This window comes from Xenopus tropicalis, chromosome 6 (assembly GCF_000004195.4).
Source record: "Xenopus tropicalis strain Nigerian chromosome 6, UCB_Xtro_10.0, whole genome shotgun sequence".
Lineage (NCBI taxonomy): Eukaryota > Metazoa > Chordata > Amphibia > Anura > Pipidae > Xenopus > Xenopus tropicalis.
The window spans coordinates 34,502,718-34,574,806 of NC_030682.2; the positions used below are offsets into that span (position 1 = coordinate 34,502,718).

General features: G+C 41.3%; 1 protein-coding gene across 4 annotated transcripts; it reads right to left on the minus strand.

The window, feature by feature from the left end:
- Window positions 1–7,197: 7,197 nt before the first annotated feature.
- ica1 (islet cell autoantigen 1) lies at window positions 7,198–45,372 on the minus strand. Of its 4 annotated transcripts, none has more exons than XM_012964741.3 (16): window positions 45,121–45,372; window positions 35,362–35,399; window positions 34,178–34,349; window positions 33,187–33,259; window positions 31,704–31,827; window positions 30,280–30,478; window positions 24,867–24,992; window positions 24,578–24,676; window positions 17,978–18,022; window positions 17,003–17,100; window positions 11,455–11,498; window positions 10,779–10,835; window positions 10,635–10,697; window positions 9,614–9,871; window positions 9,167–9,256; window positions 7,198–7,816 (listed from the first exon to the last, which is right to left on the minus strand). In XM_012964741.3, the coding sequence occupies exons 2-16, from the start codon at window positions 35,376–35,378 to the stop codon at window positions 7,689–7,691; spliced, it is 1,593 nt and encodes a 530-aa protein (XP_012820195.2). In that variant the 5' UTR covers window positions 35,379–35,399; window positions 45,121–45,372; the 3' UTR covers window positions 7,198–7,688.
- Window positions 45,373–72,089: the final 26,717 nt, after the last annotated feature.

Here is a 72,089-nt window from a genome sequence, read left to right on the forward strand (position 1 = left end):
TGTACCCCCACATTTTGTACCGTATCAACATAAAACATTCTAAATATGAACGCCAGGGGTCTACTGAACAGTTTGATGCCCTATATGCATAGATTTACCAAACTATGTGGGGTACAGGGGCACCCAAGTAAAAATAGTGCATATGAATTTTCACATAAGATGCTTCGGCTCATGCAGTTTTTGCACCCGGTATGTGTATTATGTGCCATACGACCACCTAACAGTAAAGACACCCTAGAAACCCATATATTTTCCGAAAGTACACATTCTGACAAAACAAAAATGGGTAAATAAAACTTTCTACTGCAAACTACCAAATTACAAAGCTATGCTAAACAGAACTGTTTTTGTGACATTTCTGAAAATCGTCACAAAGCTTGCATGTTGCCCCATTATGTACCCCACATTTAGTAACGTACCAACATAAAACACTCTAAGTATGAACGCCAGGGGTCTACTGAACAGTTTGATGCCCAATATGAATAGATTTACCAAACTATGTGGGGTACAGAGGATGCCAAATTGAAATACAGCAGACAAAATGTCAAAATGTCCATGTGCAAAGACAAGTAACAAAGAACAATGTAAAAAGCAATAAAATTGATAAAGATAAAAAAAATCACTAAAATCATTTTTTTTTTTTTTTGCCTAATAATATCTGCGGGCAGAATAACCGTTTGAGTATTTTGGCTAGGGCAAATAAGTTTTACAGACAAAGTCAAGCAAACAACAACTATGCATAACTGAAAATGCTATAAAATGGCTAAACATGCAGTAAAATACCCAAAAATCCACCAAAATCACAGAAAATGTAGTAGAAACACCAAAATAATACACAAAAGGTATTGCGCAGTGCGGTTAGCGAATACACTATCCGCAATGGCAATAAAACATTTTTTTCAGGCAAGAATAAAAACGATGCGATTAGAAAAAAAAAAATAATTACAAAATTACATAAGTGTGTAAGTGTGTGTGTACATGTGTGTAAAATGTGTTTTGTGTGCATGTGTGCGAGTGTGCAAGCAAGTGTGAGTTTCTCTAAGTGCTGTAAGTGATAAATGTTTGAAAACCTCCCAAAAATGCATGTGTGTGTGTGTAAGTGTGAGTATAAGTGTGTATTTGTGTAATAAATGTGTGATTGTGTGTTTGTGTGTGTATTTGCCACTTACTTGGGGTCTAGAAGATCAGGATCTGCAGGAGAAACTCGATCTGGCCCAGCAGCAGTAGATCATGTGAGGGGGCGTGTCAGGAAGCAGGGGGGCCAGAGGGGGAAGCTGCGGAAGGGAGAGGAGCTGCACAGAAAGCCACGTGGATGGCAGGTATGTATCATGGGGCCCCTGGGCAATCGCTACCCAGGGGCCACTCGTTCCCCACCTCTGACTATTGTCTGGAGGCTGGGGAACGAGTGGGGAGCGAAGGAATGGCTTGAAAAGCCATTCCTCCGCTCCCAAAACCGGAAGTGCAGCAGGACGTAGAATCTACGTTCTGTGGCACTTTGGTCCTTTGATACACAGGACGTAGATTCTACGTCCTGTGGCACTAAAAAGGTTAAACACCAGCTCACTGAGATTCACTGTTGTTTCACTTTATGTAAACTTATAGTATGATGTAGGGAGTAATATTTGCAAATGGTCTTCATTTTTTTTATCATTTGGGTCCTTCCACTATTTAACGTTTTATTCAGCAGCTCTCCAGTTTGGAATTTCAGCAGTTATCTGATTGCTGGGGTCCCAATTACCTTAGCAACCAGGGAGAGGTGTGAATGGGAGACTGGAATATAGGAGAGGGCCTGAATAGAAAGATAAGTAATAAAAAGTAACATTAACAGAGCAATACATTTTTTACTGCTGGGGTTTAATTTACAAATTACAAAAAAATAAAAATCAATGATATATCAGTAAATATTGCCCGTTTACATCCTTTCCCTTGAGCCACCATTTAGTGATGGGCTGGGTGCTCCCTCAGAGATCAGCTGACAGGAAATAATGCAGCTCTAACTGTAACAGGAAGTAGTGTGGGAGTAAAAGGCAGAACTCTTCCCATTAATTGGCTGATGGGACCTAACATGTATGTGTGGCTTGTGAGCACTGTGAATCCTATGAGCCCAGGAGGCGGCCCTTAATTCTTAAAATGGCAATTCTCTATTTAGCATTAGTCAGTGGCACATACTACTAAAAAGTCTATTTTTATGAAAATGGTTTATTTAGATGAAGCAGGGTTTTACATATGAACTGGTTTATGCAACTACATTGTTTGGGGGGTATAGTTTCCTTTAAAGGTGAGCAACCCCTTTACTGCCATTGTCTTTCTATGGCCTCATTGCAACAGTTTCAGGTGCCTTATATGTAGCCAATGGCTACTGAAATGGGCCGCACTTTAGCTCCTGTATCAGCAGCAGCTGCATTCTGCCCCAGTACAAGTGAGGGCAAGTTTCCGTATAATAGCAGGGATTACTGTATCCTTGGGCAGGGTTAGGTACTTAGAAGCTGAGCGAGCTTGTCTGTTGGGAACGTGTCTGCTGGGTTGTTGGGTGCAGCGCTGTGTAAGCTCTTGTATGTGGCTTGTGGCTTGCACACAGTTGGTTCTGGAGTGGTGCTTGTAGCTATCGCTGGAGGGCACAGACACTATATGGCCACGGGTCTCCTTCAACCTGTCTCATTCCCAAACCAAGAGTATTACTATGAAGTTGGTCCCTTTGCTACTACAACAGCCTTTACTCTTCTTGGAAGGCTTTTCACTTGGTTCTGTAACATTGTTTTTTGTTTTATTTATTTGGGTTTTTATTTATACATTTGTAACATAAAACAACATTGGGTTGGATTGACGTTGGGTTCCGTAACATTGTTGGTGGGATTTGTGGAGCTACAAGAGCATTGTGATACTAATATCTACAGTTAGTATTAGTGGTTGTATATATAGTGTATGTATGTGAGTGTATAGATTGGTAGGTGTGGGTTGTGTGTGCTGGGTTTTCTTGGATGGGTTGAATTTGATGGACTTTGGTCTTTTTTCAGCCCTATGTAACTATGTAAGAGCATTGCTGCGGTTGGGCACTGATGCTGGGGGAGAAGGCCTAGCTCAGTTACTGTTCAACCTTTATTAGTCCTTTATAAAGCTGCCAAAGGACTAGTATGTCTAAAATGTTGCTGTGATCATGCCATAAATAATAAAGGTGATTTTATATATAACCTGGAGTTTTACTCTTGCAGACCAGTCACGTTCATCCACTTCCATCTCCGCAAACCCATTCTGTATGGACCTTGCTCCCTGTATGCGGGCAGTACTGTGCTGAATCAAACAGTTGCCTCTAAGCAGGAAGCAAGGAGTTGTCAAGAATGCTAATGTGCAGTATAGCCTTAAGGTTTGCTTCCAATGGTACCAGGGGTCCAAACCCAAAGCACTGAAAGACCATTATTCATCCACCACTAAGCTGTACCTCCAGAACTTTTTATTCAGGCAGTGTTCTCTTAGCATCTGCCAACCCAGGCTTTTCCATCAGACTGCCACTGGTGAAATGCCACTGACCACTGGAGCACATTGTTACTGTTTCGGAGAGCATTGGGTGTGACCTTTACACCATGCCAGCCGACACTTGGCATTGCATCCTATCCCATCTTCTTTATTCAGATGGCAAGATTTTTTCTTGGAGGGATTCTATTGCAATTCAGTGGTGGTCTTTCTGACCCTGGAGACCTGGGAACATTTTTTATCAAGCATCAAGTCTGATGTTGCTTGTCTACAGCTTCCAGCATGGCTAAACCTTAATTAAATGTGCTGGGTTTTGTAGTTGAATAACAATTGAATCAAGTGTGGTTGAGCAGCAGTAACAGTGTCGATATGAAGATGTACTTAGAGTTCAGGCGATGTTGCCTACGAGCCAATCATAATCTCTTATCAGCAGGGAGCACTTGTTTGGAGAGTGGTGGGAACTTTTTTTGTTCTGCAGTTTCTGTACAGTTATGCTTTATGTACCAGAACTCACTTGTTCCCCATGCTCAGTAGATCTCATTTAAGCTTTATACCAAGCTGTTGATAGTCACCTATTAATACGGCTGGTAGCTTGGCATATTGGGATCATACCACTAATTCAGGACACCCTAGTGATCATCTTATACAACTGAGTGGCACCTCACTGGACAAATGTAACTTTGGCTGTATTTGTATATCTGGTTTAGTGATAGACACCTTGGTTTGCCTTTATATAAAGTGCCACACTCTCTATACTAGCACTGAGCTGTAATATAAGGACATGAACTAAACTGCCATTTGAAGCAAAATCTCAGAATGGCTTTGAGCCCCCTTCTCCACCTTACACGGGACTTATTACACAAGCACCAAGGCAGGACAATTTCCAGCTGGCAGCAGCTTCCCGTATAATGTTGGCACTGGGCAGAGGCCATAACAAGGGTGGGAACATATTCATAGAAGAGTAGGAAAGAAGCACATGAGCCAAATGTTATTTCTCAGTAGGATTATCCAAGTCTTGGCCAGCAGCCTCCCCATGTTTATCACTGGCAGCATTACAGAGCAAACCCACACAAAGAATGCAATCCCGCAGCGTGAAGGGGAGCTGGGCTGGGGCTCATTTCCTACTGTTCTCTTTAATTGCTTTGTTCCCATATTAAGCTCAACCTGAGACACACTCTGTCTATCACACCCTGTATCCAGTGTCCTATTTGCCATCCTCATTCCCTTGCTTTATGCCACAGGCACTTCCAGTCATTACACGTCCAATCCATTAGCTGGAATCACTTACCGCCCAGTACATACAGTGTGTCAGTGTAGTCACTGCTGCCAAACACAGCACATTGGAATAAAGGGCATTATTCTTAGTTACAAAATATTCTCTATAAAAAAAGGTACTTATGGGTCTGCCACTGAACCTTTTGTGACCCCCTGTAAGAAGGGTAAATATGATTTTTAGGGTCCCAGTGAATTGTACTCCCCTGAAGTCCGTCTGTTTCATACCAGAAATATAAACCCTCAAAACTAATATAAAACTGCTCAGTTTTTCTAGCTCTTCAAGGTATTAGCAATTGTTACACAGCTAATATAATAAAATGAAACCAACAGCTCTATCTGCAGGTTAGTTCTTCCCGCCAGCTGCGAGAAAATATCCCCCTTTATCACTGCTATTTTATAAGCAAAGCAACATAAAATGGGTTTCCCCTTATTCTTCTGGAAAATCTCCTGCTTTTCAGAACTCACCACCAGATGGCACTGTTGTTTCAATTTAATTGTGATGATGTAAATAATTGCTTATATCTTGAAAACTGGGATAAAATTGCAAATACACAAGTTTTTATTGATTTGAGAGTTTTCATGTCCTTGGGATGGGATTCAAGTTACTGTCAGGTTTCCAAGGCCACTGATGATAAAACAAGTGATCACAAAGTTAAGAATAAAAAGTACCATATCATAAGTAGCTGCCCAATACTGCTCTTCGATTGGCTGCCTGTCCCTCTGTCTGGTTCAATGCAAGCAACATTCTTACTGTCATGGTGGTTTGGGTACAGAAAGTCCCCAGGCCTACAGGAATCCATGTTCTTTAAAGGAGAAGGAAAGGTAAAAACTAAGTAAGCTTTATCAGCCATAAGCACTCACAGAAACGCTGCACTGAGTTCTCCATCAAAAGATTTCTTGTGTCTGTAATTCATGTGCCAGAGATACGCAGCTCTCTCCTCTCTCCAGCTCCCCCTCCCTCAAGAATGCTAAGAATTCACCCCCCCTTAGGAATGTGGATCTGAGCCAATGACTCTTAGGGGCTGATTTACTTACCCACGAACGGGTCGAAATGAGTCTGATTGCGTTTTTTTCGTAATGATCGGTATTTTGCGATTTTTTTCGTATGTTTTGCGATTTTTTCGGATTCTTTACGAATTTTTCGTTACCAATACGATTTTTGCGTAAAAACGCGAGTTTTTCGTATCCATTAGGAAAGTTGCGTAAAAAGTTGCACATTTTTCGTAGCGTTAAAACTTACGCGAAAAGTTGCGCATTTTTCGTAGCGTTAAAACTTACGCGAAACTTTGCACCTTTTAAGTTTTAACGCTACGAAAAATGCGCAACTTTTCGCATAAGTTTTAACGCTACGAAAAATGCGCAACTTTTTACGCAACTTTCGTAATGGATACGAAAAAGTCGCGTTTTTACGCAAAAATCGTATTGGTAACGAAAAATTCGTAAAGAATCCGAAAAAATCGCAAAACATACGAAAAAGTCGCAAAATGTTCGTTTTCAAGTCGGAACTTTTCCAATTCGGGTCGGATTCGTGGGTTAGTAAATCAGCCCCATAGTCTTACTAACTGAGCATGTTCACTTGGTCTGGGTGTCTGTGCAGGAGTGAGGCATTATGGGAACTTTCTTTACACAGCTCAGCGTTTTTTCTTCCTGTTTGGCTTCTGATCATCTAAACGGGAGAAATATGGGGAGACTTAAGGGCACTATTGAGACAACTAAAGGTATGCCTGCAGCTTGAGATTAACTCTTTATTAGCCTTTCCTTTTCCTTTAAACTCACACCTGACTATCATCCCATTGACTGAAAACCCCAGACTCTGATTTCACCTTCAAATTATATGATAATCTAAGGATTCACCTACTTTAGCCCCACGCAGATTTGTTACTGGATCTTTATACGTGACCAAATAGAATCATTTTTGTTTCATTTGTTTAACTAGGTTTCCTTCATCTACTTTTAGGACTTTTAGGTCACATTCATATAAAAATAAAGACAATTTTAAAGGGTTCACAAACATTCAAGCACCACTGTATCTGTAACATTATTATGAGCTATAGGGAAACCACTGATCTGGAGGCAGAGACAGTTTATTAGAAGTGCTTAAATGATATTTCTAAATGTAAATGATGTGCGCTGTACCCACAAACATCAATATTCTGTTCATAATATCATAAACCCAATCCTGTTCTTATAGAGGCAGCTCTCATCTTATTACTATATGTATGTAGAAAATCAGAGTCCAATAACAGCAGAACTTGGTGATCACCCAATGAGTGGATAAACCTTGTTATAACGGCAAGTCAGGGCCACACAGCCGGATTGGCTAATAACACTGCAGTAAATAATCAGTTAAGGATCACAGAAATCCCATCTGTTGGCCTCAATGAGAACTGAAACCAGAGATACAAAGAGAATGGAAAGGCACCCATGTATATAAAGGGTTAAATAATATCACACTTTTTTTGACAAAACTGGTTTTATTAAAGTATTTCTGGAATAACACTGCCGACATGCTCATGGCAATAGGCCCTACAGCAAAGATCAGGAAATGATTTTCAGGTGCTTTATATCTGGTTGCCCTGTGGGAACTGGAATCTCCCATTCAATGCACGGGGGGATGGTTTCTGTCCTGAGTACACATGGACAGGATGCTTTGTGAGGAGTGGCCTTCATGTTACAGAGCTGGGGGCATGGATCTTATAATCATGGCTTCCACTAAACAAAAGCCGAGCAGCCTTTCTGCTTTAGGAGTCTTAACCTTATGAAGACTGAAGTTATAAAAAATAGGTTGCTAGAATATCCCCATAAAATAGTGTTTTTGTGTTTCTTTTGGCAAACGCAGGAAACAGTCCCTTGTGTAACTCACAACAAAACAACATGTTACTGAACAAAAGGAGCCGCCGGCCGGCAAGTTGTATTCTGCTTCCCCGCGGCTCGCTGAACTGGGATTATGCATTGAGCAGTTCATGTTCTTTATCAGTTTTCCCAACGGCATCGGGATTGGACAAGGGATCGAGGTCAGCAAAAAGGTTGTACCAAGCGCTCAGGTCCTTGGATCCGGGATTTTTAGAGCCATCTGAAAAGTACATAGAACAATTCTATGATTCTAAAGCGTTCTAGCTTGGGGCAAGCTCCATCCAGTCCACTGACTTCACATATATACCATAATCATATATATATATACTGCAATATAGGAGCACATTACTGAGGCACAAAAGGGACTGTCCCATTGCACTGAGCTTAGCACTATATATTACAGGGATGCACAACTGAAGGCCCTCCAGCTATAGTTGAACTACAACACATTATGCAGGAGCCCAAGTCAGCTCAGTGCTGTGGTTCCACACAGTGTACAGGGCCACTGGTTGTTGTACTATTAAAGGGCTTGTTTACCTTTAAATGAACTGTTTGTATGATACAGATAATGATATATTCTAAAAAAATTGCCACTAGTCTTCATTTTTTATTTTTGTGGGTTTTTTTTCAGTTCTTTTCTTTTCAAAAGCTCTCGTTTGGTATTTTAGAAGCTATCTTGTTGTTATGGTCTTATTTACCCTAGCAACAAGGTATCAATCACTTGAATGAGAGGCTGAAGTACTGATTGGTAAGGGACGGAATAGGAAGTTAAGTAATAAAAAGTAACAATAAAATTGTAGCCTCACAGGTAGCTTTGTGGCTGCTGAGGTAGAAGTAATAGATAAATAATTCAAATACTATAAAAAATAAATAATGAAGACCAATTGCAAAGTTGTAGGGATAAGGCATTCTATAACATAATAAAAATTAACATCAAGGTGACCCTCCCCTTTAATGAATGTGAATATGTGGGATTCCCCTATTAATGGACCTGAAGTTGTTCCAATATAATTAATTCAACTTTTATTCTTCATTCACCCTATATAATACGAATGTTGATATTTTCTTCAACCAAACTCTCTCAATTACAACCCAATGGATTAACTGGAATACAATGACATTTTCCTACTTCAGCGTTACCTAACTTCCCTTTGACCAGAAATGAACTTTTTAAATAGATAACAGCAAAGGTGGAACCCAACAATGCACTGTAACACAGGCCCCTCAGTCCCCAATGCCTCAGCCTACCATATGGGATTGTTGGGAAAAACAATGGGACATTTCACTTGTACAGCCCAAAGGGTGGGAAATGCTAATTTGCAATAATCTCCATTGTTTTTATAATTTGTTTTAAAACTGTAAACTCACAGAGTAATAACTTTTTAGCTGCTAGGGTCAGTGACCCCCATTTGAAAGATGGAAAGTGGTAAATAATTAAAAAACTATAAAAATAATGAAGACCGGTTACAAAGAACAGAAAATTCTATAACATATTAAACATTAACCCCGTTTAATTAACCCTTGAGGCCAGTATTCCTCAAGCAATGCCACAGACAGGCAGGGTACATACCTTTTGCTGGTGCCTTGTTAGTGCTGGAATTTAAGCTGCTTGGTGGAGGTGCTGCTTGAGAAGCTGAAGTCCCACTGTTGGCTGTCCAGCCTGAAATTGTAAATTAAATATTGTCACTAAGGTAGCTAATTATATTGGTTTTAATACAAAAGCAACGCACAGTTCAGCCATGTTAGCCCTGGAGTTAGCACCTTGGGATGGACTGGAGAGAAGGGCCGTGCACAGCTAGAGCTGAACTGCCATAATAAAGCTCACAGACACAGTGCACAGACTGTTAATCATTACGTATGCAGGAAAGGCTTCAGAAAAGGAACAGGAAGTCAGAAACCCCAGGGATAGCTGGGAAAAAAATGGCGCTATATGTAAGAAGTCTTATTATGAGGATGCCAGTGAAACCTGCTGCAAGTGCCAAGAGCCAACATGCTGCTTCCATATATTGTCACTTACCATGCAATGAAGACAGTAGGTCATTCATGTCTTGGTCTAGGAGCTGAGAAGGAAGGAACCCAGCAGATGAATCGGCATGTTGTTCCATGTCTGTTGCTCCTGGGCTCACAGGATGAGGATTGGGCAGCGGATCTCCGAATACTGCCGCCCACTCTTTGCCAAGATCATCACCCTCCAAGGAAGAAGCACTTAGAATATCATTCAGCAGCTGTATTTCATCTTTATCCCCAGTGTCAGGATCAAGTGGGTCTTTAGGAACTGTGAGAGAGACGGCATTACACAAATACACAGATATTGTGTCCAGCAGCAGCACTGATATTATTAACAACATCCCCGGCAACAGCATCAGATCTGCCATTGTGCATCACTGTACAGTGATTGGAGCAGAATTTAGTGGGTACAATTCCTAATGCAAGGTGCTAAACCAAAGGCCTGGGAATGGTAAAGTAAATAAATGTAGGAAGGAAAACAACCATCAAAATATTCATTTTAGCTGTGCCTTTAAAATATGTGTATCTGCTAGTTTCCTATGCGAGTACACAGCATATCCACATAACAGGGCCATTCATATCCTTTACCTTGGCAGTGACATTCTTTACAGACATCAAGAAAGCAAGAAATTCAACATTTGGGCACAGGGGAAACCTCAGCAACAACCAGACATCTTGGGGCCCCATATATACATGGTCAGGTCCCCTCCCCAGTGACTAGTGGGTATTTTGTAAGCTCCACAGATATTGCCTTATTGCCTAGCCTGCCCAGAAGCGTCAGGGCATGATGGGTCAGACATCATAATAAGGTGCTACAGTATGGGCGCACCAGGCCCCCTTCAGCCGTCCTGGCTGTACCCCATAATGCCAGCTCTGATATAAACTAACACTTAGGTGTAAATGCAAAAGTAAAGATGTTTTCTGTATAGATAACGCCTCCGCATGGTAATATTTACCTTTTAATATGGGATGTAAATAGACACACAGTATTTTGCCTTTAACACAAAGAGTAACAAAGGAAAATAACCTACCAGTTTCTCCATAGAACATTTTCTCGTCTGGTTTTAGATCCAATAAATCATCCATTGCACCTACTGGGTTGTCAAGAAGAACTCATAAGCGTGTGTTGTGCTGCAGTTTAGCAACATTATTTTATTAAGAGACTCAAACAGTACCTGAATTCTCCCGCAGAATATCCTCAAAACTGGATAGGTTTCCTATGTTGGCTTCACCTTTAAACAGAAATTGGGAAATAAAAGTGTAACCCAGACCCAAATAACAAAGGCCGTGTCTAACATGGCCGAGCCCAGGCCAATAACAAGCGTTAGATGGGTACTGGAGGGAGAAGAAGGGTTGGGGAAACGTAGAGAGGATGGAGCAATGTGCAGCCTGTGCCCTGGAGTTGGGCAGAGTCATTTAAGACCAGTTGCCTTTAAATAAGGAAAGAATGGAATATTCCCAGCTATCAATGTAGCCAATAGGCAAACTTCCAACTCCCACAATGCCTTGCACACTTCTGTGAGTTTCCTTCTTTACACATCTATTAGTCCAGGAAAAACACAAGGAACTATGCGGCTTAGATGAAGTAGAACTGAAAATTATTATTGGTGCATGCAGTCAGAACCAGCAGTGCACAGGATACCAATCAACAGACATTTAAATGCAATTACTGTTGAAAGCAATTTAACTGTACCCAATCCCAGAAGAACTGGAATCAATTCATATTGTACAGTTGTGCAGAATTACATAGGATTTTCTCTGCAAAATTGTTAGTTTATTCTGAAATTTTCATTAATGGGGAAATAAAGCAAGGACCTCACACCCATCCCATAGCATTTCCATTGGTTTTACCTGGTGATCCAGTCGCCTGCTTCATGTCTTCTAAGGAAATGAGCCTATCAAAATAAAGGGACAGTCACATGACTTACTGGACCTTATATATTATAATAAAGTACCCCTGTAGTAAAATATCAGGCTATGAGAAGTCACCTCAGAGTTCCATGACCTGAATAAAAGATGACACTGCAACCCAAACATTTGTATTGCATTTATCTACTGTCAATGTTTGACAATCACATGGCCACATTTCAAAATGAAATATATTATTAAAGGGTAACTGTCATAAAATTATAAGGTAGGGACTAAAATGAGGCATTTTTCTAAATATATTGTTTTTGTCGCCTGCATTTATAATTCGCTACAGCAAACAAATCTCTCAGGAACTGCCTTGCCCTTCACTAACATTGTGAGCAGTGGAAGTAAATAACATTACTTGTGATAGTTCGGCTTAAATGTGGGATAATGCTTTTGCTTTTCCCTGTGATTAAACGACAATGAAAGGTTAAAAATAAAAAAGCTAAAATGATTGCATTAATCTTATTATCTCCTTTAAAGGAAGTGTAAAGCTGTTGGTCAAAGTCTATTTTCCTTTTTAAGCAGAACAGAGCTAATTCAGGGCACACACATGTGCAGTTACACTTCCGGGAGCCCTGTGTATGCGCACATCCTGTCTAACACTGGGGTCATGTGACCTATTTGTATTTTATTGTTGGAGGGAAGCCTATCGAATCTACGTTTGACAACAGCCTATCCAATCCAAGCACAGCTATTCCAGGACTTACACACTGAGAGCACAACAATCTGAAAAAGATGTAAGAATCCGCCAGCGGTGCGTTCTGTGTCACAGATACCACTCCCCTTTTCTCTTCCTATTCCAGCAATTGGAGCTCCTAACAGGGTGCTGGGGTTCCACCTCACTCTATTAATAACGGCCACATATCGAGCCCACATTCTGCATGGCTGGTTAGCAAGTAATTCAGATACATACTGCAGACTGAATCGATTTATGTGCAGCCATGCAGCATGCCCCCATTTTATGTTTTCAGGGGACCAGGAAAAGTTTTTTAAATCAACTTAATGTGTTCAACCAATTTATTCACTCAAAGGATATAAACACAGGAGGCAGTTTAATGTTACACTATGGGAGGGGAGCACGTGCAAGACCTCTCTGACTGTCACCTGTACATGTCAAATGCAAGAAAACGTAAAATCAGAGTACTTGAATTTGAGGTTTCACTGTAATTGCCAATAAGCCATGCAGGATGTGAATTCTATATAGAGCTGGTATTAAAGGGGTGAGCTGGCAACCCTATATGGCACACGTTTCATTTATTAATGGCAAGTAAAGCCCAGAATAAAAATGTTTTCTTTTGGGTAGTACTAAGTCAGGGGTCCTCAAACTACGGCCCCCCATGGCCATTTACATAGCCCCCGATGCATCCTCACAGCTGGTTACTAACTGTCTGCCTCAGCATGGTTCTTCGCCACCGAGCAACGCTAATGACACGCTGGGGCCAAGGTTAGTAGCCAGGGGTGAGGTCGCAGCAGGGGCCGTAGTTTGAGGACTAACTATAGTCTGGCCCCCCAACAGTCTGAGGGACCATGAACTGTACTAAGGCATTAGGGCTGCTGAATGGCTTGCTACAACAGCAGCCCTATAGTAGGCTTCTAAGTGCTTATACATGAGTGTTTAGCCCTGCATTCCCCTGCAGTGGATTTCTCTTGCATTTCACCACAGGGAAGTGCAGGACTAAATGCAGCCCATTCTCCTTATCGTGCCAAACTGACTGAATTATAACTATGGCCACAGGGTTGGTAAACACAAGTTGCAGTTAACAGGATCGCCAATTGCAACACTGGTATCTGGGGAGAGTGCGGCACAGATGGGTTTAACAATATTAACAAGCTCTGTATTATATTTTGTCTAATAAACTTATTTTATTGTAAACAGGACAGTGCAGAAGGGAAGAGACCACTGACACCAGATATAAGGCACCTAGGAAGAAATGATCCGCTACACTCTAATTTATTGTTAATTCTGTACTATGTATTCCCTGTGGATTATTAGAGAAAATACTAAAAATGCCTCTGTTTGCATTATAACATTAATGGCATTATAACAGGGTGATGATGTTAAAGTTATACTATTACCCTGCACAGGTAACAGTTTGCCAATTTGTAAGTTTACTAGTAAGTGCTCAATCAATAAAAGTACTCTTTAAATGTAAAAGAGTACACTTTTTACGGTATTGGACCTTTAAGCTTCATAGGATATAAAATTGACAAGAATGCTATTCTGACCACTTTTGCAATTTACATTCATTATTTTTTTTTTAATTTCAAGATATTAAAGGTTAAAGTACTGTTAATATGAATGCATTTGTCAAAAGTAGTCTAGGAAGCTGTCAGGGGAAAGAAAGACGGATGGTCTGATGTTCTTCTGGTTAGGAAAGTGGTGAGAAAAGTTATCTGAGGTTTCTAATGTTTTTCCTAACTAGGAGAGCATCAGACCAGCCTCTTTCTTTCTCCTTAGCCAATAGCTGCCACAACCTGACTTTTACCAAACAAAAATCTTATAAATGTAGGTTAGTGCTAAGGTTTGTGCATGATATCTCAAATATACAGAGCACATAGAGTGGGTGGAGTGGATGAGGCAGTAAAGAAATGGTCTGCGCTTACTGAAGTAAACATGGTCCCTAGGTGTGCCACCATGAACCAACAGCCCTGGGAGCAGATAAATGGCAAAATGGTAATGCCACAAGAAAAAAGGCAAATAAATAATTATGCTGTAAAGTAATCTAGTTGATTAAAATGTGGGCTCTGCTATGTCTGTGGGATGCTTCCCCCAAAACTTATCCCCGATGAAAAAGGGTGCTAGTAGCACCCTATCCTGGTGGACCCTGGGCAAATGCCCCTTCTGTCCATTTATTAAAATGCCTTGTCCAGCTCAAGTAAAGTTATTTATTGTCACATCATTCAGAAGCCACTCCCTAGTGGCAGATATGAGAACAGCACTCAACAGTAAAACACCCAAGTCTGGCTTGGGACTCCTCCAGTTACACAGGAGTAGTAGAAACAATAGGTTACCTGAAAGCAGTTCTATGCTGTAGCACTGGCTCTTTTTGAAAGCTCAGAATCAGGCACAATGCATTGATAGCTGCTTACACACCAATATTACAACTTAACACATTTATTGGCTCAATAATAACATTTTAAATTGCAGAATGCATTATCTGCAATGTACACAATTTGTAATTTAGTGATAAAATCTACACCATAAAAATCATGACAGAACCCCTTTTAATAAGTCAGCGACTCGGAAAACATCTGTTCTGTTCTAATGAAGGAGCTTCTTTCGGCAATAAAATAGCGAGGCGCAGGTCAAAGTGTATCTTTCTATCTTTGATAGCAGTAGCTGGAAAATTCTATTCTCAGTATGTATTTGCACTTGCTAATTACCTGCCAGCAGTCAGAAGGCCAGTACTAATTATCTCATCTTAGAGAGCGCTACAGCACCAAGCATGGCACATTCTCCCCAAAAATAGTTTGGCACTCTATTTCTAGCCATTACATTGTGAGCTAACCCACTGGCTTCAGGCATAGAGTAAACACCAGGAGCTTATTACGCATATAGAAATATAGACTGCCCCCTCCCTCCAAAAATAAGTTCTTTACCATCACTGAAGAAATTAATTGGCACGTGGGGCATTTTATTGCTGCTGACAGCCAATGACATCAGGGCTGCAAGGAGCTCAGCGCCCACGATATTCTGAAAAAGTCAAATTGTGCATTTTCAATTGTAACTGCGGGTGGAGGAGACTCAGCACATGTTACTGAAGTGAATGGGAAGTGACTCACTGAGACTGGGAGAGGTTGAACACCACTGAAAGTTGTGGCAGTTACAGTGGCTTGCAAAAGTATTCGGCCCCCTTGAACTTTTCCACATTTTGTCACATTACAGCCACAAACATGAATCAATTTTATTGGAATTCCACGTGAAAGACCAATACAAAGTGGTGTACACGTGAGAAATGGAACGAAAATCATACATGATTCCAAACATTTTTTACAAATAAATAACTGCAAAGTGGGGTGTGCGTAATTATTCAGCCCCCTTTGGTCTGAGTGCAGTCAGTTGCCCATAGACATTGCCTGATGAGGGCTAATGACTAAATAGAGTGCCCCTGTGTGTAATCTAATGTCAGTACAAATACAGCTGCTCTGTGACGGCCTCAGAGGTTGTCTAAGAGAATATTGGGAGCAACAACGCCATGATGTCCAAAGAACACACCAGACAGGTCAGGGATAAAGTTATTGAGAAATTTAAAGCAGGCTTAGGCTACAAAAAGATTTCCAAAGCCTTGAACATCCCACGGAGCACTGTTCAAGCGATCTTTCAGAAATGGAAGGAGTATGGCACAACTGTAAACTTACCAAGACAAGGCCGTCCACCTAAACTCACAGGCCGAACAAGGAGAGCATTGATCAGAAATGCAGCCAAGAGGCCCATGGTGACTCTGGCCGAGCTGCAGAGATCTACAGCTCAGGTGGGGGAATCTGTCCATAGGACAACTATTAGTCGTGCACTGCACAAAGTTGGCCTTTATGGAAGAGTGGCAAGAAGAAAGCCATTGCTAACAGAAAACCATAAGAAGTCCCGTTTGCAGTTTGCCACAAGCCATGTGGGGGACACAGCAAACATGTGGAAGAAGGTGCTCTGGTCAGATGAGACCAACATGGAACTTTTTGGCCAAAATGCAAAACGCTATGTGTGGCGGAAAACTAACACTGCACATCACTCTGAACACACCATCCCCACTGTCAAATATGGTGGTGGCAGCATCATGCTCTGGGGGTGCTTCTCTTCAGCAGGGACAGGGAAGCTGGTCAGAGTTGATGGGAAGATGGATGGAGCCAAATACAGGGCAATCTTGGAAGAAAACCTCTTGGAGTCTGCAAAAGACTTGAGACTGGGGCAGAGGTTCACCTTCCAGCAGGACAACGACCCTAAACATAAAGCCAGGGCAACAATGGAATGGTTTAAAACAAAACATATCCATGTGTTAGAATGGCCCAGTCACAGTCCAGATCTAAATCCAATCGAGAATCTGTGGCAAGATCTGAAAACTGCTGTTCACAAACGCTGTCCATCTAATCTGACGGAGCTGGAGCTGTTTTGCAAAGAAGAATGGGCAAGGATTTCAGTCTGTAGATGTGCAAAGCTGGTAGAGACATACCCTAAAAGCCTGGCAGCTGTAATTGCAGTAAAAGGAGGTTCTACAAAGTATTGACTCAGGGGGCTGAATAATTACGCACACCCCACTTTGCAGTTATTTATTTGTAAAAAATGTTTGGAATCATGTATGATTTTCGTTCCACTTCTCACGTGTACACCACTTTGTATTGGTCTTTCACGTGGAATTCCAATAAAATTGATTCATGTTTGTGGCTGTAATGTGACAAAATGTGGAAAAGTTCAAGGGGGCCGAATACTTTTGCAAGCCACTGTAATTTCCCCAAGAGCCCTTCAGTGAGAAGGGAAAGTCAATGCATTACTTACTCATCATCAGGTTTTACAGCAGGATCGTCTTTGCTTTTATTTTTCTCCTCCTCCTCCTCCTGCTGCTGTATTAGTTTGTCCACCGGGTCCTGTAAACTCTAGCAAGAGACAAACAATACAGTGAGATTCATAACCAGGAACCAGCACTGCTGACTTCCCTATAGAATTATATATTTAGGTACAACCAACTAAAGCATGCAAAGGTATAACACAGGTTCCCTCAACTGCATCAAGGGGAAACACACCCCATCTGTAAATAAGGCTTATCTTCCATTTACTTTCCCTCAAACAGGCAGCTTCCATATTGCTTATGCCAGCCCTCCTTGTAGAAGATGGTACTTCTGGAGAATCCATACAGCAAAAAATTAAATAAATTATTTGTAAATATATATTCTTTGTGTATATATATATATATATATATATATATATATATACACACATACCGAATCAAACAAAGATTAGTGTATTATAATTGCATGTACAACCAACGTTTCGGTCCCTTTTGGGACCTTTTTCAAGGTTTATTTAGGCATGAAAAAAAAATGTATTTCAGCTCAGTAACTGAAATAAACTTTTCTTGCAAGCAGGATACAGTTTCCCATTAAGGGATACTAATACTGACATAATTTGGTTATTAAATGGAAAATAAGTATTTTGTATTCATGGGGCATGCTTCCCCTTTATAGGTACTGGAGTGGGAATGGAACACAGATAGCTAAATTAAAAATGGACATAGAAGAGAGCTAATTAAAGGCTAACGGAAGCTGGAGTGGGTTGCAGGGAGTCATAGTTTGACAACAACATGGCAGCCCAAGAATATGAACAGGCTAACTAGTCCACTCTTCTGCCCTTCAGGGTGGTTAAAATGATGAGATGGGCCTAAATATCACTGGCTCTGGTAATTGCACACACAGCCAACCACAGTCTGCACAACCACAACATTGTGTCTTCTAATGCAGCAAATTGCCTTTGTACCTGTCCTGCAGAACACGGAGATGCTCCAGGCTTCCTATTGTTAGGCTGGCATAAAACACAGCAAGGCATTACTGTGAGAGCATGAAGTCACTGAGTGGCTATTGCTCAGCCAGTTACATGACGTTTACAGAAATAAAATCAAAAGCAGAGACATAGGAATGTGCCAGCCTTTTGCCATTAGTACTTATTGCCCTCTGCCACTCAACCCTTGACATAGATATGGGATATGGCAAAGCCATGAATGCTCCCTGCACAAAGCAATACACATTTCTAATACAGATAATACAGAATATTACTCACATGCTATTTAGGTAGATGGGATTTTATGAAATGTACAGCAACACAAGAGCTTATCTTATTGGATAAGATTATTCCCACGCTATATTCAGATGTGAACAACTGTTACTAGGAAATGACCCACATACACAAAGGCACAGCCTATTGCCTTCCCCCAAGCTCCCACAGTGCTCAAGGAATTCTGGCAACTGTAGTTCAATAACTCACAGAAGGTAGAGTTGGATTTCCTTGCTCTGATGGTACCCTGGTTTGGTCTGGGAGCCCACACACACAGAATGCCACTATGAGTGCAACAAAACACTTGCTTGGGACATTAATTAAAACAGAGTAGAGTACAGTTTTTCATTAAAGGCAAACTAAGCCCTATCCTTGCACAGCTATGCCTGGTACAGGTGATTGCCACACACAGCTATAGCACGCTAGATTGCCATGGCTCAGTGGTTGCAGGCTTGCATCAGTGGGGTCCTGGGTTTGATTGTAAGCTTGGTCTTTAGATTGTAAGCTTCACTGGAGCAGGAAGTGACGTGAATAATATATAAGACAGGGTGTGAAGGAGCCAGAACACAGTGAAGAATTTCTGTACCAAATGATCAGCTAGGTTAAGTAGTACTCTATAAACTCTAGGGAACTCAATGCAATGGGCAAATAATTATACATTCAACTGAATAATTGCATTGGACAAAAGAGGGTCTAGTGGTCCTTTACTGACCCATGTCCCACTGCCCTGTATACACACACACACACAAACACACACATTTATGGCTTGGCTATATAATCCCTTATATTGTGCTGGTGACACCCTTGTGTTGACTGGTACTGTACACGCACAACATTAATACTTAAAGTGCAGCACATTATCTACTGACAAACAAAGCAAAAACAACCCCCCCAAAACATGGCCTTGTGCCTAAATAAATTATAGGCTTTAATGCTATTTTGCATTTACAAGTAATTGCCATGATCCATCAAACGTGCAGCTCCCACAGCCTCATACAGCTTTCTGCTCTGAAATTCTCTTTAACAATGATCAGCGTGATGCTCCCAGCATGGGAAATGTCATGGCACATACAGTCAGCCATATTGTGCCAGCATGGGGCCACAGTGCTAATAATGAGAATCCTTTTGACAGTTCCACTGCCTTATAATGATCTTTGTTGGGGGGATAATAGAGTCAGACTTACACTTATACAGAGAGTATATGAGAATGAACATTGGTTAATACTGTGCTGCTCTTATCAAGTGCATATATTACGCCAAATGCTTCCATACCGGTTTCCTGCATGGGATCTGTCAATGCATGGTTACACTCCAACACATTTGGGGTTATGTAATAAAAAGCACTATGTCTGCACAGTTTTAGAAACCCATAGTGACCAATAAGCAGGTATAATTTACTGGTCACCTGTTTAAAAAGCTGTGGATAGTGCATTTTATTAGATATGGTGGATTGATTTTTGGCAAGATATCTCTTAAAGGGGCAGTCAAGAAGGTCCATACACAGGCAGTTAAGCTGCCCACTCAGTCGGAAGGGGTTGAATCGTCAACTTTAATCTGCCCATTTATGGGCAGCTTTACTCTTTAACAGCAGCAGTATAACTATACCATATACATGAGTTACTTGTTTGTATTCAATCATGAGTATTTATTCAGGATTTCTAAATGTACATGTATGGTATTTATATCTATTTAATTGTATTAAGCTGATATAGTGGTACAGAGAGCTCTCTCTATAGTATTTATAGTACTAACTTGCTGGATTGTGGCAGTTCTGCTACTCCTAGCCCTATTAATAGAATTGGACAGGAGAAATAGCTATTCACATATTAAAGTTTTACATGACAGAGCACTGAGGAAAATGCTATTTACTTTTCAACAACATCTGTGAAACAGAGCTTTACCACCATTTCTAGCAGATGTGTTATGTGATGGCTCACGTGCTATGTATATACAAGAAGGATGTAGGGCAATGGGTGCAGAACACAAAGCTCTTGCACTAATTGTGTCTTTAAATCTATGGAAGGAAGCTCAACTGAGGTTAGAAATATGCTGCTGCCACATGATTGTTTATCGGAGGCAGCCGAAAAATGTACATGCTCCTCAGACTGGTTTGCACTCACAGTATGACCAATATAGCCACAAGGGGACTAACTGTAAATCACATTATTTTCTCCAATTACCATTACACCCACATGTACTGCTAATTAGTAACAAGCACAATATTTTTTCCGCATGTTTCCTGCCACGGAATGTGTTTAAAATAGTGCAAAACCAGGGAACAGAATAGATAAAATATAGTTTGTTAGCAAAGTGACAAATGAACCCAATAAATTAGTTTGAAAGCATGGATAACGAACACCTTACATTAAATAATTTTATATAGAAAGAGAGACAAAGGTTTGTATTCTCACTGCCTGATTCTGGAGGGGTGCCCTGTGATATTTATGGGTTAGGTGTGTTTTGCCAAAGGCAATCACTTCATGCCATCTGTCTGTTCCTAAACAACAGGCTCTGCTCACTAGAGGAGGATGCCCACGTTGCCAGGCTCCGAGCCTCTATAACTGCGCAGCCAAGCTGACTGAAATGTATAATGCAGCTGTGGAACTCTGAGAGGCTCAGAGCACAGCCTTGTGCAGTCTCTTGTAAATCTGAAAGACATTGTTTTGGCCAGGGCACAGCCAGCTCCAAGTGCTCTGGAAAAGAGAGGGATCAAGAGAAATTCAGTAGGGTAAACAGAATATTTTTTCTTCAACTTCAGAAGCTTCCATAAATGTATATACAAGTACAAAGGGAATATTTTACTGTATATTGTATAATAATTGGTAAATTTTCAGATATGACTGACCTTCATCCCTCTAGCAAATTTAAAAAACAGAAACCCCCCAACATTCTCACCAACAGCTCAAAGCAATTCCACAGGAACAGTAACACCAAGAAACGAATGGGCAGGCAGAGTATGGCTTTGCCTGCTCTATGCTGCCTGCGTGTGCCATACTTTGCCTGCCCTAGGTTGTCTGTGTATGCCATGCTCTGTCTGCCCTATGCTGCCTGTGTGTGCCATACTCTGCCTGTCCTAGGCTGCCTGTGTGTGCCATACTCTGCCTGCCCTAGGCTGCCTGTGTGTGACATACTCTGCCTGCCCTAGGCTGCCTGTGTGTGCCATACTTTGCCTGCCCTAGGCTGCCTGTGTGTGCCATACTTTGCCTGCCCTAGGCTGCCTGTGTGTGCCATACTTTGCCTGCCCTAGGCTGCCTGTGTGTGCCATACTTTGCCTGCCCTAGGCTGCCTGTGTGTGCCATACTCTGCCTGCCCTAGGCTGCCTGTGTGTGCCATACTGTCACAGACACTGTTTTTTTACTTGAAAATCCCAAATTAGACTATCAAGGCACTGTGATGTGTATCATAGTCCTGAAGCAACTAAATCAGTAGTGAGATAGCAAAATTACTATGTATAATTCTCCCTTGTGTCCTATGCTGACTTGGTTCCTTTCACACTAATCCTTTGCTATATACACATGTCATCAGGTGTCTTACTCATTCATCATTCAGGACGTACATTGGCCCTTACTGTAACCCATAATCTGGGCTGAATGTGTTTATCCCGCATAGACAAAATCATGTGATGACGTAATTCCCTTTAACTGTCCTCTCAGCATGTAATCAAATGCTGTATTATGTGCAGTGGGAAGGTTATCTGATGGGTTGTTTAGGGATCACATTCAAGCTTATGCCCTGGAGAATAGCATTACAAGCAGTATAAAGGATAGATCAAGGCAGAGAAATTTACTTGTATTTAGCTGCAGTATATGTGATTGACTTATATTTGGCAAAGGCTTTTTTTGTGAAACAGTGTCACATAAATGTTTGTGTTTTACACGGGGCACTGTTGCCTTGGTTGTGTAATTTGTACAGAGAATTGGCTGGAGGAAAAAGGTTCAATCTAAAAGCCCAATATTCCTTTATTACCGTGAAGTTGGGTGAATCCTCTACCTGTTGCCTTTATACTGATACAGGTATGGGACCTGTTACTCAGAATGTTGGGGACCTTGGGTTTTTCCGGATAAGGGATGTTTCTGTAATTTGGATCTCCATATGTTAAATATACTAAAAATCATTCAAACATTAAATAAACCCAATATGATTGTTTTGCCTCCAATAAGGATTAATTTATCCGAGTTGGGTTTAAGTACAAGGTACTTTTTTTTTTTATTACAGAGAAAAGTGAAATAATTTTTAAAAATGTAAGTTATTATCTTATAATGGACTCTATGGGAGTTTTTGTATAACGGATTGCATTCCCGTTCATACAGTAAAGGTGGTCATACATGATAAGATCCGCTCACACCTACTGGTGGGCTATATTGGGCTAATTCGGTTTAGAATGAATTAGAATGACCGCATCAACGAGCCAATGCGGTCCCTGATCCGACAAAATTTCAAACCTGGCCAGATGTCTGTTGGGCAGGTTCACCGTTAGTGCCCATACAAGGGCCGATAAGCTACTGAATCTACAGGGATCCCCAACCTTTTATACCCATGAGCAACATTCAATTGGAAAAAGTGTTGGGGAGCAACATGAGCTATATAGCAATAAGAGCTATAATTGGCTATTTAATAGCTCCAATGTTGACTGGCAGCCTACAGAAGGCTCCGTTTGGCATTATACTTGGTTTTTATGCAACCAAAACTTGCCCCCTAACCAGAAATTCATAAATAAGCACCTGCTTTGAGGCCACTGGGAGCAACATCCAAGGGGTTGGGGAGCAACATGTTGTAAATCTGTCGGTGCCATCAAACCCAGTCCCACATCTACATGAGCCTTGGGATAAGGATTTTACCAGCAGGATTTGCATTTCATTTGCCATTTCACTTTCGGGGCATTTCCTGAGGGGTATTTTTAGTTTGCCTAGGAAGACTATACATCAGTTTTTTCAGGACAAACTGGGCTTTATAATGTTTCCTATATTAGCGGTTATCCTGCCCACACACCAACATGCCTGGTGAAAAGAGGTTCAACAGGACTAGGGCCCACTGGGTCTTTATCCAGTGCCCTGTTGGGCCAGGCCAACCCTGTACCCCAATATCCCAGTCTGGGTGCCAGTGTGCATGTGCTGCTTGCTGATCACCAAGATGGCTGCTGGGAACAGAAGGGGCACAGCTAAAGGTGGGGGGGGCAATGCTGTTAAGTAGCTCTGTAGTTCTGGACATGCTATGGGGGCACAGATAAGTTGGGGCAAATGTCAGTGAAGTGATTAAAGAGGGGGCACTGCTGTTAAATCTACATTTTTTTCTGGGAGGCTTTACTCTTCCTTTAAATAAAAATGTATACAATATATTCACTCAAAATTGTATTATTGCCTCATTCATTAAGCTAAAACTAGCATAACAATGCAAATGTGAGGGAAAAACTTTTTATATATACAATATAAGTTAAACTTTTTCTTCAATCAGTGTTTTACTTGTTTATAACATGTTAATGAGGCTATTTACACCTATTGTTCTAGGGTTAGACAGAAACTTGCCCCCTAACAAAAGGCCGCTAATCCCCATTAATATGCTAATTTCCCCCCAATGGGGCCCCTACCAGAGGTGTGAAATGGAGACTGGATGAAACAAAGCAAAATAGAAGAGCCTAGAATTGATCTGACAGTTACACTGAACTTTACTCCATTTTGAAAATGTTTGGGAAAAATGTTGGGAAAAACGTCGCTAAAACGTTGTATAAAGGTTGTCTAGACGACAAATTCACAAAAGTGTCTGTAAACTGTCTTTCTTTCTTAGGCGGATTTCTGTTTGTGAATCTGGAGAAAGTATTTTTCACTTTTGTGAATTTACCCTATTGTCTCTCTTGGTACAAACTGGAAACACCCTAAATTGGGGTTTCCACCATCTGCTGGATCAACTACAGGTTAGGCGACTCTTAATTAGGCAAAGAATTTAACTTGACGGATAGATTTATTTTTTTAACATTAACATTTAACACACATATTATATATATATATATATATATATATATATATATATATATATATATATATATATATATATACACACACACACACATCACTGCTATTTAGTCCTGTCCGCGCACACACTTGGTATACCAATGTAAGAACATAGGAACCTTGGCAAACTGCCCTGTTGCTACATAACTGCCATCTTCCTTGTTATGCAATGGATACATATCCAATACACAACCCCGGTTCCATTGTGACATTATTCACATCTTTATTTATTTATTCATATCTACATTTCCATGACTTGCACCCATTACACAGAGTCTGTAGAGTCCCAGCTTCTCCTTACCTTTAATGTGGTAAATTCATATGGCTGATAACCCTTGAAGCTCTCATGAATCGCTGCCATAGTATGTGAGGTTTTCTCCCAAAAGTGAAGTAGTGTGGTCTGTAAAAGAAGAACATGCAAGCGTTTATGAAAGAAGGGAGACCAAGGGCACACAGAGTGGCGTCCAGAAGCAGATCCGCTTCTCTCAGCCAGGCAGAAAACGTCAGGGCTAAGAGAAGCGGATTAAAGCTTCATCTGCCCTCACACTAAGCGGCGCTGTGGTTACATGGAGATCGGGCACATCCATTACCTGGTATGTAGTTAAGACATGAGACAGAAGGTTGCATCTACTTGCTCTCAGCAGATCCACCTTTTCACATACGTCTGTCTTCAGTCTATCAAAGGCAGCTTTGGTGTGGCGTACTTGTGCCTGGACCTATCAAAACAAGCATCATTTTTTTAATAAATACACTAAGACAATTTTAGCTACATCATTTCTATTTTTCTCTTTGAGAACCCAGTGAACCCAAAAACGTTACACAAGATAAAATGCTGAAATATTATGCCCACATGTCTTACATCTCAATCAGTATAATAATTAGAAAAATATTAGCCAGAATACCAAATCTCTTTCCTTCAGGGCAGGCATGATATTCTCGAGCAAGATACTCATAGAAATGGTTGTGCTGGCATGTTGCTGCTCATGCTGAATGAATGTAAATATGAGACATTGGTCCTCTTTCTAAAGGGAAAGTATCACTCCAACTTGCAATTATATTGTTGCTATTATTTTTTAATAATTATCTTTATATTCAGGCCCTCTCCTATTCATCTTCCAGTCTCTCCTTCAAACCCCCCTCTGGTTACAAGGGTAAATTGGATCCTAGCAACCAGATAGTTGCTGAGTTTCCAAACTAGAGAACTGCTGGACAAAACAGTAAACAACTGAACAACCACAAACAAACAATAAAAACTATGATGACCAATTACAAATCCCTACATAATACTTAAAGTTAACTGAAAGATGAACTACTCCTTTAACTGTATAATCTACAGTTGTACTGAACAAAAGCATTCAGCTGAACCAAAAGTATAAATATTGAGGATATATCATTCAGGATATATCATGGCCAATTCATACATAATGATTTTAGGCTAAGCCTGGTCTAGCTCTGAGCAAATCAGCTGGAGCTGAAAGGTCAAATGCTAATTGTTCATAAGAATCAGAGAGAAAGGAAGGGAGTATCTTGTGTTAGGCGACAGAAACCAGAACAGATAACAGAAGGGGAAAGAAACCAATGAACAGGATGCTGAGCAGAACCAACGCACATTCAATAATGTCACAGCCAACATGGGAAGTTCTTATGCAAAAAGGTGTGATTTATCATGAGCCACACAAAGTCTACAGACTGTGAGCAGCAGCTGCAGTGGCCTAAATGCTCTATTTATACAGGGATTAAAACCAGTACAAAACAATGGTATTATGGGACTTTCAACTTCACCATAAAGGCATGTCTCCTAGAAATTATAAGATGTGGCACTGTGGTTACAGTATTTAGAACTACAGTCCAGATTTTTGCTTGGTTAAAGGGAAAGTATAGCCTATTGTAAAAGCACAGATGAAATTCATATTTTCAGTCATTTTCTACATTTGAAGGTTGGCCCTGCCACAAGTATGCCACAACCTAGAGCAGTGATCCCCAATCAGTGGCTCAAAAGCAACATGTCGCTCACCAACCTCCTTTGATGGTGGCCTCAAAGTACGTGCCATTTTTACATTTCTGGTTTGGAGACAAGTTCTAGAAGGACAGAGACAGTTTTACTCCAAGCAGAGCCTTCTGCAGGCCAGCAGCCCACATGAGGTTACCAAGTAGCCAATCACAGCCCTTATTGGGCATTCCCAAAGAATTTTTTTCCATGCTTGTGTGGCTCACCAACACTTTTTACATCTGAGCGTGGCTCACTGTGCCCTACTGGGGCAATTGCATGAATACACAGTGCATAAGGACTGGAGACATTGCCTTGTACTTTCCCTCTAATATTGTTATAGAGAAAAGCTGCTCCAAAACATTGACCACCCTATGGCAACCCCCTACACATCATAGAGAACTAACTGCCAGCCCCGAACCTTAAGTAAAATACCTCAGCAATAAAGGCTCAATAAGGAGTTCTGTTTCTTTCAGGATCCATGACTGGTTGATATAATTAAATATTATGATGTAATTTTGAATCTGATATTTAGCATTGTGTTGCCTGGGTTTATTAATTCCCATGGTCAAGCACACATACAAGCAGTAGCACTACTCCCTAAAGGTCATGCTAAATCCATGTTGTGTGTGATGCAGGAGGTGCCTGCCTACCTGCCTCATATCTCACCCTGGCTCTAGTCTCCCTCAACAGAAGACCTTATACAAAGCCACTCTGTGGAAATGTACATTTGGGCAGAAGTTATATAAAAAGCTGCAAGCGTTATTATTAAATATTCATTCTTAATTGTACTGTGACTCAGGGAGATCAGGGTTTGACTCTCAGCAAAGGCTCCTGTGCTCACACATTATAAAAACAGAGAATGGTGACTTGTACTTGGTCTTCCTGCGAGCGCCAGAAATGAGTTAGTGCTCCTCTCCCTGTGAATACGAATGAGCAGTTACAGCAGCCTATCACACATATGATGACAGCTCTAGATTTATGAGTCTTGGACGTGGGCCCTGTAGTTTATTCAGCTCCAACTGTGCCTTTTAAATACAGCGGTGTGGCCTGGAAATACTTGGCCTAATTTCAGGTTTCCTCTGATACTATCTGCTCCGATCTGCTCACACCTAAAGCTACTCTAACCATGCTAATCATGCAAAACTGCTTAAACACTGAACAGAATGGTTCCAAAGCTTTAAAGCCCAATTGTGCTGGGGTGCAGAAAAACAAGTGGTTCTACAGTTTGTTCCGTGCAGTAACACTTGTAACCTGTTTCTTAAAGGGGTTGTTCACCTTTAAGTTAACAATTAGCATGTAGAGAGTAATATTCTGATACAGTTTGCAATTGGTCATCATTTTTTTGTTATTTGTGTGTTTTTGTTTCACTTTTTGTCCAGCCGCTCTCCAGTTTTGGATTTCTGCAGCTATCTGGTTGCTAGGGTCCAAATTACTGAAAAAGACCGATAAATTTATAGGAGAGGAACTGAATAAAAAGATAAACCATAAAAATTAACAGTAACAACAAATGTAGCCTCACGACGCAAAGACTATAAACTAGAAAAATAAGCAATGAAGCCAAATTGAAACGATGCTTAAAACTGGGCATTCTATAGCATACTAAAAGTTAACTTAAAGGTAATACTATCAAGTTAACTGAAGGCAAAAGGGCAGCTTTAATGAAATAACTTGTAAACCAATGATACCTTAAATATGGCAGCCCACTCCTTTCAATTAGCACTAATCAGTTATTGTTCCTTTAGAGTGTCCCAATAACTTAGCTGATATGCTGGGATTACTGCTCATCAGTCAGTGCACCCCAATTGCACAGCGTAGCTCTTTCATCACCCAGAACTATCTGTATCTATGCAAAGCTGTGCTAACATGAACAAAAACATCACAGAATACATTTTCAGTGTAGGATGAGTTTCTCAGTAAAATCAGATAATTGGACCTGTGTATAATGATTTGCTAGCACTAGGAAGGTAGGAGAGGAGTCACACACATATTATGACACAGGTGCAAAGATATTATATGTATATATTATATACAGCTGTTATATAATATAAAAATATAACAGCTTTGTTAAGATGTCAGTATTACAGGCAAAAGCATCCAAATATAAAACATTTGGATTCACAAGGGTCCCCTGGCACCAAAAGCAGCACATACAGCATAAAATATATATATATATAATATTTATGTCATTATATATTATATGTACCCGTTCACTTGTGGAACTTAGCATTTCTCATTCACACAGGGGATCTGTACCGCAGCAACTAGAAAATGCCCACATTTCCCAAACTTTCATCATGAGAATGATTTTATTTTAAATGTCACCCTGCATGCACTATAGTTCCCCGATACGCAATTCTTCTTCTGTAATGTGAAGGCTCCAGAAATGAGATTTAGCTATGAGTAATCCATATGGCTCATATGTGACCTCTAATTCCTTCTCCTACATAATTGAACAGATGAAGAAGAATCTCAAGGGAGCGCATCAATCTAGGAACACTGACGTAATCCTTTCAGCCAGCCACTTGCTATTTTTGTACCGGGCCTTTTTGCAGCAGCGCCACGAACAATCGACACCTTCATCCTGCCAATCCCTGAGAGTTGCATATTGCCCTGTGTCATATGGGCATAGTGGGAATGGCGTTTCCTGCACGGTGAACTTGGAATTCTAATTTACACAGCAATCAACTTTACAGGACAGTTCCCCTTCCCAAACCTTTTTTCTATAGTACAACACAAAGAAATCTTTCCTAGGATCCTATTTGATCTATGCCCAATGCATATGTACATGGGCATGGGAAGACAAAAAAGAAGCAGCACTAAGAGTTAAATCAAATGTAAATTACACTAGAAAGTACAAAACTCAGTACAGTAGAAATTCTATTGCACCAAGCAGACAAATGTATTTGCTGCAGAGAATGCCATATTTCTGTGTGTGTTGGGGGTCATAAAAAGACAGGTTCTCTTATTTAAACACTATTGTGGTACCAGTTAGACCAGCAAGTTGCTTTCTTGACCAGGAATGCTTCTAGAGGTGTGTGCCCTAACTCATGTAAATACAGGATTAATACAGGTAAACGATTGGTTATCCATTAAGCTTGAAATGCGGAAGGTCATCTTATATCTTAACTTTTTCTCTGTAATAATAAAACAGTTTCTTGTACTTGATCCCAACTAAGATATGATTAATCCTTATTGGAGGTAAAACATCCTATTGGGTTTAAATTATAAGACTTAAGTTATGGAGATCCAAATTACAAAAAGGTCCCTTATCCGTAAAACCCCAGGTCCCAAGAATTCTGGATATAAGGTCCCATACTTGTATTATGCAGAAAAGGAATCCCAATATGCTCCTTCAGTTTCATTCCTTGGTCTGGTTCCCCATCTAGTGTTGAAACATGATATTACAATCACACACATACTTTCTTGTATAGGATCTATTATAGGGAATGCTCAGGACCTGGTGTTTTTCAGATAAGGTGTCTTTCTGTAATTTGGACCTCTGTACCTTAATTCTATTAAAAATCATTTAATCAGGAACTAAACCCAATAGGACAGTTTGGCCAAAAGCTTCTGTTTTATCATTACAGAGAAAAAGGTAATTGTTTTTAAAAAGATTAGAATTATTTGCCTAAATTTGGCTGTAAGTTAAACTGTAAGAGACTACATACATCTTAAATGTTGCAAATAGTTAGTCTCACATTTGACAACAGCAAAAACGTGCACTAAGCACTTAGCTGTCCCAAATAATGTATGCACACAGGTTTCCCCCAGATGTTTGATTTCATTATTGCAGTATAAAAATGCTACCTGATTGCTAAAGGACATCACTGCAGGAGCCAACAACACCCACTATTATATTTCCACATTTTTGCTCCATGATGTGCAACATTTGCACCTTGACACATGGCTTCTACCAGTCACACAAAGCTGCAACAGAGCATGCCAGATGATACACAGAGCTATGGGTAAAAACATTTGTAGCCTGACAACCCTCAGTATATAATAACATTTACCTTTCTAAATTTTTCCATCTGCTTGTAGGTATCAGGATCCAGTTCTTGTGATACATCCTTCATCCAAAGCAAAACCCCTCGATATTCAGTCCTAGACTGTTCCATCCTGTTAACTGTCAGCCATGAATCTGAGATTGCTCTGTATCGAAAGGTCTCCACCTCCTGATGCAGTCTGGATAAAGGGCTTCTCAAAGCCAGCCTGTACGTACACACACCAATAGCATTATATAGCATTAAATGCCCGCAAATAAAGCAATTATTCCCTAGAATTCAATACCTGCTAATTAAATAGCATTAAGGGAGAAGGGCACGCAGCAACTGTATATAGTCCCTGTCTGCATTGCCGATTCCCTGCCTTTTGGGGCTGCAGACATTCGGCCATCTGGTTGTAGCCTCTTGTGTATGGTTACACATTTGGTGGTTTTGCTTTTCAGAGGGGTAGATCACCTTTAAGTTAACTTTTAGTTTTTATAGTTTTTAAATGATCTGCCTTCTACTTCATTGACCCCGGCAGCAAAAAAAACTATTGTTATTGTTGCTTTTTCTGACTTATCTTTCTATTAAGGCAATCTCCTATCTGCATTCCAGTCTTTCATTATTATTATTATTAACATTTATTTATAAAGCGCCAACATATTCCGCAGCGCTGTACAATAAGTGGGTTTCATACATTGGACATACAGAGTAACATATAAAGCAATCAATAACCGATACAAGAGGTGAAGAGGGCCCTGCCCAAAAGAGCTTACAATATTTCATACAAACCACTACCTGGTTGGTAGGGTCAATTGGAACATAGCAACCAGATAGTTGCTGAAATTCCAAACTGGAGAGCTAAACAAAAATCTAAATAATTCAAAAACCACAAATAAGAAATGAAGAACAATTGCAAATTGTCTTAGAATATCATGTTAAAAACCTTTAAAGGAGCATTAGAAACCAGCATGAGTCAAATAAATAGGGCTTGTATCAACTAGATCTGCCTAAAAAGGATATCTAATAAAAATTGTATGTTATTGAATTTTATCCATGGCATGTGCAACCATACTGCCCTCTGGCTGCAAAACCGCATTTCCCAGCATTCCCTAAACAAAATTGGAATTTGCCAAAAGCTGAGAGTGGTCACAGAGCAGATATTCCTGCTGTAAGGCTATTGTCTACAGGAAGGACATAAAAGTAAGGGTATATACTTCTATATTCTAATAATAATGCTAGATTTGCTTATGATTCCCAACAGCTACACTTTCCCTGAACAGAATTCTCCCGAGATGTGCTATTCTCTGGCATCACAGAACTCCATATATCGCTTCATTAATTGTACCAATTAACAAGACTGAGACTATTAGATGCTGCAGTAGAAGGCGTGGAAAGTAAGAGTCCAAGGGAATGCGACTAATGAGCAGTGCAGAGGCACAAACACGCACCTCTGCTGAGAGGAGAAGCACAGCGCCTTCCCAGTAGCCTGCATAATCTTCCCTGCTCTGGTTTTATCCTGAGATCCTTGGGAACGAAGGAATTTTCCCAGTTCATTTTCTTCTTGAGATAAAACTGTGGGGAGGAAAAACAACCACATGAACCAAAGGTCTTCATTTACTGTTCCTTTAAGAAGCAACAAAACTTTCAGTCAGACCAAATCACCCCACATACGAGTAAATAAAGAACACACTATACACACTGTGATAATTATACACACAAACACACGCATGCAGGAGGCTGCCGTGTCTTGTTCATCTTACTAAAAATAGAGCTTTTCAAGAAAAGATAATTGGGTATATTATATAAATATAGGCAGGCTCAGTGATTTGTTTATGAACATGACAAGTGCAAGGTGCAAAGCAGGGGGAAAAAATAGAAACAAAGCACTATGTTTTTGCACTTTCGACCGCTGCTACTAGCTCCCACAAAATTGAGGCCAATGAGTTTTTGTCTCTCTATACTGGATGTGGCACCCTAAGTTACATGCCTTTCAGGATGTAGAAGCTGGAAACCTTAGAGGAAAGTTGAATGGTGTGCAGCAACATGGACCATAAGCAGGGATGAAACTGGTAAGTGCACTGGTTTTGAGGGGTACATCTTTTTACCTGTTAAAACTCTGCACCCCTGGTTATGGTAAATGGGGCTAAGGTTTTCCATCCCCCTACTAGCACTGTTGTTATACTGAATGTGTTCTACATTTGAAATCTCCACTAGAATGGTTTCTTTCCTTGAAAACAAATAATAACAACAATTAGCCACATTCAACTTTCTAATGCAATAATCCCCAGCCAGTGGCTTGTGAGCAAGCAGATGGTTATTTCTGACTTATTTTCTGGCTTGGAGAAAATTTTTTGTTGCATAAAAACCAGATTTACTTACAAACCAAACCTCCTGTAGGCTGCCACACCATATAGCCAACCAAAAAGCCAATCACAGCCCATATCTGGCACCATTGGAACTTTTTATGCTTGTTTTGCTCCCCGCCTTTGAATATGACTCACGGGTAAAAAAGGTTCTAATCAGATATAGGGCAGAAGCAAACACTGGCTCCACTATACAGAGGGTGCTCATTTTTTGCCTTTAACTGTTTAATTTACCCCAGAATACTATATCTGACAAAACATGAGCTTGGGTTTGGCCAGTATATACAGCTTATTTAGTCTGTGTGCACGACGTATAGAACAGGACATACAGACCTTTGCATGACATACAGAATTCCTCTTTTCACTTGTACTGTAACCCAGTATGAGACTAATATTTGCCAAAGAAAACAAAATGTCAAGGCTCAGGGTGCCACAATTGCACTGACAGGTCATTTTACCTTTTTCCCGTTCTACTGCACAAAAGGCCAGTAAGTGGCTATAGAAACTGTAAATCATGCAAGCATAATACATAGAAACAGAGCAACAGCAATACGCAGAGGCAACTTACAGCAGATGCGCTTTTGATACTGCTCAATCACTTTCAGCAATTCCATGCATGTTCTTTGAATAGAATGAAAAAGCTAGAGGAAAAAAATATAAAAACACTTACATTTTTCCTTCCTTGAAATCAACATTGAAAAAAACAAATTAAAAAAGACTGAACTCCACTCTTCTAAATAAAGATTACTTTTAACCTTACAGTCACTGGGGGTCATTTAACACTAAGCAAATTTCCCCTGGGTAGCAGCCCCTGGCAAATTGTTTCTTTCATTGTTTTACCAGCAGCTGGCAGAAAAAAAGCAAATCACTGATTGGTTGTTATGGGGTACTGCCCACAGACAAATTTGCCCAGTGTTTATAAATGAGCCTCACTGAGTAGTTCCATGACCATATACAGGTCATGGAACTCCAGGTTTCAGTGAGCCATGTGACAGAAACTCAGCACACTAAGCACCATTTATAAGGATATAATACACAAGCCTTGAATATCTATGAGGATATTAGAAGCCACCTCAGAGTCCGATGCCCTGTATAAAATCGCTCAGCCTTCCACTTTGTGCCTTTATTAAATGATTTATGACTTATAATATCCTTATATTTTACAGTAGGGCATACTTTATTCACTATATAGTTTACAGGCTATATAATCATATGTCTTACATGTCTCAGAACCAAAATATCTGTGCATGTCAGGGCCAGAGAGGTAGGACTTGCCTGCTGAAGCCTGACTGTACAGAAACATGAATGTATATTACTGAGTGATCCTAATCGATTTATGGCCGTATATATGCCAGGTTTGAAGAGAACATATTTATCATACATCTCTGCATAAACACTAATTTAAGCACACTCAGTACTGCAGAATAAACTGCTCAACTCCTGATCCTGACTCTGTGTGTGACGGGGAGTCTCCCATGCAACATTACCAGGGACGGACATGCTGCCACTTATATAATATATATATTATAATAATATAAGAGTTAAGAACCAATACAAACCTCTAGTTTAGCATCTAGATCTGAATCAGAAGCAACTACATGCTCATCTTCTTTCTTCCCAGTGACTTTTATCAAAGTCTGCTTTGTCTTCCAGTATTTTTGCTGCATCTTATTTACTACAGACTTGTCTTGGCTTTGTGCATACCGGTCATAGAACTCCCGGGAGTACTGGCTACAAGAAAACCAGAAAACAAGATCATTAACATTTGAACTAAATTGATTGCATCGGTACAAGTACAGTGTATATACTGGGATCATCCCGCTTCTAGTACATAAGATTGGGACCTAAGTATAAGATCACAGGCTGTCGAGGAAAGGACTGCATAAACGAGCCAGTGTGATCTTGGATCTAATGGGGAAAATCAAAGAGCTACTAGTAGCAGCTACTTTTTCATGGCTACTAAATGCCAGAAAATACCCTGCCATAGACAATAGTGAGAATTCCTCTGCTAAAACACACATAGAGAAAATTATCAGTATATGATCAGCATTGTCTTTTTTAGTAGCCATGACAAGTAGCTGCTACAAGTAGCTCTGTGTGTCTTCATGCTAATGCAGGGGTCCCCAACCTTTCTTACTCATGAGCCACAGTCAAATGTAAAACGACTTGGAGAGCAACACAAGCATCATAAAAGTTCATGGAGGTGCCAAATAAGGGCTGTGATTGGCTATTAGGGAGCCTCTATGCACACTATCAGCTTACAGGAGGCTTTATCTGGCAGTAAATTTTGTTTTTATTCAACCTAAACCACCAAATCAGGACTTCAAAAATAACTACCTGGTTTGGGGGCACTGAGAGAAACATCCATGGGGTTGGTGAGCAACATATTGCCCCTGAGCCACCGGTTGGGGATTATTGCCCTAATGGGTAGACAGTGGGTCTACTAGCACCAGTGATTAGCATTTTAAGTTTTAATTACATGTGCTGGCCAACTGAAATCGCTTCTTATTTAAGTGAATAGGGAGTGATCTAGTGCCTTGCAAACATTGGACTTTACTGCTGGTAAACGTGTGCTCTCTCCTTTCTGGTAATAATGTGTATGTACAATAAAAATATAGATCAAAAAATGTTGCAGCAGAAAATGGAAACTAGAAAGACAAGAATAAAAATACAGATACACATGTTTGTCCTGCACAGTAATGCAACAGCACACAAGTACATATGGGTTTAAGAATGTACTTACTAATTGTGGCCGTCCATGTCTGAGGATCTGGCAGACACCTATATAAAAAACACAGAGGTTTAGATTATGTTAGATTCATGGAGCCCCATTATATTTGAGCACTGCAACTGTAAGCAGAATCTTTACATTTCTACAGGAAAATCAGGGAGACCCCATCACAGAAGTAAAGCCGCATACAGGAAGTTAACAGGGCATGGAATTCCAAAGTGAATTATAATATTTGTAAATATTTTATAAGGGGCTACATTTCATAATAAACTAGCTAGAGTTAAGTCCCTCCCCCCATGAATATATGTTGTTTCTCTACTAACCAATCTATCTACCTTCAAACTGGTATCTAAGTTCTGTGCAGATTATGTGCAGCGGGGAGGCAGGATGTCTTGCACAGTTTAATGTCATCATTTCCAAGGGATCTGATCAAGTGTCAGCAATAAAATGCCAAATTATCACTGCAATGCCTACCCTTTCTCTATGTTTACAATATAAAGGCTGTATCTCTGAGCAGCTGAAAGGGTTCCATTAAGCAAACAACTGGGAGGAACATGATCTTGTTTGTGCCTGGTAGCATGATATCCTGGCACCAGCTATCAAGCAGGATATTTCTGCATGACCAGGACTTTGCAAGAGCCTGACCCATTCACACTGCTTAAGCATAAGGCCATTGTCAGCAAAATGAAAATATATTTATTCAATTCTGGTGTCTACAACTTCAATAGAGACATAGCCGGGAGATCTGTAAGGCATATATGTGACATATATTGATGGGTGGATGTCTTTTTTCAACCTAACTTACTATGTTACTATGTTTAATGCCAGTAATGAGGCAAATTGAGAACTGGGTGGTAGAGGCATCCCTCCATGCTGTAATGGCACAGTCATGATTTTTTAAAAGATAAGTAAGCCTTTTATTTTAAAATCCCCTAAAATTACTCTATACAGACCTAAAAATAACATACCTTATTGCCTTATGCAGACTTATTTTATTTCTCTATTACAAGCCACTGAACTGCAGCTCTTTTACCGACTTCCTTGTCTAGCTTGAATCTCCACCCCCTTATGCTTTCTGAGCCTTCCTCCAACTCTCGACTAAGGACCTCAATGAGGAGCCTACTGGGCATGCTCACTGTCTGTGCTCCAATGTAGTTAGAGAGCACAAGCAATCGAAAAATCTAATGAGTGCCAGGGGGTGTGCATGATCAGAACAATAGATTTAAAGGAAAAAGTAAAGTGATCAAAAAGAATATTTGCACCACACTCCGGAATAACGATTTTTAGATCTCTTGACAAAAATATTATTAAAACTTAACTTTTTTAAGTTAAGATTAATAAAAGTTATGTCCAGTCAAATTAAAATAAAGGGCAAAGCTAAGTCACTCACTGAATGCTCACTGAAGCGCATTACACCACAGGGTTAACAATTGGGGAATTCACTGTTGAATCACTTCTAAGGAGCGGATCCACAGGCAATTAACACCTATTTAATAGTGGGTTTTCAGATTCATCCATCTCCCCAACCCTTTGGCTTGGGTGTACTGAGCTAAACGCACGTCAGGCAGCTGTTACCATTTTGCGCCAAAAGCGTTGATTGCTACAACCAGGGGAGGGGGATTGGAATATGGTGTTTGTAGGTATGGGCAGAACACAATGGGTTGGGGAGATAGATGGAGTAGGCACCTCTTTGAGGTTATCATAGTTGGAGAGAGGAGTGCTCAGAATGCAAAAGGGGGCAGAGCTTCACACTAGACAAGGAAGTCAGTAAAAGAGCTGTAGCTGAACTGGCTGTAAAAAAGAAACAAAATAAACCTGGATGCTGGGACAAAGGTATATTATTCTGGGGGTTGTACACAGTCATTTTAGAGATTTAAAAAAAAAAAAAAAAAAAAATTACTTATAAAGTAAAGTAAAGATTTACTTATTCTTTACAGTTTTAGAAGCCACTGCAGCAGCCCTCCAGTAATGAAGCAGCAAACATAGGACCACTGATGCAGTACAAGCCTTAAGATATAACCTATGCCGAAAATCCACCATCATTCCTATATATATATATAATATGTTCAGGCCATTGCAATGTATTGTCTGGCATATTTCTGTTTTGCAACATTTTTATGGCTCATTTCCCCGCTGACCTCAGTGTATCAGAGGAAATCTCATGCAAAGCCACACCTTTCTTCTGGCTCTAACATTTGCTTGGGTAGTCAGGTACTCTGTGATATGTTGTAAGCAATCACATAACTGCAACCATAACTTTTACTACCTCAAAAAGTGGGGCACGGTACAACTTTTAAAGTGGCACTGACACTCGTGTTAGTGGGTTGAGTCTGCCACAAAGCAGTGTCCATGCTCAACCCCTCTACCCACATCTGTGCATTTCTTCTCTAGGCCGGGCTGTGTAAGTCTATGTGTAAACAGCGTCTCCAGCCTACAACCTCATATGACCCCCAGCTCTGTGTGCAGGGGGAATACACATTGTATGTGTGTCTGGAAACAGTGTATAATAGAAAAGAAACCTTAATTTACTTAAATTATGCTTGATAGTACCTTGTACTTTATGGTAACTAAGCTAGAATAAATCCATTCTCAAGCCACTATTTAGTGATGGGCTGTGTGCCCCCTCAGAGTTCACATGACCAGAAATAATGCAGCTCTAACTGTAACAGTGTGGAAAGCAAATGGCAGAACTCTTCCCATTAATTGGCTGATGGGGCCTAGCATGTGTGTGTGCCTTGGCTTGTTTGTGTGCACTGTGAATCCTATGATCCCAATAGGCAGCCCTTCTTAAAATGGCAATTTTCTATTTAGAATTACCCAGTGGCACATACTACTCAAAAAGCCTATTTTTATGACAAATGGTTTATTTAGATGAAGCAGGGTTTTACATATGAGCTGGTTTATGCAATATATTTGTATAGAGACCCACATTGTTTGGGGGGTATAGTTTTCCACTCAGCTGTGTGAATGCAAACATCTGGATCACTACTAAGGGTTACTAGACATGGGGCAAATTTTGTGGCTTGTGTTACGTCCCCCCAATGAGGCTTGATAAAGGGCTGGAGTGAAGCCCGAAACGTTGCCTTAGGCACTTGAGTAAAGATTCACATTTTTCAAAACAACCGGAGTGCTGCTGTTTTCTTCATTTTTGTATTTATCTGCGCGGGCAGTGGGTACAGCGGGCACCTGGGGCAGCAAGAAGCTATTTTCACTGTGTAAGCACATGTTAACTGATTCTACATTCCCCCAATGATAATACTGAGGAAGAATGTAGTCACGGCAGCAAGTTCATAATCCTTACTGGGACAGAATGAACATCTGCAATGTCCTTCCTCGGAATCTGCCTATAACACTGAAATCCTTCACAGCTAAAAATCTTTAGCCGAACCTTGAGCTGTGAACAGAAGGGCACTTCATGAAAAATCATTCCGTGCAAAAGAATTTTCATTTGAACTCATGATGAGTTTATTACATATTACAATTATGATTATTATTAGTAATATAACATTAGTTCCCTTATCTGCCAGCCTACAAACTGTGTCCAGAAAGGACTTTATTACAAATAAATGTAATATTACCTCTGTAAATATCTAATTTTATAGCAAACACAGGTACTGAATTGTAATGTTAAAGCATTTGACACACAAATAACACACAATGGGCACATCAGCCAATAATGCTAGAGACAATAAAGCTATGTTTTCATTTCATCTTTTTCTTGTCTGTTACTAACATACTAATGGGTGGTTCACCTTTAGCTTAACTATTATAAATATAATTTATATTATAAAATGGCCTATTCAAATTTATTATAGTTTTTTTAATTATTTGCCTCATCTTCAGCTTTTCATCTTTCAAGTAGGGGTCACTGACTATAAAGCCAAAAACCTATTGCTCTGTGAGCTTACAATTTTTATTGTTACTTTTTATTACTCATCCCTCCTCTACAGCTATTTCTGTCTCTCTTTCACCTGCTTAATTGCTAGGTTAAATTAGACCCTAGCAACCAGACAGCTGAAGATCTGCAAAACAAAAAGTGAAATAATTTAAATTCAAAAAGTCAAGACCAATTGCAAATTATAGCAGAAAATCATAAATGGGTAAAAAAGCCAATTAAAAAATGTCACTTTTGAGTTTTATTTGATGAATAAGGAGCAGCTATGACCAACAATATTAAGATAGTTTAACCTTTGCCTGGGTGTGCTAAGTTTCTAACAGGGCTTTTATTTTTAAATAATCACTGTATTCACTGGCTACTTGGGAACCTCGAACAGTGCCACACTGAAACCAATACCAGTCACATGTCAAATGCTATTTGCTGTGAATCAGGCACTAAAAGCAAAGGGGGCCCTGTATTGTGTTATGTTGAACCCAAATTATTCATCGGTAAACCATATGCCATGACCCTCTGCATCACGGGTTGAACACTGTAATACATGCAGGCCTAAGAAATACTGCCAAAACTGAGCATGAACCAAGGGTTGGGAGTGGAGCAGTGTACATGCTCCATGCAAAGGCTCAAAACAGTTAAAGGGGAAGTCCAACCAAAAACTATTTTTTGCATGGTGAAAATGTAATTCTAAGTAACTTTCACATATACATTAATGTATAAAATTGCTTGTACATATAATTGAAGACATGCTGTCCTCACAAAAGATTTTTAGAACAATCTATATATATGTACATGGTAGAGGGGATCTAAGACCCACTTCTACTGAAAGGAAAGCCCAAAAGGAACTTTAAGGTAAGTGATATATTTTGAAAACTGCTTCTTTTTCAGTCAATTTGTAAAAGGTGTAAATCCCCTTTTAGCTAGCCACGTACATAATAATTATAGGATAACAAAAAAAAAATACTTAGCAGGGCCACCATAAACTTATCAATATTGGTACATATGGTGTCCCATCAATCCCAAGCGTTATCCATAGTGCTACTGGAATTGGGCAGTTTTGAAAATGATAAACAGTGGATGGTGCATTAGCTGCACAATACCTGTACAGATAAAGACTGTTCCAAATCCATCTCAATAACTCGCTGGGTCAGCCTCAGCTAACTGACTAACTGAATCAGTGCTCTCCTACCCAGCAGGCAATCTGCGGGTTTCAAATATTTATGTTATGCGAAAATATTTATAAAGTACTCTTCCCCATAGCAGCAAACTGTCCTGTCCTATATTGCTCTTCTAACTGCTCACATACAAGAGAATGGAGCTCCTGGGAACAAGGCGGTACGACAGGAATCCTCCTCTGTTTGTTTATGGGACAGGCAAGCTGTAAAATGGCAAATACTGGCTGTAACACTAACAAAGTGAGACACATTCCTACATGCTGAGAGAGTAAGATAAAATGCATGTCCCAAACAGGAAGTTATGGCAGAGACAGGAAGTACATAAGAGCATACCACCCCATGGAATTATCTCATCAGATGTCATTGTCTCTTCCTGACATATAAGCTACAATGACCAGGCCTTAAAACGTTATAAAACTTTTACAGGAATGCCCTTAGCCTTGCCATGTTTGGTAGATATGAACCAGGCTGATAAAATATAAGACCTAGGGCAAATATGATACTCAGGGACTAAAACCACATAGGTTATCAGTTGGGCACGTCTCCCCCACCCAAATGGCATTATCTGTACTGCATATATCCCCTCTGTTTTCTAGCACCATCACATTTTCCTAAAGCAAATAGCAGCTTTCACCCGGTGGCCATTCTTCCTCTGATACATAATAAATACAGATACATTTAAATCTGCAAACAGCATACACACACACAAACCCTTATTCAGCATACATTTCATCAAGAATACAGGCTCACACAGGCAGAAATGTCTTTGATAAAAGTTCTGCTTTGTTTGAGCTGAGCTCAGGAGAGGAGGTTAGGAGAAAAGAACTGAAGCAGACAGCTAGAGCTGAGTTTCTATGGGAACCAGCAATGCCATCTCTTCACTGGCTGCTAGACTGGGGTGTGTGTCTAGTAATCTGAGCTTAGAATAACTGAGCATGCCCACAAGCCAAAGCAAATACGTGAGGGAGGGGGCCGAGTGGTTACAGGAGGAGAAGGAAATCTACGTGATTAAGGGGATGCTGCAGCCTCACTATTATCCTCTGGACAACCAGTGTGGCAGGTATTGAAAGTGTTTAAAGAGGCTGTTTACTGATTAAATTTTTGTATGTGGGATTGGTGCAGGAGTGAAAGGGGGAAATTAATTCAGTTGGACTGGGAAGTAGTTCATGCTCTTGAGTCTTCTGTTCTGTACCACATTTAGTCTGAGCACTCTTCGAGCCATCTGTGTCATGTGCCTGATTAGGGAGGTGTACCAGCCAGGAGTGACCACAAGACTACAGAACTCTGGGTGTAAGATGACTGCCTAAGTCTCCATGCCCTTGAGATAGTCCTGCAGCATAAGAAAGTCTAAAAATTTTATTATTTTTTTATTACATATCTTTCTATTCAGGCCCTCTCCTATTTATCTTCCAGTCTTTCATGCACACCCCTGATTGCACTTGCATATTGCATAATCATTTGTGACAGGCTGCCCCAGTTGCAGCGTCAGGTGTGCCTAGAAGTTAGTGATGCATCAACACATCTGTTGTGAGTGGGTTCTGGCCCAACTTTTCCTTCTGCACATGCTGTCTGCCACACTGCTATGCCCTACATCCTCCTTCGGCAGTATGTATTAATAGACTTGTGCCTACATTGCCCCGCCCATATGTGACATTAGAGATGGGTGGGTTAGCATGGCTGTTATAGACCCATGTTGACCATGTCAGACAGCTCATCAGGTCAGGTTGGGTGGGGGTTAGAGGTAGGTTGACTTTTTGAAGCCAACAATTCGCCATTCAAAACTTGCCAAGATCACGTAGAAGTCAATGGCAGATGTCCATTCCCTTCCCTGGAGGATCCTTATTTTGTTCGAAACTTTAGAGGTTTTGGATTTTTGTGGCTGTTTTTTTGTGTGACAATTCAAAAAAAAGTCACAGTTTTCATGCGACAAGCCCAAAAATTGCGACTTGCAAATTTTCCCTCTCTGACTTTCAGTTCACACTTTTTAGTAAATCTATGGCATTCGTGGAAATGAGTTTATTCAAATTTTAGAATTAAAAAATGTGTTGGAGTTTTAGTAAATCTGCCCCTAAGCATTATGCATTTAAGGAGTCCCCTTATCTTAAATCTAATGGTAAGAAATATAGATATAAGTAAATTAAAGGGACCAATTATAGCAAAACTGTTTTCTCAGCAGGAGGTGAGGGCTAACAGAGTGGCTGAAGAAAATAATACTATTTTGGGGAGAAAATGCCCAAAATGCAAGCGCTATGCCACCTGATTACAGCACTGGTCCAAATGTCCTACGTACCATTAGCCTTAAAACCAAACAAGGTTTACCTATCCATATAAATCTCTATTAACATTAAAACATGACCAAAGAAAATTACTCTTAGGGGCATATTTATTACAATATGATGGTATGGTCCAATATACCCCTAAGTTTTATATCTGGGAGTTCATAATACAGGTACTATATAGAGCCACATAAGTGGAGGTCCAGAGGAACCACCTGTGTGCATGCTAGGGATCACTGGGTAGATCAGGTAAGATGGCCACTCCAAATTCGCAACAGAAAGACCACCAGGCTAACAATGACAAGAACTGCATTTTGCCAGCTGCCTTCCAAGTACCCATTCACCATTAATCTTCACAAAATTCCCATGTATCCAAACCTTTAGGCATATTGCACATTGGGTCAAGACAAAATACAGATCAGCGCCACAGGCTAGGGAAAAAGAACATGCACAATATTGTTAACCCTTAGTACAAACACCAGGGTGTTACAACTCAATTCCGTGTGTGTCCAGAACCATAGAAAGTCTTATTGCACATTTGGGTGTTTTGTCCACCACTTCCAGCAGAAAACAGCAGCAGACAAAACACCCATCCTCTAAACCGCTCCTCCTGTTACTGGGTAATTTACAAACACAGCTGACTGTGACTGCACTAAAATGCATGCATTCGTTGCGATAATTCATGCCATTTATTTATGTGTAGTTGTGTCAAGTGCCATGACATCCGTTCTGCCCCTTTTGAATTGTGCGCATTTCAGTTGGAGAACCCTAAAACCTGTATCAACAGGCCCAGCAAATCTGCACCAACAAAATCAAATGCAAATGTCATTGTAACATTTTCAATTATTTGAATCTGATTTGTTACCACGATTTGGGGTTCCTACACACAAACTGACTCAGTATGAATCTACGGGCAGATCAGGAGTCAGTGACTTTTCATTGATCAGGGGTGTAACAATAGGTGCATCAGAACAAGCAGCTTCTGGGCAGCTCAGGAGTATAGTGGGACAGATGAATGATTTATTTCATGCAAATTATAATGTATGCATGGAAAATAGATTCTCTTCCTTGGAGTTTGAGATCTAAAACGTTATGGTTTGGGGCCCAGTAACTTGTCGAATTATGCACATAGAAAGTCTGGTCTGTTGTCATCTTCCATTACCATGTTTATCATTAGCTTTAGAGTGATTGGGGCCACACATTTAATTATAATTGCTTACCTCAGACCCTGGCCAGCCCCCTTCCCAGGATCTTGCTGTGCTCACTCAAATAACACCCCAGAGCCAGTGTGTTTTTTTAGAAAATAGGCATGCCGGCCCAGCTGCCCCCCCAAAATGATCAACTCTTTTCTTCTTAAGAGACTCTATTTAAAAATGTGTTTTTGCCTGATCTACTTACTGTATATTACAGGGAAAGTCTGGTTGTAGCTGAGTCACTTTAACTAACCTCCCGGCTATAGAGAAAAACAAACTGTTGACGAATGAACAGAAGACTTGGGTTACACCTGTCACGGCCTAACATGGCCTGGCTCTGGGAAGTACAAGCAATCTGCATGAATTTCTTAATCCCAATTTTTCCAAAATTGTAATTTTCCATATGGCATATCATGGCTTAGTCCAGGGATAACCACCCTGTGGTCCTCCAGCTACTACTGAACTGCCCGTCAACAGCTGGCTGTCTGGGGGTGCCGGGAACTGTAGCTGAAAGTTACCTGCGAGGCCCCCAGAATGGAGATTCCTTGTTTAGAGGTGAAGACACATGGCACTACTAGTAGCAGCTACTTTTTGACATCTAATAAACGCCAGAAAACACCATGCCATATAGACAATACTGAGAATTGCCCCTGCTAAAACACACGTAGAGACAATTATCAGTAAATGATCAGCATTGTCTATTTTCGTAGCCACGACAAGTAGCTACTACTAGTAGCTCCGTGTGTCTTCACCCTAATGAGTCCAAATAGCATTTTAAAGAGATTAAAATGAAAGCCACAGGCCAGAGATGGAGCTATCACAAGCCCCTGGCTGCCAGTCCCCTTAGGTCTCCTTCCTTTATATTTACATAGCACCCACCGTGTTGAAGGGCAGCAATCCCCAAGTGCTTATAAAGAGGCACAATGTAGGGAAATGCACAACAAATACATGGCACAACTGCAGCACAGCATGGAGGCCCAAAATACAGTGTGGGGGATTCTTCCTATCATATGGCACACATACTGGCAGCACACAGATGTAGCCATGCCTGGTACAGGCCAAAGCCCCCATTTTGGCACCTGTTCTCACAGCCATAGAGGAGACACCTGAGCTAGATCGCCCTTGCCATGACGTGTGGCCTGATGCGAAGTGCCAATGCCGGGGGGGGGGGGGTCGGTGTACATTAGGGGGGCTATGACAGAAAAGGCACACATACAGCACTTACACGCAAGTACCTGGGATGCAGCAAATGCGATTGATTCAATGGCTGCCTTCCGAGCACCGATCCCAGGGCCTGTGAATGGGGAAGGCTGTGATGGTGTATCCCCTGCAACGTCAGCCTAGCACCAGGATCTCCCTCCTCCTATTATTCTCCCCTCCTCCGGCAGCTCCTGCTCCAAAGCCACCAAACCTGCACAACCTGATTGTCCATGAAGAGAGGCGGGGCCAGGGTCGGATAGCCCATTAGAGGGTGTGCAGGTTGAGGGAAGGGAATAGGGGTGGGAGGGGCAAGAGTAGCGGGGGCGGGGCAGAGCGCTAAGGCACTGACAAGGCGTAGAATGATGTGGGATGCGCAGGGATACAGAGGGATACAGAGCTCGCTGTTCGCTGCACTAGAGCAGTTGTGCTGTAACTCGCCATCCTGTGACAGTCGCGTGTGAGATGATGTGGGAGCTGCAGTTCAATAACAACTGGCCTGAAGCAGCCCGCTTGGGCACACGGAGCCAGCCCTAGTATTACATAGCACTTCTTTTCCCACACCCCTCAATACTGATATGCAGGGACTGGGAGGGGCCAAGGCACTACTCCCTTCAGGAGCCCAGATGGGCAGTACCGAGCTGCGCACTTGGCTGTCCCACAACACATCAGCCTGATTTGGACCCAACATTGGGCTGCTGATTTAGATATTATTTGCTTGAAATGAACGCAAAACAGCCTCTTAGTAGCCGCAATAATAACATTGGGTATTGAGCGTTTAATAACCTATGCACAGTCAGGTCTGCTTACTATTATCTTTCATATGTGCAGTTTTGCTGATGGAACTGTGTCCCAATAAGACTCAGGGCTTTATTACTGTTTCCTCTGACACAAGAGCACTAAGGCTAATGGCGCACAGGGGGATTTGTTGCCTGCGGTTATATCTATGCTACCTGGGCAAACATATCTCCCCCAAATTATTTCCCCACAACAGTAATGTATATCGCTGATGGGAAAACATATGGGTCGATCAGCTTTCTGAAGTCACCTGAGGTTGCCTCAAGAAAACACAGGCGACTTCGGAAAACAAAGTGTTGTGCATGGTACATAGCGTCTGAGCTACAGAAGAACAGTGCAGGCCTAGCGCACACAGGGCTGGTCTTATAAACTGTGGGGCCCAATTGGGCGGAACCCCCTACACAAGGTGTTGCCAGCTTGAGTTCCAGGGCTGGGGGGACAAATAGTCCCTGCCTCTTGCTCTGTGACTGATGGTGTAACCCTGCCTTTTCACCTTTCTCTCGTTCCATTGGCCCCAACATGTCATGGCACAATGTGGCCCCCAAGCACTGGGCACTGCCACACCAAGCATACTATATACAGTGTGAGACAGTGTGATTATTGGTCCCTCAAGCACACCATACACAGTGACAGACAGTGTGTACCCTGGGGTAGCAGTATGAATGCAGTGCCCACTGTGTGTTTAACGTACCAGAACACATAGCCACATTATTGGGCAATAGTTGTTGGGGGTGGGCTGGACAGCTTTATGTGCTTTATTCCCCTTGGTGCAGGGCCCCCATGGGTGTGGGGCCCTATTGGATTAAGGCCGGCCCTGAGTGTACAGGGCTGGAACTAGGGGTTGGCAGCAAAGGCCAATCACTGTGGGAAGGGTGAGGGGTGTGCAGGAAAGGCACTGGACCACGTGGTATTGCCTTGGTATTACTACTTGGCCCAGCATTGGTGCACAGGTAAAGTTAGGGGATGATGAATAGCATGAATGCATCTTTCTGCTCATGAGATGGTAAATGAGTGGGGCATTATAAAGGGATTCATAGGAAGAATGAATAACGTACAGAAAAATACAGTTCATCTTTTAAATGGCTAATAAAAAGCAGATAAAAGTATTTGAATAAAATATGAGTGAGGGCAGAAGCTGTGCCGATTCATTCATTTGGGTGAACACATTACCTGCAATCTAGGCAGCATTGTATTATTGGGTTATTGAAGATATCCAGTTGTCCTAAAAAGTCTTATTTTAAACCTAACATTGGCTACCCTGCCTTTGTATGGCCTTCTCATCTGAATCACTCTGCTGGTTAAATGTTCAGTAAAACTAAGGTGAATGAGGATTCTGTGGGGACCCTGACCAGTCGATTGTATGGGACACCAAAGGAAAGTAAATCTTTTAGAAATGTTTTACCTACAGCGATATCCATTGTTAGCAATGAAAAGGCACATCTGGGCGCTTTCACTTGGGTGACAAAGACCCCCCTTTGCCATTGCCCTTAAAGGAATAGTTCAGTGTCAAAATGAAACTGGGTAAAATAGCCTGTGCAAAAAAGTTTTCGGTATAGTTAGTTAGGCAAAAATGTAATCTATAAAGGCTGGAGTGAGCAGATGGCTAACATAATGGCCAGAACATTAGTTCCTTCTTTACAGCTCTTTAAGCTGTTAGCGGTCAGTAACCAATCAGTGACTTGGGGGGGGGGCATATGGGGCATAACAGTTCAGTTAGTTTGCTTCTGAATCTGACCTGCCTGCTCACAAACTAACTAAACAGTTATGTCCCATGTGGTCCCTTCTAAAGTCGCTGACTAACTAAGAGGTTAGAGAGCTGAAAGCAGAAAGTAGTGTTCTGGCTATTATGTTAGACATCTGCTCACTCCAGCCTTTAAAGATTATTATAGATTTTTGCCTACCTTACATTTGGGTACCCATTTAGCAATTTGTACTTACATTTGTACATGAGCCTTGTTATTTTTTAACCGGCTGTTTAAATGTTTGTCTTACGGTAAGAATAGATGTAGGGGTTTGTCGCCCTTAGCAGATCACCTCTCCAGTCTGTGATAAAGTGCCTGAAAATACCTTGTAATGTAGAAGAATGGGGATTCACTCTTGTAAAAATAAGACCAGATTTTAGGAAAATGTGGTTTTGAGGCAATATTTGCGGAATAATAGATCTTAATATTACACAAACACTTTTATTTTTTTGGTGTCACTTTCTCTTTAATGTTCTGTTCATGGAAGAGTTTTTTGGATAAATGAACTTGGGTGGAAATGAAAAGTAAGATCCTCTGTGTGTAACTGTAGAACTATTAATAATTAACACCCCCTTATCAGATTTCCAGCACAGCAGACATATAACATTTCCAGCTCACTTACTAAAGCATTACTCCCTATCTCAATGGTGAAAAAAGCCAGCAGTTTCCTGTTTAAAAGCAAGAAGTGGCATTACTGCGGGGGAGCCTGTGGGGGTGCCCAGTATAGAAACACACCATCTTGCATTGCATGATCCCTGGATAAGTCCCCACCTCAGCCACTCATCCCTGTTGTGGCCCCCAATACCTGTTACAGACCACCCCATTTTTATATCTAGCACTGAAACTAGTGGCATGGGGGAAGGGAGATAAATTTACACCACTGAAAGCAAGAAAGGGCATTGTTCTATAAAGTGCAGCTCCATTATCTTCTGAACTCACCTTGTACATGAAGCAATGGCAATCACTGGTCAACTGGGTGATAAGTTTTAGTGATTATTATAAACACCCCACTGGTTTAGAAGCCTCACTAAAGGGCAGATTTCCATCAGGGCTATCATCAGGTGGGACAGTAGGGGTCTGTCAGCCGCCCAGTCGAAAAAGGGGTCTGGAGTGGCACAAAAAAGAGCATTTCTTCTAACGGGGGGAGGTGGCAATCAAAACATCCTCGGATCAGATCACACAAGGGGGCTTATTTACTAAGAAATGAAGCTTCGCCATACTTCATGCAACTCCGCAGGCATTAATTCACAGCAACTGCACTTAATTCATCAAAATGTGAATTTTCACTGCGGCTAGAGAAAACTGGTAAATTCACTCTAGAGATTTTTCGCCAGCACGTAATTTTCTCTAGCGGCACTATCTTTCAGTGAAAATTCGATGGCGTATGTGAGCTAGTGTTAATTGAAACCAGTGGCTATATACAGGACACATATGTGTATTTATTAATGATGTTGCTGAACTTGGTGAGTGCCCAGTTATTTTTTTAAATGTCCATGGAACCAAAAGGAAGACTAAGGGGCACATTTACAAAGGCACGAAAGCTCAGAGCGTATTTTCTGCGAATTTTTCGGGCATCTGCACGATTTTGTCGTACACCGCACGACTTTTCGTACAGCGCATGACTTTTTCGTATGCTTGCACGAAAAAATTGGAAAGGTTTTACCGCTGTTTACAATTTTGTGACTTTTGGATCGCCAATACGATATTATCGTGACTAATACGATTTTTTCGTAAGCATTTTCTTGATATTTGCATTCTTCAGAAATTTTCGTTACCAATCCGAATTTTTCCCATTCGGGATTCGAACTCGTGATAAATCTGCCCCTTACTCTCTCATCAGCTACAGTAAGAACAAAGTCAGACGCAGAAAAAAATATTATTGTTACAGTTCAACAACAACATTAACACAAGGGTTGAAATTTCTGAGTGCATTAATACCTGGACAAACAGTATACACATGTTAGTGACTTTAATTAACCACAAACAATTAACAGGTTAAGAGAATACTATTTACTTGGAATCATTTGATCTTTTCATTTAAAAAAAACCAACAAATCGTTGTGAGAGGCTGCCAGTCAGCATGTGTGGAATGTACAGTTAATAAAAATACAGGAGTTTAAAAATTGGTTTAAAATAGGTTTTACATTAATAACTTCTATACACAATAATACTGAATAATACTAAATGGATTTGAACGAAAAGTAAATTACTGTATTTGCACTTGTTCATCTGGGCGAAAAGTCACTCAGCGAAGAAGTCACTAGCGCCGAGCTTCTTCGCAAGTGGAAAGTCGCCTGTGCCTGTTAATAAATAGGAGAATGTGCAGCGAATTGTCTTTTTGGTGAATTCTCGCCACAAAAAAACAATTTTCCCTTTAGTAAATGTGCCCCCTGGTCTGTCCAATTTAAAAATCTTACCTGCTGTTGCCCCTTCTCAGCGGGTGGATGAAGCATTAGTAGAAAGTGAAGGACCTTCAGTTTTAAGTCACTGGCTTCATGTTTAAATTAACTGAATGATGCTTTTGGGCACACTGGGGCTTACTTACTAATGACAAAGTGTAGTAGTGCAAAGAAGAGCCACAATAAGGCCCAATAGGGCCCAAAGCAGGGTAGTCTTTGGTCCCCCCAGGTTGCTGCACAACATTTGTTATTGATTTGCAACTCATTTGTCACAGGATGGTGGGAATTGTAGTTTCACAACTGGCCTGCTGCAAGTGGGAAGCTACTGACATACAGTATATGAAGTAAAACTGGACTAATTAACTCATGGGAAAACCTGTTTTGAAAAGCTTTAGTGATGTGTCGACTGGCCCAGGATTCATATGTTTGGGCTGGCCAATCACTATTGAGTTGCCATCACCTGCCATCCCACCAGCGAAAATGTAAGTCGCCGGTGGGATGGCACACTCGGCGGCATGATTTCGGGAAATTGGCGAAAAAGCCTCGCGAGGCAACTTCGGCGATTTGCCGAAATCGCGCCACCGGCGACTTACATTTTCGCCGGTGGGATGGCAGGTGATGGCAACTCGGGAGATTAGTCGCCCGCGAACAGGGAGTTTTGTCACGGGCGACTAATCTCCCCGTGTGCCAGAGCCCTAAGCAGTACATTATTATTATTATATCAGCTTGCTACTGCTCTGATGGTGCCAGACTTGCCGCTATTTCGGTGTAGTAGTAGTCTCCTGGCTGAATGGTCGTACTCTGATCAGTTGGGGAGTGTGAAGACACACAGAGCTACTTGTCAAGGCTACAGAAACAGACAATGCTGATCTTTTACTGATAATTGCCCCTACATGTGTTTTAGAATAGGCAGTTTTCAGTATTGTCTATGGAGGGTATTTTCTGGTGTTTAGGGCAGTGATACACTGGGAGATTAGTCACTCCACAACAAATCTTAATTGTCGTGGGCGACTAATCTCCCCGCAATGCTATCCCACTGGCTAGAATGTAAATCGCCGGTGGGATGACATACACGTTGCTGCGATGTCCCCCAGTCGCCCTAAGTTGTGTTCGGAGGAATCTTCGGGCAACTGCGGGACATCGCAGCAACGTGTATGTCATCCCACTGGCGATTTACATTCTAACCGGTGGGATGGCATTGCGGGGAGATTAGTTGGCTGCGACAATGAAGATTTTTTGCAGGGCGACCAATTTCCCCGTGTACCACTGCTCTAAGGTGAAGAAACAAGGATCTACTTGTCAGGGTTACTAAATTCCAGAAAATACCCTGCCATAGACAATACTGAGAAAGGTCTCTGCTAAAATATATGTAGAGACAATTATCAGTAAATGATCAGCATTGCCTATTTTTGCAGCCGTGACAAGTAGCTGCTTCTAGTAGCTCTGTGTGTCTGCACCCTTAGATACAGAACATGGCCACTGGCTGCTGTGCTTTGCCTCTGCTTCTGAAATTAACACCCACCATTTATGTTGCCCCCACAAATATACCTGACTGTAACTTAGTGAATTAACTGCACACATTTTATCAAAGGGGGCATTGTGTACCCACAGTGGCTCTACAATTCTGTAAAGTTGTAATGCACAGAATGACTATGATAACACAGACTGCTGATTGTGGGTTACTAAGGCATTACTTAGGTTAGTAGTGACATCTTGTGGTTGTTAGTATTTATGGTTTTTAGACTTTGATTTTGATTCATTGGGGAAAAATGGCGTTTAGAGAAAGACAATACTGGCTATTCATAAAAGGATCCCCTTTGGGTAAGAGCCACATGCACTTTATTCCCCGTACCTGCCACTGGTAAGAAGGGAGTAGACTCAGGCCCCCTTGTTCTCTGGGATCCTCACCCCCTAGCCATCAGGTCTTTCATCTGTTAAAACTTTTGCCTGAAGCATCCCCCCTGCAGTGGCAGATGCCTTATTTTAATTTCTACTTTGAATAAGATCCCTCGTTTAAAGCTATACATTCTGCATATAAGGCTGAAATTTACATGTTTTATTTTATTTTCTCATATTGTAAATATTGTTTATCTGCTCCCATGGCTGTTGTTGCCTTATTTCCTTGCCTGAAGCAGGGTCCTAAGCATTACTGAAAGCTAGAGGTTTATAATCTTCTAAATTAGCAATAAAAGGTATGACTTTGCTCTTGAAGCTGATAATTATCAGGACATGATTCAGGGACTGCAAGGGGAGATCCAGAACATGAAGGAGGAGATGTTGTAGCCCCCACCCTTCCCAGCTACAGTCAGTCAATAAAAGGCAATTTGTGAGTTTTAACATTGAAAGTCCAATTTTTAAATGTATAATGAAGCAACAGAATTCTAAATAAATCAAATGAAAGTGAGTGTAGGACTGGCCAGACCGGGGATTGTTTTGCCGTAGTTGGCCAGCTTAAAGTATATTGCAATATATGGATAAACAATCCCTGTTTTGCTTAACCCTTTCCCTGCCAATGACATAGCTCCTACATGCTGGCATAAAAAGATGTTAAGTGCCAAGCATGTAGGAACTACGTTTTTTTTATTATCTTGCACTCGTTCTCTGCGCTTGCCACTTAATCTGAGTGCAGAGAATAAGCGCAAGGTAAAGAACCCCCTAGAGAACGAGCAGAGGAGATAGAAATTGTGCCCAATTGCACCCATAGACAGTGCTCCCCATAGACAGTGCCCCCATACACAGTACACCCCATAGATGCTGACTCTTCTTCAGCGGCTCCTCTCCTTATGCGGATCCTTATACGGCGGAGCCAGGCCCTTTTATAAGTTTGTGCCCCGTGCGTACGTGTGACGTCAATACGCATGGGGCACAACCTTATAAAAGGGCCTGTCACCGCCGAACAAGGAGCCACATAACGAGAGGAACCGCTGAAAAAGAAGGATGCCCGGCTGCAGCCAGTGCATCCCGCTGTCAGGGATAGTTCCATGAATGTCCCGCATTTCCATAATCTATTACGGAAATGCGGGACATTCATGGAACTATTCGGGACAGCGGGATGCGCTATTAAAACTGGGACTGTCCCGCAGAAAGCGGGTATGATGCAATTTTGTAATTTTTAAAAAATGTTTTATTGCCATTGCTGATAGCGTATTCGCTAACCGCACTGCGCAATACCTTTTGTGTATTATTTTGGTGTTTTTATTACATTTTCTGTGATGACATTTTTAGTCATTGTATTGCATTTTTAGCCATTTTATTGCATTTTCAGTTATGCATAGTTGTTGTTCGCTTGACTGTCTGTAAAACTAATTTGCCCAACTATGATACTGACTGCAGATATCACTAGGAAAAAAAAACCCCATTGATTTTAGTTTTTTTTTTGGATTTTAACAATTTTATTGTTCTTTGTCTTTGCACATGGACATTTTGTCTGCTGTATTTCAATTTGGCTTCTGTACACCACATAGTTTGGTAAATCTATGCATATAGGGCATCAAACTGTTCAGTAGACCCCTGGCATTCATATTTAGAGTGTTTTATGTTGGTACGTTATAAAATGTGGGGTACATAATGGGGCAAACTGCAAGCTTTGTGATGATTTTCAAAAATGTTATAAAAACCGTTCTGTTTAGCATAGCTTTGTAGTTTGGTAGTTTGCAGTAGAAAGATGTATTTACCCATTTTTGTTTTGTCAGAATGTGTATTTTTGGAAAATATATGGTTTTCTAGGGTCTCCGTACTGTTAGGGGGTCTTATGGCACATAAAACACATACCGGGTGCACAAATTGCACGAGTCGGAGCATCATTTGTGAAAATGCATATGCACTATTTTTATTTGGGTGCCCATGTACTCCGCATAGTTTGGTAAATCTATGCATATTGGGCATCAAACTGTTCAGTAGACCCCTGACGTTCATATTTAGAGTGTTTTATGTTGATACGTTACAAATTGTGGGGGTACATAATGAGGTAAAATGCAAGCTTGGTGACGATTTTCAGAAATGTCATAAAAACGGTTCTGTTTAGCATAGCTTTGTAGTTTGGTAATTTGCAGTAGAAAGATGTATTTACCCATTTTTGTTCTGTCAGAATGTGTACTTTTGGAAAATGTATGGTTTTCTAGGGTCTCCGTACACATACCGGGTGCAAAAATTGCACAAGCCAGAGCGTCATATGTGACAATTCATATGCACTATTTTTATTTGGGTTTCCCTGTACGCCACATAGTTTGTTAAATCTATGCATATAGGACATCAAACTGTTCAGTGGACCTCTGGTGTTCCTATTTGGGGTGATTTGCCCTTGTATGCAAGACATTTTGTGAGATAAATGCGGCAAATTGCAACATTTTTAGGCGATTTTCTGAAATGTCATAGAAGCCACTAATTAGGAAAGCTTTGCAGGTTGGTACTTTGGTGTAGAAAGGACTCTTTACCCATGTTGGATTTATCAGAATGTGTACTTTCCAAAAATATATGGTTTTCAGGGGTCACCCTACATTTCTGCAGTTTCTATCCCACATAAAACTGCCATGTAGTTATGAATTAAGTAAAGGTAAGCCATGAAATTAGTGTGCACAAGGTATATTTTGGGGTCTCTAAGTGCCATGTGCTTTGATAAACCTATGTACAGGGGGCATCACACTGTTCAGTAGACCTCTGGGGTTCATATTTAGGGTGTTTTATCTTGGTACCTAATGACCCATAGAAAATAAGATGCTGCATATTGGAAGTTTTGAGGTGATTTTTGGAAATGTCATAAAAATCGGCAAACTTAGGAAACCTTTGCGGCTTGGTACTTTGGAGTAGAAAGACATGGGTACCCATTTTAGATTTGGGGGAATGTGTACTTTCCAAAAATATATGACTTTCTGGGGTGAATGTACTTTTTACTAGCATTATCCCACATATAATGATGTAAATGTGTTGATTTTGCAGAAGCTGAAATGACAGATCATATGGGGGTATGTTCATATTGGGGCCCCTACATGCCACATACTTAGGTAAACCTATACATATTGGGCATCAAACTGTTCAGTGGACCCCTGGCGTTCAAATTCAGGGTGTTTTATCTGGTTACTTTATGACCTGTAGGAGATAAGGTACTATAGACTGGAAACGTTGAAGCGATTTTTAAGAAATTTCAAAAATTTTGATAAAAACCAATAACTTAAGGAAAGCATTGCAACTTGGTAGTTTGGAGTAGACAGACAGTGGAGGACATTTATAAAATTTGTGCAGAGCAGAATTATTCGCACAATGAACACATTTGCCCTGACTGTGTTTATATTTATAAAGCTGGACACTTATGAAATATTTAAAAGTGCTTAAAAGATATTAAAAGGGGGCTATGGAAGTCAAAACTGATAAAAAAAAAAAATAGGTTACAGGCAAATATAAAATCTAGGTTGCATTGAAAAATAAAGGCAGGAAGCTTGTGGACTTGCTTATAAGAGAAAACAAAGGAAAATGGAGGTTAAAGGTGGGGAGAAGATAATGCCAGAATGGTTTAAAAAGAGTTTACATAATATAATATATATGAGATTATATATGATATTATTTGTTCGAACACCCCAACTATCCGTTAATATATTCAAGCACATGTCTGCTGTGTACATACAACACATTTACTATATATGGTGGAATGCATGGTCCTAGTATGGCAGAGAGTTAAGGGAAATCAGAAGGTAATAAGGTTATGAATCTGGGTTTTTAATAAAATCAAATGTGAAAGGGGTGCAAATTGTAAATTTACTCTTTTGTTCTGCATATGTGGTCAATCATCCCAAAGTGGATTTTTTAAAGACAAAAGAAAGTCTAGACATGTAAATCATTTCAGAGTAATACTGAAAAGGCGCCAGATTCAATTAAAGTAGATACTCTAATCATTTAATTCTATGGCTAAACAGGTATTTTGATAGGCGAGTTGCTAAATATGTTAAGATAAGGCTTTTAATAAAAACATGATACTCCTAGGGTAATTAATCAAAAAGAAAATTTGTATGGGTAAAATGGTGGGCTATTAATAGAGCCCTCAATAGCAGGTTTGGTAATATCCCCAGTAAGGGTGGTACCTATAAAGAGGCAGGTAAACTTCAAGTAATATTGTTGTAACATTGGTTGTATGATATCCTGTGCATTTTGTGAATGCTTTAGAACTTTCATTCATTGGTGTTTGTTAGCTGGGTCATTCATTGGTGTTTGGAAGCTGGGTCATTCATTGGTGTTTGGAAGCTGGGTCAGAAAGTGGTGGGTAAGGAGTTATTTTCTCATGTGAATGCTTTATTAAGGCATTTGGCATCCCTATTGAGGCTGAGAAAAAGTAGAACCATCACCACAGTTGTTTTTTCTATGAATAGAAATTGGCACAGAAGCTGGGGTATGCAGGCTTGCAACTGAAAAGGTTGAAAAGGCCAAGTTTCTAATAAGGGGCATTTTTGCAAATTGCTTAGCATTGGATAACAAAGAGGGTTAGAGCATAGTACACAGTAAAAGAGAGTTGGTTAGTTGGTTGTATAATAGCTACTGGCAGGGTATTTAACAGAAAACTGGAAGGGTTGTTAGTGAAAGCAAAAAGCCACAGGACAAAATAAATTCAGCTAAGGCAGATTTGCTCATTTGGGACAAATCTATGGTTGATTTCTTAAGGTGTTATAATTTGGACCCAGACAGCACGGATCAATCAAGAGTTAAAACTGTTCACGGGCACTGCAGAAAGCACTGGATTTTGTGCATAAGGTTAGGGGAAATTGTGTGCTCGGAAATGGCTGAATGAGTGTCAGGATGTAGGTTAAATTAAAAAACAACAAAAAAAACCCCCACAAAAACCTTAATTGCATGGCAAGTTTATCAAAGAACTTGGGCCCAAATGATTTAATGAAAGTGGTATAAATACATGCAAAAGCAAGGTTATTACAGTTTATAATATTGAAAAAGTCTCTACAGAAATACTTTTAGGTAAGTGCTTAGCTGGTATTTCATTTTGCATAAAATTATATAGTTCTACAAACCCAAGCAACAGCTTTTAAGCAAGGAAATCATGAAAGATTGGAGTAGGTTGGTGGTTCCCACAAATGATAAGAGAGAAACAATAACTTATAAGTGTTTGGCTGAGGGAAAATTCATTTGGTCTCAAATGATTCCAGGACAGATCTGGAGGGGGAGCTAATGCCATTGTAGCCATTGAGAAGGTTAGGAAGAAGGTGAATAGATCAGTGTCCTTATTTTACTGATCTGCCATCTGCATAGCCTTGGTTGCCCAGTATTGTACAGGTAGGATGGAGTGCACTTGCCAAACATTGGCTTAGATATATGTAATGCCAACCTTCAGGATAGCATTAAGAAGGTTTTGGGTCCTGAGGCACAACTAGCACTTTATGGGTATTTGCAAATTGCATATGAGTGGGGGAAAAAGAGGGTTAATAGGAGCAGAGAGAAGGTTGTTTGCTTTGGTAGTCCCCTCTTTTTAATGGCGGAATGCAGCAGTAAAGAGAAATCGTCAGAGGGTGGGGCTATGCCGAGGCTTAGTAGGCTGTGATCATACCGTGCTATGGACCACCATGGGGCACAAGGAGAAGACAGAAATCTGGGAGAGCAGGGCAAGGGGCTCTCGGCTCTTCCTTTATGGATACTCTTAAAAAAGTACATGTATGTTAACTGGGCTGCATTTTGTGGAGGGGACTTACTCTAAATATTGCTTAATAAAGCTGTGACTCCTGGTCCTTGTGTTTGCCACAAGATTCTGTGTTCAGTGTGATTATTTGATTATTAATAGTAATAGACAAGCAGCATAGAACATTTAGGCATCCAGAAAGCTGCAGTCTTTAAAATGGAGGCCCGTGAGGCCTATTGTTCTTGGTAACTAAATGTAAATTACTGCCAGGGGGTGGGGGCGCTGAATGCTCCAATGAGTTGCCCCTTCACTCCCCCTGCCCCAAGCCAGATGTGAAAAGAGAGGACTATCAGGGGCTTAAAAGGTGAGGCTAGGAGGGAAGGGGCCAGTTAGCTTTTTGCTTTTGTGCTTTTCCCACCCTCCCAACCCCCTTTTAAGTTATACAAGTTCAGTATTCTTCAACAGGGCAGAGGTCACTATAAAGAGTTACCAAATGTACATCGGAACACAGAGCAGCAGAATGCGGCAGGACAAAAAAATCATCAGAGGATGGAGGCTATGCCCAGGCTAGTAGGCTGTGATCATATAGTCAGGCTTGCGTGAAACCCTGGGGTATGGAGCAGCATGGGGCGTAATAAGAAGTTACCTATTATTTTTACAGTATCACACGGTATTTATCCTTATGGTGTTTATGCTATTGGCATTATTAGTCCATTTTGCACTTATTGTATTATTACTTATTGCAGGTGATTTATGCACTAATTGCTCAGTAAGGGATTTCATATGTGTGGCATTGTGTCCTGAATTTGTCTGTGTAATGACAGGAGAGAAAATTGTGGCTTAATAAGCTAAAATAATTTCTCTGTTTTTTCTTCAAATTATAGTGTGACCTTGCTTTTGGGGGCAAGCGTTGAGCATTTATGAAGGAATGTTTAATTTGTGCCACAAACAGCAGATTCAGCAGAACCATTACAAGGATACAATTATTTATCCACAAAGTAAAACCAATAATCTACAATCACTCATACCTTCTTCTTTTGTGGCCCCCCCACAAAATGTACTGTGCACAGCAGCCCCTATCTGGCTCTCCCTCCACCTGCCTGCTTGCTTCCCCCAGGCTCTCACACTGGGGTAGGTAAGAGAGGGGCTGGGGAAATGGGGATTTCCAAAAACTAAAGAGGAAGCAGTACTAGATTGTGTTTAATGGAAACCTGATTATTTTCCTGATCTTTCCATTCCACTCACTGTTCCTGATTTTTCTCTCCCTTCAAGAAGTCCCATCCAATTCACCCACTCTATGTGAGACTCTTATGGATTTAACACAGTTATCATGCACAAACCTAAGCACTAACCTACATTTCTAAGATTTTGGTTTGGTAAAAGTCAGGTTGTGGCAGCTTTTGGCTAAGGAGAAAGAAAGAGGCTGGTCTGATGCTCTCCTAGTTTGGAAAAACATTAGAAACCTCAGATAACTTTTCTCACCACTTTCCTAACCAGAAGAACATCAGACCACCCCTCTTTGTTTCCCCTGACAGCTTCCTAGACTACTTCATGTTCAGGATTTGAACAGCAGGTGACGCTGTTGAAACAAAATGCATTCGTATTAACAGTACTTTAACCCTTTATATCTTGTAATTTAAAAAAAAATAAAATAATGAATATAAACTGCAAAAGAACTTATAGAATAGCAGCAATAGTTTTATCTATTTATTTTAAAGTTTTACTTATCCTATGGAACTTAAAGGGCCAATACCATAAAAAGTGAAAATATTTTCTTTAATATTTACTGTTTAACCCTTTCACTGCCAGCCAATTTGGTCAAAGCGGAACTCATACTGCCAGACAGTTTTTGAACATTTTGCACTGTTTTACTTTAGGGGGCTGTCCTTGGGGGGACTTTAAGTTTACCCAGGAAAACAATCTATATTTTTATCAGCACAACCTAAGCTTTTAAAACATGCTAGAATTTTTGTGTAATTCCAATTCTGTAACAAGATATAGGCTTCTTAATTACTAAAAATGAAAAAATTCACGTAAATACAACTGATTTGGAAAGTCCCATGTCTCCTGGATGCGCCAATACCAAATATATATAGTTTTATGGAGATTTCTCAGGTCAAAAACTCCCAGCAGTACACTACCAAATTTCCAAAGCACTGCTCCAGAAAGCTGCATACTTTAGATTTCATGGCCTAATATTTCACTAATAGAAGGTTTATCCCTACATCATACATTTTTGGAAAGAACTGATTCTGGGGGATCCAGAATAGGTTAAACTTTCAGTCTACTCCAAACTATCAAGTCGCAATGCTTTCCTGAAACTGAAATATTTGAAAAATCGTTTCAAAGCTTCCAGCCTATAGTATCTTATCTCCCACAGCTCTTAAAGTAACCAGATAAAACACCCTAAATATGAACGCCAGGGGTCCACTGAACAGTTTGATGCCCAATATGTATAGTTTTATCTAAGTATGTGGAAAAAATACCCCCATATGATCTATCATTTCTGTCATTTCAGCTCCTGCAAAATCAACACATTTATATCATTGTATGTGGGATAAAGCTACAAAAAAGTACACTCACCCCAGATAGCCATATATTTTTGGAAAGTACACATTCCCCTGAATTCAAAATGGGTAACCATGTCTTTCTACTCCAAAGTACCAAGCCGCAAGGCTTTCCTAAATTTGGCAATTTTGACATTTCCAAAAATCACCTCAATACTTCTTCTATGCAGCATCTTATTTTCTACAGGTCATTAGGTATCTATTTAAAACACCCTAAATATGAACCCCAGAGGTCTACTGAACAGCTTGATGCCCACTGTACAAAGGTTTATCAAAGCACATGGCACTTAGAGACCCCAAAAGATACCTTGTGCACACTAATTTCATGGCTTACCTTTACTTAATTCATAAACACATGGCAGTTTAATGTGGGGTAAAAGCTGCAGAAATGTAGGGTGGTCCCTGGAAACCATATATTTTTGGCAAGTACACATTCAGACAAATCCAAAGTGGCTGAATATTTCTTTCTAACAAACAGTTTTGGAGGACACGCCACAACTGCTAGAACAAAATTATTATCTTTAAAAAGAAAAAAGAGTTCAAATGAGAATCAGTTTCCCAAACCTGCACAGGGGCAAACGGAAAAAATCATAAAATCAATCAATTACTCAATGCACACCTATTCAAAAGGGCAGCAAATGGTATGTTTAACATATAATGCTCTTTATATAGTAGATGTTCACAATACAATTAGCACAATTACAATGCATAATATACATACCACCAATTGGCCTAAATATAATGGAAGCAGAAAAAGCAGAAGATAGAGCCTTTTTCTGCAAGCACGTACTGTATGTGCTTGGCAGCGAATGGGTTAAAATAAATTTCAAAACAAGATTGTGGGCAAATGTATACAATAAAAGTCAGGGGTCCAGCTACATTGTAAGAATTTGAGGCAGAAGGATATGTTTATTTGCAGAATCCCTCATGCTGGCCAGCCTTGAGATCTGTGTATTAATAAATGACACATTAGACATACACAAATAGCTGCTATATAGATATGAGATAAGCATGCAGAAAATGTTCCATTTATGCCTTTACATCATGCGTGTGCATGTACAACACAAATGCATGTAGGGATACATAGGGTTAACATGGCCCTATGGCTTTAAACCCTACAGCTTACTTAATTTATGCTGTTACTGGGCAAAGACCCATGTATCTAGTTTATCCTTTGCACTTATGCCTTATTGGTTTACAGGTTGATTTCACCCTTAGCACTCCAATATAGTGTTTTGCAAAGGGGTGGGTCTTCCTCTTTGGCTGCTTCTGTGTCTCAGGTGGAAGGTCCACTGAGCCTGGGATCAACAGGGCCCCAGTAAAGTCATAATTTACCCTAAAGTCATCACCTACTCTAGTGAAGTCGGGGACAGGGACCCCGTGAACGAGGGCCAGTTAGATAGTTACTCTTGTGGAGCACTTTTTAGGAAAGTGAGATAGAGAGGGAAGGAAGCAAGAGCAGTTTTGGCTCCACCAAGGAAAGTAGCTGGAAGTACCTTTCCATACAGGCACAGTTTCCTTAGCATAAGGCCACAGTTAAGACACAGGAGACAGGCAGTACCTAAACCCTGATCCACAGTTGACTGTAGGACTCTTAAAGCTAAAGGTATTCAACCTGAGGACGAGGTATTATTCAGATTACTTCCATAGGGGTACCAAGCTGACCAGGTGCATTTACCCTGTCCAGTCTCCCAAAGAAGTGGGATAAAATGGTGTGCATCCTCTCTTGTTGTCCTCAGAGAGTACCACTATCCTATAACATCTGTCTTGTGATTATCACCTGGTATCTTGATTTCATTTGTCTCTGACAATAAACCCAGTTATTATTTGTTCTGCATCAAGATGCTTCTGGCGTCCATTATTTGCAATTTTACTCTACACACAGTTACAGTGAGGTGTATTTGTTCTACTCCTCAGGCTACTTATATAGTGAAGGCCCATCCTGTTTAAGAGAGGCTGGTGCAGCCAAATAGGGATTACATGGACATGGGAAATAGTATAGTACAAAGGGTTTTGGGGATGTGAACTGATAATTTACTTATTTTTCATTTATGATAACTTAGACAGAAGCCTGCTCTCTGATAGATGCTTCCATTTCCCCCCATATTATAATACATAAATATAGAAACAATGGCTCTATTACTATTTTCCCAGACACAAGTGCAAAAACACTTGGAGCACAATATAGAAAATGCACACCCTCCACTAGCCGCCATTTAGTTGTGCCCACCTTGGTTTCCTACACACACAATTCTAATTCCACTTTATATAGAGGCGCATGGGATTGATTTATTTCCTGCATCTAACTCCATTGTGTATCTTTCACACAAGGATTCACTCAAGGATTTGGGGTTTGCCAAATCCCAGAATAGTGGATTTGGTGCATCCCTAGAGATAATTAAAAATAAAGAAGCCCTCATATTACAATAATACATAAAAATAGATACATGGGCAAAGGATTTTCCTTTTAAATAATCAATGAATGAGGGTACCCATGATGCAGTGTAGGGGTATAAGGGGTGCAGAATAGTACACTGGCTGAAAGGGAAAATGAAGGTGGTATGAAAATAAGCACTAATGAATATGAAATAGAGAAGAAGCACAGAATTAAAAAGTGAGGGAGAATTGCACCACATTGCAATCAATGGGGAAGAGCACAGAATGCTAAGCTGTTTACACCCTTTGCATGTTGGTAGGAGCACCCCGTATTGTAAAGTCTGGCTTTACTGCTCAGACAGACAGGGTAATCCACTCCCACCCATGGGATTTGTTGCTGAAACACTAACTGGCTTTATCTGCAAACAGGTGCAGATTCTTCAGATCCTTCCTCTCTAGAGAAAGGAACCCTTTATCCTAGATGGCTTGGCCATCTTCAGACCCTCCTCCTCACAAAGATAGGGAGGGTCCTTCTCCCTGGGGATCAGCCGAAGCTTCTCCCAGGGAACCCATGGTGGGGGGATGACACCCTGTGTGGCAAGGCCAACTTTACCTGTCAACAGATCCTCAAGCCTGACTTTACCCCTCAATAGAGCAGTAATACTCCTCAACCTTCATGTTCCGAGTGATCTGGCACTACTGTCTGTCCTCCATAATGGGGTATGCCTTCTTCCCCACATTACAGTCGAGCTGGGCTAGCAGACGGGAACAGGAGCGAAAGGCTTAGCTTCTGGCTTGTGGGTGTTATTGCATGCATGAATGTTGTGTATAGACTACTGAACTGTATAGTAAAGACAAGGGAAAAACAGTTGGGCAGGCAATACAACATGGCACATTGGGAGAGAAAACCTATGTGTGCAAGTGATAAGTAAAAAATTTTCCGCCTCTTTAAAGTGCCCCACACTGTGTGATATACACTGTCTTACAGTCTAATACAGAGGTCAGGGCCGGCAGCATAAGGGGTGGGATAGGAGTCATGGATCCTGATTTAAGAATCACAGATTGAGATAAAATGGGAAGTATGTAGAGTATTAAGTGCTTAGGGCTTGGTGAGTGCATGATGTCTTGCTGGGTGTATGGAGTACTGAAACATTGGAGCGAAAGGGGAAATAAATAGGGTTACAGAAAACGGTAGATTTAGAGAGATTTTAAAAAGTAAACAAGTATATATTTGTACATTAGTTGACAAGAGAATGACAAAAAAAGAAAAGTAAAGGGAGAAGAAGCACAGAACTGAACATTAGGGGAGAGGGGATTACAGGCTGTATTGGGTACAGAATGTTGCATTAATGGAGACAAATGGACTAGGATGAGATACCTGGATGATAAATAATGAAAGGGAAATGAGTAGGGAAAAAAAAAGTAGGACAGAATTGTATAGTCAGGAAGAGAAGCACAGAATTGCACCATGAAGAAGAGAAGAAGTACAAAATTGCACCATTTTGCAATCAATGGGGAAAAGCACAGAATGCTAAGCTGTTTACACCCTTTGCATGTTGGTAGGAGCACCCCGTATTGTAAAGCCTGGCTTTACTGCTCAGACAGACAAGGTAATCCCTTGAGATCAACTGAAGCTTCTCCCAGGGAACCCATGGTAGGGGATGAACCCTGTGTGTCAAGGCCAACTATCACCTCATCATTGCAGCAAGCCTGACTTTACCCTGCAATAGAGCAGTAATACTCCTCAACCTTCATGCTCCAAGTGATCTGGCACTACTTTCTCTACTCCATAATGGGGTATGCCTTCTTCCCCACATTACAGTGGAGCTGGGCTAACAGATGGGACAGGAGCGAAAGGCTTAGCTTCTGGCTTGTGGGTATTATTGTATGCATGAATGTTGTATATGGACAACAGAACTGTATAGTAGAGAAAATGGAAAAAAGTTTTGGGCAGGCAATACAACATGGCACATTGGGAGAGAAAAACTATGTGTGCAAGTGATAAGTATAAAATTCTCTGCCTCATTTACAGTGCCCCACACTGTGGGATAAACACTGTCTTACAGTCTAATACAGAGGTCAGGGCCGGCAGCATAAGAGGTGGGATAGGAGTCATGGATCCTGATTTAGGATTCACAGATTGAGATGAGGCGGAGCACAGAATGCTAAGCTGTTTACACCCTTTGCATGTTGGTAGGAGCACCCCGTATTGTAAAGCCAGGCTTTACTGCTCAGACAGACAAGGTAATCCCTTGAGATCAACCGAAGCTTCTCCCAGGGAACCCATGGTAGGGGATAAACCCTGTGTGGCAAGGCCAACTATCCCCTCATCATTGCAGCAAGCCTGACTTTACCCTGCAATAGAGCAGTAATACTCCTCAACCTTCATGCTCCAAGTGATTTGGCACTACTTTCTGTACTCCATAATGGGGTATGCCTTCTTCCCCACATTACAGTGGAGCTGGGCTAACAGATGGGACAGGAGCGAAAGGCTTAGCTTCTGGCTTGTGGGTTTTATTGTATGCATGAATGTTGTATATGGACAACTGAACTGTATAGTAGAGAAAAGGGAAAAACAGTTGGGCAGGGAAAAAAACATGGCACATTGGGAGAGAAAACCTATGTGTGCAAGTGATAAGTATAAAATTCTCTGCCTCATTTACAGTGCCCCACGCTGTACGACACATACTGTCTCAAGGTCTAATACAGAGGTCAGGGCCGGCAGCATAAGGGGTGGGATAGGAGTCATGGATCCTGATTTAAGAATCACAGATTGAGATAAAATGTGAAGTATGTAAAGTATTAAGTGCTTAGGGCTTGGTGAGTGCATGATGTCTTACTGGGTGTATGGAGTACTGAAACATTGGAGCGAAAGGGGAAATAAATAGGGTTACAGAAAACGGTAGATTTAGAGAGATTTTAAAAAGTAAAGAAGTATATAATTGTACATTAGGTGACAATTTGATGTACATTGGTGTACATTGATTTTGCAATCAATGGGGAAGAGCACAGAATGCTAGGCTGTTTACACCCTTCGCATGTTGGTAGGAGCACCCCGTATTGTAAAGTCTAGCTTTTTAGACAGGGTAATCCACTCCCACCCATGGGATTTGTTGCTGAAACACTAACTGGCTTTATCTGCAAACAGGTGCAGATTCTTCAGATCCCTCCTCTCTAGAGAAAGGGATCCTTTATCCTAGATGGCTTGGCCATCTTCAGACCCTCCTCCGCGCAAAGATAGGGAGGGTCCTTCTCCCTGGGCATCAGCCGAAGCTTCTCCCAGGGAACCCATGGTGGGGGGATGGCACCCTGTGTGGCAAGGCCAACTTTACTCGTCGGCCGATCCTCAAGCCTGACTTTACCCCTCAATAGAGCAGTAATACTCCTCAACCTTCATGCTCCGAGTGATCTGGCACTACTGTCTGTCCTCCATAATGGGGTATGCCTTCTTCCCCACATTACAGTCGAGCTGGGCTAGCAGACGGGAACAGGAGCGAAAGGCTTAGCTTCCGGCTTGTGGGTGTTATTGCATGCATGAATGTTGTGTATGGACAACAGAACTGTATAGTAGAGAAAAGGGAAAAAACAGTTGGGCAGGCAATACAACATGGCACATTGGGAGAGAAAAACTATGTGTGCAAGTGATAAGTATAAAATTCTCTGCCTCATTTACAGTGCCCCACACTGTGTGATAAACACTGTCTTACAGTCTAATACAGAGGTCAGAGCCGGCAGCATAAGGGGTGAGATAGGAGTCATGGATCCTGATTTAGGATTCACAGATTGAGATGAGGCGGAGCACAGAATGCTAAGCTGTTTACACCCTTTGCATGTTGGTAGGAGCACCCCATATTGTAAAGCCAGGCTTTACTGCTCAGACAGACAAGGTAATCCCTTGAGATCAACCGAAGCTTCTCCCAGGGAACCCATGGTAGGGGATAAACCCTGTGTGGCAAGGCCAACTATCCCCTCATCATTGCAGCAAGCCTGACTTTACCCTGCAATAGAGCAGTAATACTCCTCAACCTTCATGCTCCAAGTGATCTGGCACTACTTTCTGTACTCCATAATGGGGTATGCCTTCTTCCCCACATTACAGTGGAGCTGGGCTAACAGATGGGACAGGAGCGAAAGGCTTAGCTTCTGGCTTGTGGGCTTTATTGTATGCATGAATGTTGTATATGGACAACTGAACTGTATAGTAGAGAAAAGGGAAAAACAGTTGGGCAGGGAAAAAAACATGGCACATTGGGAGAGAAAACCTATGTGTGCAAGTGATAAGTATAAAATTCTCCGCCTCATTTACAGTGCCCCACACTGTGGGACAGATACTGTCTCACGGTCTAATACAGAGGTCAGGGCCGGCAGCATAAGGGGTGGGATAGGAGTCATGGATCCTGATTTAAGAATCACAGATTGAGATAAAATGTGAAGTATGTAAAGTATTAAGTGCTTAGGGCTTGGTGAGTGCATGATGTCTTGCTGGGTGTATGGAGTACTGAAACATTGGAGTGAAAGGGGAAATAAATAGGGTTACAGAAAACGGTAGATTTAGAGAGATTTTAAAAAGTAAAGAAGTATATAATTGTACATTAGGTGACAATTTGATGTACATTGGTGTACATTGATTTTGCAATCAATGGGGAAGAGCACAGAATGCTAAGCTGTTTACACCCTTCGCATGTTGGTAGGAGCACCCCGTATTGTAAAGTCTAGCTTTTTAGACAGGGTAATCCACTCCCACCCATGGGATTTGTTGCTGAAACACTAACTGGCTTTATCTGCAAACAGGTGCAGATTCTTCAGATCCCTCCTCTCTAGAGAAAGGGATCCTTTATCCTAGATGGCTTGGCCATCTTCAGACCCTCCTCCGCGCAAAGATAGGGAGGGTCCTTCTCCCTGGGCATCAGCCGAAGCTTCTCCCAGGGAACCCATGGTGGGGGGATGGCACCCTGTGTGGCAAGGCCAACTTTACTCGTCGGCCGATCCTCAAGCCTGACTTTACCCCTCAATAGAGCAGTAATACGCCTCAACCTTCATGCTCCGAGTGATCTGGCACTACTGTCTGTCCTCCATAATGGGGTATGCCTTCTTCCCCACATTACAGTCGAGCTGGGCTAGCAGACGGGAACAGGAGCGAAAGGCTTAGCTTCCGGCTTGTGGGTGTTATTGCATGCATGAATGTTGTGTATGGACAACAGAACTGTATAGTAGAGAAAAGGGAAAAAACAGTTGGGCAGGCAATACAACATGGCACATTGGGAGAGAAAAACTATGTGTGCAAGTGATAAGTATAAAATTCTCTGCCTCATTTACAGTGCCCCACACTGTGTGATAAACACTGTCTTACAGTCTAATACAGAGGTCAGAGCCGGCAGCATAAGGGGTGGGATAGGAGTCATGGATCCTGATTTAGGATTCACAGATTGAGATGAGGCGGAGCACAGAATGCTAAGCTGTTTACACCCTTTGCATGTTGGTAGGAGCACCCCGTATTGTAAAGCCAGGCTTTACTGCTCAGACAGACAAGGTAATCCCTTGAGATCAACCGAAGCTTCTCCCAGGGAACCCATGGTAGGGGATAAACCCTGTGTGGCAAGGCCAACTATCCCCTCATCATTGCAGCAAGCCTGACTTTACCCTGCAATAGAGCAGTAATACTCCTCAACCTTCATGCTCCAAGTGATCTGGCACTACTTTCTGTACTCCATAATGGGGTATGCCTTCTTCCCCACATTACAGTGGAGCTGGGCTAATAGATGGGACAGGAGCGAAAGGCTTAGCTTCTGGCTTGTGGGTTTTATTGTATGCATGAGTGTTGTATATGGACAACTGAACTGTATAGTAGAGAAAAGGGAAAAACAGTTGGGCAGGGAAAAAAACATGGCACATTGGGAGAGAAAACCTATGTGTGCAAGTGATAAGTAAAAAATTCTCCGCCTCATTTACAGTGCCCAACACTGTGCGACAGATACTGTCTCACAGTCTAATACAGAGGTCAGGGCCGGCAGCATAAGGGGTGGGATAGGAGTCATAGATCCTGATTTAAGAAACACAGATTGAGATGAAAGGGGATGTATGTAAAGTATTAAGTGCTTAGGGCTTGGTGAGTGCATGATGTCTTGCTGGGTGTATGGAGTACTGAAACATTGGAGCGAAAGGGGAAATAAATAGGGTTACAGAAAACGGTAGATTTAGAGAGATTTTAAAAAGTAAAGAAGTATATAATTGTACATTAGGTGACAATTTGATGTACATTGGTGTACATTGATTTTGCAATCAATGGGGAAGAGCACAGAATGCTAAGCTGTTTACACCCTTCGCATGTTGGTAGGAGCACCCCGTATTGTAAAGTCTAGCTTTTTAGACAGGGTAATCCACTCCCACCCATGGGATTTGTTGCTGAAACACTAACTGGCTTTATCTGCAAACAGGTGCAGATTCTTCAGATCCCTCCTCTCTAGAGAAAGGGATCCTTTATCCTAGATGGCTTGGCCATCTTCAGACCCTCCTCCGCGCAAAGATAGGGAGGGTCCTTCTCCCTGGGCATCAGCCGAAGCTTCTCCCAGGGAACCCATGGTGGGGGGATGGCACCCTGTGTGGCAAGGCCAACTTTACTCGTCGGCCGATCCTCAAGCCTGACTTTACCCCTCAATAGAGCAGTAATACTCCTCAACCTTCATGCTCCGAGTGATCTGGCACTACTGTCTGTCCTCCATAATGGGGTATGCCTTCTTCCCCACATTACAGTCGAGCTGGGCTAGCAGACGGGAACAGGAGCGAAAGGCTTAGCTTCCGGCTTGTGGGTGTTATTGCATGCATGAATGTTGTGTATGGACAACAGAACTGTATAGTAGAGAAAAGGGAAAAAACAGTTGGGCAGGCAATACAACATGGCACATTGGGAGAGAAAAACTATGTGTGCAAGTGATAAGTATAAAATTCTCTGCCTCATTTACAGTGCCCCACACTGTGTGATAAACACTGTCTTACAGTCTAATACAGAGGTCAGAGCCGGCAGCATAAGGGGTGAGATAGGAGTCATGGATCCTGATTTAGGATTCACAGATTGAGATGAGGCGGAGCACAGAATGCTAAGCTGTTTACACCCTTTGCATGTTGGTAGGAGCACCCCGTATTGTAAAGCCAGGCTTTACTGCTCAGACAGACAAGGTAATCCCTTGAGATCAACCGAAGCTTCTCCCAGGGAACCCATGGTAGGGGATAAACCCTGTGTGGCAAGGCCAACTATCCCCTCATCATTGCAGCAAGCCTGACTTTACCCTGCAATAGAGCAGTAATACTCCTCAACCTTCATGCTCCAAGTGATCTGGCACTACTTTCTGTACTCCATAATGGGGTATGCCTTCTTCCCCACATTACAGTGGAGCTGGGCTAACAGATGGGACAGGAGCGAAAGGCTTAGCTTCTGGCTTGTGGGCTTTATTGTATGCATGAATGTTGTATATGGACAACTGAACTGTATAGTAGAGAAAAGGGAAAAACAGTTGGGCAGGGAAAAAAACATGGCACATTGGGAGAGAAAACCTATGTGTGCAAGTGATAAGTATAAAATTCTCCGCCTCATTTACAGTGCCCCACACTGTGGGACAGATACTGTCTCACGGTCTAATACAGAGGTCAGGGCCGGCAGCATAAGGGGTGGGATAGGAGTCATGGATCCTGATTTAAGAATCACAGATTGAGATAAAATGTGAAGTATGTAAAGTATTAAGTGCTTAGGGCTTGGTGAGTGCATGATGTCTTGCTGGGTGTATGGAGTACTGAAACATTGGAGCGAAAGGGGAAATAAATAGGGTTACAGAAAACGGTAGATTTAGAGAGATTTTAAAAAGTAAAGAAGTATATAATTGTACATTAGGTGACAATTTGATGTACATTGGTGTACATTGATTTTGCAATCAATGGGGAAGAGCACAGAATGCTAAGCTGTTTACACCCTTCGCATGTTGGTAGGAGCACCCCGTATTGTAAAGTCTAGCTTTTTAGACAGGGTAATCCACTCCCACCCATGGGATTTGTTGCTGAAACACTAACTGGCTTTATCTGCAAACAGGTGCAGATTCTTCAGATCCCTCCTCTCTAGAGAAAGGGATCCTTTATCCTAGATGGCTTGGCCATCTTCAGACCCTCCTCCGCGCAAAGATAGGGAGGGTCCTTCTCCCTGGGCATCAGCCGAAGCTTCTCCCAGGGAACCCATGGTGGGGGGATGGCACCCTGTGTGGCAAGGCCAACTTTACTCGTCGGCCGATCCTCAAGCCTGACTTTACCCCTCAATAGAGCAGTAATACTCCTCAACCTTCATGCTCCGAGTGATCTGGCACTACTGTCTGTCCTCCATAATGGGGTATGCCTTCTTCCCCACATTACAGTCGAGCTGGGCTAGCAGACGGGAACAGGAGCGAAAGGCTTAGCTTCCGGCTTGTGGGTGTTATTGCATGCATGAATGTTGTGTATGGACAACAGAACTGTATAGTAGAGAAAAGGGAAAAAACAGTTGGGCAGGCAATACAACATGGCACATTGGGAGAGAAAAACTATGTGTGCAAGTGATAAGTATAAAATTCTCTGCCTCATTTACAGTGCCCCACACTGTGTGATAAACACTGTCTTACAGTCTAATACAGAGGTCAGAGCCGGCAGCATAAGGGGTGGGATAGGAGTCATGGATCCTGATTTAGGATTCACAGATTGAGATGAGGCGGAGCACAGAATGCTAAGCTGTTTACACCCTTTGCATGTTGGTAGGAGCACCCCATATTGTAAAGCCAGGCTTTACTGCTCAGACAGACAAGGTAATCCCTTGAGATCAACCGAAGCTTCTCCCAGGGAACCCATGGTAGGGGATAAACCCTGTGTGGCAAGGCCAACTATCCCCTCATCATTGCAGCAAGCCTGACTTTACCCTGCAATAGAGCAGTAATACTCCCCAACCTTCATGCTCCAAGTGATCTGGCACTACTTTCTGTACTCCATAATGGGGTATGCCTTCTTCCCCACATTACAGTGGAGCTGGGCTAACAGATGGGACAGGAGCGAAAGGCTTAGCTTCTGGCTTGTGGGTTTTATTGTATGCATGAATGTTGTATATGGACAACTGAACTGTATAGTAGAGAAAAGGGAAAAACAGTTGGGCAGGGAAAAAAACATGGCACATTGGGAGAGAAAACCTATGTGTGCAAGTGATAAGTAAAAAATTCTCCGCCTCATTTACAGTGCCCAACACTGTGCGACAGATACTGTCTCACGGTCTAATACAGAGGTCAGGGCCGGCAGCATAAGGGGTGGGATAGGAGTCATAGATCCTGATTTAAGAAACACAGATTGAGATGAAAGGGGATGTATTTAAAGTATTAAGTGCTTAGGGCTTGGTGAGTGCATGATGTCTTGCTGGGTGTATGGAGTACTGAAACATTGGAGCGAAAGGGGAAATAAATAGGGTTACAGAAAACGGTAGATTTAGAGAGATTTTAAAAAGTAAAGAAGTATATAATT

Bases quoted from the DNA above. Each gene is read 5' to 3' on its own strand.
- ica1 (XM_012964741.3), bottom strand. The intron at 24,993-30,279 runs GTAAATGTTATT...TTGTTTTGATAG, and splicing joins AGATGGAAAAATTTAGAAAG to GTCCAGGCACAAGTACGCCA. The intron at 10,698-10,778 runs GTACTGTTTGAG...TTGACAACCCAG, and splicing joins TATTCTGCGGGAGAATTCAG to TAGGTGCAATGGATGATTTA.